This window comes from Balaenoptera physalus (genome assembly GCF_965194825.1).
Source record: "Balaenoptera physalus genome assembly, chromosome: 3".
In the NCBI taxonomy this organism is placed as follows: Eukaryota; Metazoa; Chordata; class Mammalia; order Artiodactyla; family Balaenopteridae; genus Balaenoptera; species Balaenoptera physalus.
In genome coordinates this window covers 90,282,333-90,354,421 of record NC_138890.1, presented here as the reverse complement: position 1 = coordinate 90,354,421, position 72,089 = coordinate 90,282,333, and the positions used below count along the sequence as shown (strand labels likewise).

The window sequence follows — 72,089 nt, the reverse complement described above, 5'->3', positions numbered from 1 at the left end:
AAATCCTGATGCCCAGGCTGCACCCAGTGCTAATTAAATCAGAAACTTCGGGGTGGGGCCCAGATATCAGTATTATTTTTTAACTTCCCAGGTGATTCCAATGTGCAGTGAAATTTGAGAACCAGTGCTTGAAAATCCTTACCACTTAAAGTGTGCTATGCAACCAACAGAGTCAACATTATTTGGGAGCTTCCTGGACATGCAGAATTTCATGTGCCACCCAGGCCTAGTCAAACAGTGTTCATCTTAGCAAGCTCCCAGGTGGCTAACAGACACACTGGAGTTGGAAAAAACGCTGCTTCAAATAGTTAAATAATCTAATGATGTCAGTAACACGGTCCTCATTTTATAAATGAAGAAACATGTTCAGAAAGGTCAAATAATATGCAGATTCTAACACAGGGCTGATTGACTTAAAAGTTCATGATGCATTTTGGACTATTCCAGTTTAACACTGGAGGAGGGTTTTTTTTTTTTTTTGAAAAGCTGATGAAAGCTTTGAAATCTCACCCAAGAATTAATGTCCCCAAAAAATGTTTGGCAATAAACTTTGAGAAGTTTATTGCCCTCTGTGCAAGTTTGCAGGTCCAAGGACCACAGGTTGTGAGTACCACCACTCCCTTCCATCACCCCTCCCATGACTCCATGATCTATATGATGTGAATATGTAATTTCTTTTTAATATAAAAGTTGATCTATAAAGAAAATAAGCTTTATCTTAGATGAACACACACACACACACACACACACACACACACACACAGCATTTCCTATAAATAGTCCAAATGCTCTGGGAATTTTACAACCAAAAGCCCTTTCAGAAGGCACATTGACAAAAGGTAACATTGTACATGGTCTCTTCTACACACCTGTTAGCAGTTGAACCTAATTGTTCAGCAGCTGGTACTGATTTGGGATTCTTTCACTCTATCTCATTATTCCTTTTCCATGATTTTTTCTGGTTTGGAGCTGCTGCTGCTGTTTCTTAACTATGTGTATTTTTTTAAAACTAAAAAGACGTACTTTGAAAGAACTCTGGAGAGAGACATAAAAGTTCCTTCTTTATATAACATTTTGCAGTTGAATTTATTTAAACTTATGGTGGTGATTATTAAGTGTGGAAAAATCTAAGGGTAAAGGAAGATTTAACTAGCTGGCTATCCTTCAGTTTCTTAGGTCTCTTTCTAACATTTAGGTATCTTGGCGAAATTCATAAACATCTGATTTTCAGATATTTGTGAATTAGAATGCCAGTGAATATTGTCATAGTAGAGAAAGATGCCTTTCCTGGGTCAGAAACCCTCTTAAGCTGAAGTACATGTGCACATAGTGTTAGATTGCATCATTGAAGCAAGATGCCCTTGATGGAACATTTGATAGAATAAACCATTTTCAGAAGAAACATGGGGGATATCTTATGGCAAGAGATTTTAAACGTATAAAATAGAAAGTAATGGCTGCATGCAAAAAAATACAAATGCACATATGAAATAATCTCATATCAAGTGACTATCTAAGAGTGTTAATTTGCAAGCCCAATGTGACTTTCCTTGAACGTGCTTATACATCATCAAGACCGATGGCTGCCTTTGAAACAAAAATGCCATCTGAGGTTGGGCTCTTAGAGGCAAAATACAGACCAAAGCATTAAACAATCATGAATTACATCATAAAAGATAAAATAAACATAGGGATCTTCAATTATATGTGAAATAATCTATAGAGCTATAGAAAGAGAAGCTGTCCAATAATTTTATCCCTGTTAAAAAAAAAAAACTATTCTTAAAAGCACATAATTAACGAACTTGCTTCTTTAATAAGCCTGGCAAATACAGTACATTCTCCTTATTATTCTGACTTGGAAAATAATATATATTAACCCTTTGAGGCCACAGAGTGCAACAGAGCAAGTATATGAAATTTACTCATGTTTATTTCATATACAACACCTCAATACCTGAATGTGGCACTGGAATTAAGTAACAATTAGGCTTGTGTTTATCTTCATCTAAATGAATTTTCATATTTAAGGACCACAGAGACCTAATAATGAGGCAGTATTTATCAAACAGGACTTTCAAGGAGAACTACAAAGTAAGGCATTTGTGTAAAAAAAATATATATATATATATATATTTTGAAATGACTTAGATTTCTTAAATCATTCAGTGGCAAAGTTCACTAAGATATTCAGTTCTGTGGTCACATCCTTTTATAGCATGGACTCATATTTACTTCCACCTACTTAGAAATCTTTCCCTTCATACATCTACTGAGTGTTAATTAATCATGCTGCCATGGTATATTTTTCCAGTTTCTCCATGCCTGAGCTGTTCTCCAGTGTCATTTTTTAATCTCCTTTACTCTTCACCAAATGACTGGTGCTTCTCTGAACCCAGCAAATGGTCTTACAAGTACTACTAAGGTTGATGACAAAGACTAAGGGTCAGTGGCATTGAAAGTTGTTAGAAAATATTTTAACCGTCTATCCTTGAGTCTCTAGTTAGTAGTACACATTTCTTCTTTAATGATAAGAGCAGATGTATCACTAGAGGTTGTATGTTTAACTGAGATCAGATATTCACTCTGTAGATGATAGTTTGCTTTTTGTCATGACATCAACATATGCGTCATGATCTTTTGCACACATATTTAGAACATACAGAGTCTGTGTTCATTGTAATAGACAATTTGCATGAATATTTGCAACCCCAAGTTGAATAGTTAGAAATAATTTAATTTGCATCACTATTGATGGAGTTGGGCTTAGATTTATCTATTAGTGTTCTTATAAATCTCATTAATAGATGTTATAGAGGTTCCCTTAGCCATGTGCCCTCATGTAATTCTGCAGCCATAGCAATAGAAAGCATTAAAGTGTCTTGAGACAATTTCCTTTAAAATAATGTCTCTGTGGCTTATCAGATATTTATTACAACACTGTGTTATGTCTTTATCTTTCCAAATGCAGAATTAGTGATGATATTGGCTTCGGAAGGGAATTATTGTGTAGAAAGAATGCCCAAACGGTGAAGAAAGAACATATTTACTTGCTCTTATTAAGGTGAGTAGCATATTTGTAAAGACTAAACAGAATAAATACATGCTGACTTAAAGATTACGATATTCAGTAGAATTAGATAAACATTAACATCAAGTTTATAGTCACAGTTGTATTTTTGGATGACTCTTTGAGCTTTTGCTAATTTGGAGGGGCATATATTTTGAAAGAGTGAATGAAAACAGAAGGTTGATGACATAAACTATAAATTTGACTCCATACTTAAATAAGTTGTACCGCATTCTCCTCCCAAATCAAACATTTGAGTGATGATGAACCTGATCCCAACAAATAGGCAGCAAAGTGAGGTGCAAAGAGTCTGAGTCAGACTAAACTCTCATCGTGCCTCTGCCAGTATCTAGCTGTATGACCCTGAACAAGAACCTTAGTGTTTGGGGAATTCTGTTTCCTTAGTGTAAAACCACACTTATAGAACAAGACAATCTCTTCAGTCATTCCAGCTCTGTCCTTCAGACATCAGCAGCTTTGTAAGGTCTTAAGAGAAAAGAACCAGCCAGCAGCCATTCTGTTGCCCTTCTCACCTGGTTATTCATGCGTTATTGTAAAGCTCATATGAGGCAAGATTTATCAGAATCTTTGGAAATGTAGAGAGTATTAAAGCATGCAAAATAATGAGAGATGAAGGTAGAGGTGATATTCCATAGCTCATCATCTCTAACCCATCAGCTTTAAGTCTTTGTATCTTTCCCCTTCTAATCTGAGTCCTTTTTCTCTATCTTATTTATCTTTCATTTATTGACCCACACTCAGAGTCACAACCTCAACCCAAAGGAGGGCACCTTTTTAACATTATAAAATTTCAAGGGACAGCACAGGATATTTGTAATTTCTCAACCTGTTGGTTGAGAAAATATACTTAATCAGCATTTAACAAACATTCTTCGAGTACTCAGGGACTTAATGCAGTGTAAAAACAGACAGTAGAGCCTACAGTCTAGTGGGGAGAGACATATAATAAAATAATCACACACATAAAAGTAAAATACAAATGGTTGGGGAGGGGGAAGGGTAAGATGTGACAAAGTGAGAGAGTGGCATGGACATATATACACTACCAAACGGTAAAGAGACACAGTGAATTTAGTAACTTTTAAGTGGATATATATTTAATTAATCACAACAGCTCCTACATGCACTTTTAAAATAGTAACATTTATATGTACAAGCATATCATTTATTCAGACTACATTTGTGTATTATTGCAGGCCCCTTACAATAAAACTTCTGCCTCAGGTTAGGAATCTCGACATTGTCTGACGATTGTGTCCCTAGCTAGAATTAGGTGGTTGAGGACAAAGATCTTGCTTATGAATTAAATGTTAGCCAAATAAACATATTAAGATAAATAACTTCTTGCTGCTATCTCAGACAAACCGCAAATCTATTTCTCACTTCTGTTATCTTTACAATGCTGAATGCTAACCAGAGGCAGGATAGAATGGGGGTGAAAATTTGTTTTCCAGAGGTCAGACTAACAGAATCTCCACCATCTTGTAGCTATACTTTCTGGGTCACATATCCTGTGATGTTGCCAGGTTAAGGGATGCGGGTTTGGAGGAAGTATTCCAGATTTACCTCATCCTGGAACTGTATCACCATGTGATGTAATTTTACCATGGCATCTGTCTTCCCAACAACACTGGCCTGTATCTCTAGAGTCCACCATGGTGCCCACTCAATAATTCTTACTGAATGAACCAGTGGAATGTGAAAAAGCATGTTCTTTGCAATTCAGCATAACAAAGGGATTTTTAGTCCTTTCTACCATGACACAACAGACTCCGTAGCACTGGCAAGAAAAACATTTGGTATAGCTACCACCTAGATACATTGTAAACACGACTCTCGGAAACTTACATCAGTCATCTGTGACGTGTCCCCATGACTCTGTGGGAATGGGAGACGACTGGTGGCTGTCCAGTGGCTGCTGCCTCATCAGTCCGTCAGGGGACGGAGCCTCTTTAATAGAATTCAGTCCTGTTCTTGGCTATTTGAAGGAATAAGAGAGGCCTGCTCTTTCTCACCAGCACTGAGTCTATCTCCTGCCAGTTTCAAAGGAAGAGTAAGAGAAAGTTTACAAAGTAAAATATGAACACAGACTCCAAACACACACAAAAAAGAAGGCAATATTAATTTTTGCGAAGTAAATACTTCTGTTACTGGTCAAAATTCTGGAGTTTTGGAATAAAACTGCCTTGTATTACCAAAGCTCTTTGAGTTTTCAAAGCACTTTTGTATTAGTGATCATTTGATGCTCAGAACAACACTGTGCCATGAAAGGGCAGGAGATTTTATCTGTATTTGCGAGGTGAGGAGAGTATCCGTAGGGTTGGGCAGCCTGCCTGAAGTCACACGGCGATAAAGAGCTGGATCAAGGAAGAGCACCCAGACTCCTAAGGTCGGGCGAGAGCTCGCTCAACATCACATCGTGATTCTTACCTGCAAATGGATGAAGATCCTTCTGACCCCGGCTTGTGGTTTGGGCACAGTCGCTTCCACTTTTGCAATTACTGTCAAACCTGGCCACTGTCTCCTATGCTTGCTGTTTAAAATGACCACAGACAGATAAATTGGAAGGGGAACAGTTAATAAAGAAGCTGCTAAGAAACTATCTAGGTCTTTCTATATTCCCTCCAGTGAAGTCAAGTGCAATTTCTGACAGAGCTCAGCTATCCAGTCTGCTCCTTTCAAGCTATGATACCAAGCTACCTGTAAAATAAATAAACAAACAACCTGAGCACAGTTTTCAGGGATGATTTAGAATAATAATTATTATTATTATTAGAAATAATAATTTCCTTCTAAATCTAAATTTTCCCAAACTCTTATCCACCATGTAGCTGTTCTGAGAATGGCCTTAATTCCCAGTATTTTTTTCACAAACACTAAAAGTTAACCTGTCTCTTTCTGTACCAAAACATTTACATAAAATTTAAGAAATCTATAACTTAGCACAGTAAATAGACGGCATTCTCCCTGTTCTTCCTAAAGTGACACTCTGTACATTATAGAACTAAAATAATTTTTGGTTTTATTTCTCCAGTTCTTAGGAAAAGAACTTAAAATTTATAAATGGCTAACAGAAATTGACCACCTTTGGTTTGCATTTAAAGCAGGTTGTTTATGCATATTAGTTATGCACAGCATAGTGCCATGCTTATATAGGTGTTCAATAAATATTTGGTGAATGATTGATGGATGAGTGATGCAGTGCCCTGTGGGTACACACTGAATTGGCCTGCTGTATAACTTACAGTAAAAAATTAAAGAAGACAATTATAAAGCATAGAGTAGAGAATTAGGCCTTTGAAGAGAAAGATTTGAGTCATTAGTGCTAAATAACGAAATGATTTAGGGCAAACTTCCTGACTCACCAGACCTTTGGATTTCTCAACAATAGACTAAGAGTATGGATAAAAATTTAGGTGGTCTCTAAGGTTACTTCTAGTCCTAGTATTTTGTAATTCTAGATTGAAAAACTATCAGCCAGAGAAATACATCACTCTCACCAGAAAATGAATATGGAATGAAGGGTGATCGCAGACAAAGGTCTTAGCTTTCTAAGTTAAAATGTGCTTGGGGGGTGGGAGGTGGGCGGATTAAGAATTGTAAAGACAATAAGGACTTCCCAGAGTCTTACAGAGATTGCTTTTCGCACATTATCATCTACTACAGAGCCCTGTAAAAGAATTGTGGTGGAGACAGAAGTAGGCTCTGAGGAACAAGAAAGGGCACTGAGAAAGTCTAAAGTTTCTTCTCCTTTTTCTTTTTTTTATTCTTTAACAAAGTAGATGAAGGAAAGGAAAAATGCATTATGAACTGTTTTGAAGTCCCAGAACTTGGGGAATGACTAATACAAGCCCCTAGGAGTACAAAAGAGAACACTCCTAGAGAAAATGGAATTCATGGAAAGAGAACCCAACATAGGGCTCTTAATTTTTGAAGAAACTGGGTGCTGGACACCCAAAGGGCTAGATCTGGGACCCAAATAAAAAAGGATTGTGCTCTGCCGAAGGCCACAAAAGAGCTGAAGAGGGTACCTGAGCCTTGGAGGAGAGGATGGGAACAATATCAACAGATTGCTAACAGGACCCCTAACCATGAGGGGAGCACCTTGAAGCTCAGAGAATAAGTACTGGCCGCCTGGAAGGAACTAAACCTTTAACCGAGCCCCAGGCAGGGGGACTTGATCTATGATCCTGACAATCCAGAACTGTCTCCCACTGTCGTACTACACTGAAACAACCAGGCAACTGTGTGCATGTGAGAATTCCGTAAACAGCGTTACCATAAGAGAACAGGAAGAATATGACTCCAAAATATGATCTTAAAAGGGGAAATTCTCTTCCTTCTTCCTCCTTCTACCACAGCCCTTCCCCTTTCTTTGTTTCCTCAGGGATGGCAGAGAAAATTTAACTGGTATACAGAGGCACTCAGGCCAGCCAGGGAATTCCTTGACTCTGTCTTGGGGGTGGGTGTCATACCAGCACATGAAGTTGCCCATGGAGAAAACCATAGATTCCACCTGAACACCCACAGTGCACCCATTAGATGTAAGGCTAGGTTTTTCAGGGGATAAAAAGATGAGCAAGATATTATAATTACTTCCAGTCCAGTGGGGGAAATGAAACAATGAATAACCAAGACAAAGTAGAGTAAATGATATGCCATATGTGAAGTTGAAACAAAGATCTAGTGCAGGAAGTCACCTCCTGGGTAACTGGAAGGACAGTCTGTTTCTCTCCATTCTCTGCCACCACCCTCTTCTAAGCTGGACTCTTCTCTTCTCTTGCCTGGAAATCCTAAAGACTCCCTCTTTTGTTTCTACTGCCTCCTGTCAATTCTCAGGGGGTCAGAGTGACCTTTTTAAAATCAAGTCTCAAGCCACTCCACTCTTTTCAAACTCTCTAATTGTACTTAGCATATAGTTCAAGGTTCTTAACTTGGTTTACAAGGCTTCACCAATGTGACCTATACCTCTGCAGCCTCATCTTGAGCCCCTCTTTTTAGTGTGGTCTCTCTCAGCCTTGCTTGTCTTTATTCATTTCTTCTTGTATACCTTGTTCCCATCTGCCTTACTTAAGGCATTTACATTTGCCATTTCCTCTACCTGAAATGTTCATCTCTCTCTTGCTCCTTGCTTAGTTAATTCCTGCACCATCCCCCTCATCTCTCTCCATATTCCTCTCCTGACATTCCCCCTTCTCTGCTCCCCCTGGGTTAATACGTGCTCTTCCTTCATAGCACTTGTGATGGTTGATAAATGCATGTTTATTTGTGGAATTGTCATTGACAGCTGATACCCCCATACACTATAAGCTCCATGAGGGCAGAAACTATGTCTCTGTTCTCACCATTGTATCCACAGCACCTAGCTCAGGGCAGGCATAAAGCAGCCACTCATTAGCTACTTCTTGAATGAATCATAGACATTAGAGATCAATCATCCAGCCCTTTTTCAGAAGAGGGAACTGAAGCTCACAAAGGCAAACAGACTTATTCAAAGTCCGAAGTTGCTGAACCAGAAAAAGTAATCTTGTCTCCAGACTCGTAATCCATAGTTCTTATCCAGTTCCACCACGTGACCCTGAAGCTTGTTTAAGGGCCAAGTCACAGCCTCCAAGTTTATTGCTGGTACAAAAGGTGATTGAGAAGAGAGACCAAAGGAATTATTCATTGAGTCCTATGAGCAGTTGAACATAAATGAGAAATTGAGAAATGAAAGACTGACACTTGAAAGAAAAATTGATGAGTACGTGGTGTAGTTAATGTATTGCCACACAGATGAGAGATTGATCTGATTGACTAGCCTGAGATGTGCACCCCTACAGACACAAGGCATGAGGCTCCACAAAGACGGTACATATCCCTGGCCAGCACCTAATTAAGAGAAAGAATTTTCCGGGGAACAAGTGGGTGTACTGGAAAGTACAAGAGAGTCAAATTTTGTTCAGTTTATTTTGAATCCTGAATCCTTCTTGCAGGATGGGGGAGAGGCAGCAGAGGGATAAAGGTGTGAGGTGGAAGATAGGTAATATATTGATGTTTTTATATTTGAGGAATTGTATTTAATAAGTAATGAGGATGCTGTTGAATTTTTTTAAAAATGCCTCTAAAAAAATGGAAGAATTGGAAGCCAAAGAAATAGCTTTGTCTGATGAAGTGATGGGAGCTGGAGATGAGAGAGGGACTCCATGCTGACGCCACACTCTTCTCTTCAACCAGATCACCTCTTGGCCATAATACTTCCCTTTCAACCAGTGCCAGTCACAAGGAGGAGGTATGAATCTGGGGCCAAGGCTGAAGCACACGGTTGATGAGCCACAAAGGGCAGGGCCGCCTCAGCCTAGGCAGAGAAGGCAAGTGCTCTTTTATATTTCTGCTGAAAGAAGCACAGTGTTTTAACTCAAAACTGGAGGGTTATTAGTTTCCTGACCAAAAGAGAGAGAGAGTCTCAAATGTGGGGTTCTGCATAGCAGGGCTGCTTTTGAACTCCTCATCCCTCAACATCTGCAGCCGTTTCCATTCTTGAAGCGTTGCCAACTTCTGCGTTAAGGACTGATATCTGCATGGACATGTGGGTTCTGGCAGCCCTTGTGCAGTGCAGCAGGCTCGGGCAGGCAGTGGCAGCAAGGAGAGGGGCAAGGGATTCTTTGTGCATGGCTCTAACTCTCCACTCGTGGAACAGCTTCAGATTGCATAAATGTAGCATGCAGGCTCTAAGTGCAGTGAGCCTCTTGTGAAAATGTCTCCAGACTTACAGAAGTGTAATGAAATACCAAGTATCAAAAAAAAAAAAAAATCCCAAAACACAAAATGGTCTCACGGTGCTCTGGGTAACATTACTTTCTGATTTTAGAAGAGTAATAATATGTTTTTAAATTAATGTTTAAACAGAGAAGAATCAGACTGGCATAGTGGAAAGAGTACAGACCAGACTTACACCTAGTTTTGAATCCTGGCTGTTAAACCTCTCTAAGGCTCAGTTTTCCTACTTTTCCTACTGTAAAAGGAGAATCACAGCACCCTTTTTGGAGATTTGGGGGAGGATTGGAGATAATATCTGAGAGCACATATGCAGAGCCTGGAATTTAACAGGCGTTCATTCATTAAATGGCAGCTACCTTTACATGGGACTATGGGGGAAAAAAGGCAATATTTTTCTTTGTCAGTGTTTTTAATACTCATTAATGAGACTGTAAAACTTCAGTTTATAAAAATCATCTCAGGACAGGTATACTGAATTAGTCACTGACAAGTCATTCTTCATTCTGGCTCCAGATTCCAATTATCAGCTATTTCCCCAATATCCCTTCATTTAGACAGGGGCAGTGAGGAGAGGTTCTATGTGCTTAAAAATGTAGGAGGTTGTCTATGGTGTGATTTTTGTCACAGCAAACTTAAGGACTCCTTAAAGTTCTTGCATCACCCACCTGGACTTTGCCTTGCTCACCTGCTTACACTTATAATTGCTTAAAAGTCTACCTTAGAAGAGGATTGTATTTAGCTTAAGCTTATTTAAGAACCAACACTTACATATTATTAGCTATCACTTTTCTGAAGAGAAGTCCCCAAAACAGCATCTCCCTGCTAAGTGCCAGCCACCCAGCTTCAGTTTCCCAAAGACTTTTGTTCCAGCTCACTCTGGGTTTTTAGCCTGGAGCAAATAATGGAAAATTACAGAGTACTTAGAGAAACTATATAGTTCCACGGATAGTCTACACATTGCACTGTGATTTTATTAAAGAGTTGCAGGTCCTTTACACCAGTCACAGATTAACTCATTTTTCATGAACACAGGGTGATCATCCCTCCTTATAACTCATCCCTCCTTATAACTCTCCCCATGGTCCTCCAGTTTAGAATGCCTTTTTCCCGCAGCTTTACTGAGGTATAATTGACAAATAAAATTGTATATATTTAAAAGGTATGAAGAAGACCTTCAAGATGGTGGAGGAGTAAGACATGGAGATCACCTTCCTCCCCGCAAATACATCAGAAATACATCTACATGTGGGACAACTCCTACAGAACGCCTACTGAACGCTGGCAGAAGACCTCAGACTTCCCAAAAGGCAAGAAAATCCCGACGTACCTGGGTAGGGCAAAAGAAAAAAGGAAAAACAGAGACAAAAGAATAGGGATGGGACCTGCACCTCTGGGAGGGAGCTGGGAAGGAGGAAAACTTGCCACACACTAGGAAGCCCCTTCACTGGTGGAGCTGGGGGTTAGTGGGTGGCTGGAGGGAAGCTTCGGAGCCACGGAGGAGAGCACAGCAACAGGGGCATGGAGGGCAAAGCGGAGAGATTCCCACACAGAGGATCGGTGCCGAACAGCACTCACCAGCCCGAGAGGCTTGTCTGCTCACCCGCCGGGGTGGGTGGGAGCTGGGAGCTGAGGCTTGGGCATCAGAGGTCAGATCCCAGGGATAGGACTGGGGTTGACTGCGTGAACACAGCCTGAAGGGGGCTAGTGCGCCACAGCTAGCAGGGAGGGATTCCGGGAAAAAGTCTGGAACTGCCTAAGAGGCAAGAGACCATTGTTTCGGGGTGCGCGAGGAGAGGGGATTCAGAGCACCGCCTAAACGGGCTCCAGAGACGGGGGCGAGCCGTGGCTATCAGCTTGGACCCCAGAGATGGGCATGAGATGCTAAGGCTGCTGCTGCCGCCACCAAGAAGCCTGTGTGCAAGCACAGGTCACTATCCACACCTCCCCTCCCGGGACTCTGTGCAGCCCGCCACTGTGAGGGTCCGTGATCCAGGGACAACTTCCCCATGAGAATGCACGGTGCACCTCAGGCTGCTGCAACGTCACACTGGCCTCTGCCGCCGCAGGCTCGTCCCACATTCCGTACCCTTTCCTCCCCCTGGCCTGAGTGAGCCAGAGCCCCCTAATCAGCTGCGACTTTAACCCCGTCCTGTCTGAGCAAAGAACAGACGCCCTCAGGTGACCTACATGCAGAGGCGAGGTCAAATCCAAAGCTGAACCCCAGGAGCTGTGCGAACAAAGAAGAGAAAGGGAAATCTCTCCCAGCAGCCTCGGGAGCAGTGGATTAAATCTCCACAATCAACTTGATGTATCCTGCATCTGTGGAATACCTGAATAGACAACATAACATCCCAAAATTGAGGCAGAGGCGGTGGACTTTGGGAGCAACTGTAGACTTGGGGTTTGCTTTCTGCATCTAATTTGTTTCTGGTTTTGTGTTTATCTTAGTTTAGTATTTAGAGTTTATTATCATTAGTAGATTTGTTTCTTGATTTGGTTACTGTCTTCCTTTTTTTATATATATAGATTTTTTTTTTTCTTTTTCTCTTTTTGTGAGTGTGTATGTGTATGCTTCTTTGTGTGATTTTGTCTGTATACCTTTCTTTTACCATTTGTCCTAGGGTTCTCTCTGTCCACTTGTTTTGTATTTTTAGTATACTTTTTAGGACTTGTTATCATTGGTGGATTTGTTTTTTGGTTTGGTTGCTCTCTTCTTTCTTTCTTTCTTTTTTTCCTCTTTTTTCTTTTTTATTACTTTTTAATTTTTTTATTTTTAATACTTTTTTTATTTTAATAACTTCATTTTATTTTATTTTATTTTTTTCTTCTTTCTTTTTTTCTCCCGTTTGTTCTGAGCCGAGTGGCTGACAGGGTCTTGGTGCTCTGGCCGGGTGTTAGGCCTGTGTCTCTGAGGTGGGAGAGCTGAGTTCAGGACGTTGATCCACCAGAGACCTCCTGGCTCCACATAATATCAGACAGTGAAAGCTCTCACAGAGATCTCCATCTCAATGCTAAGACCAAGCTCCACTCAACAACCAGCAAGCTACAGTGCTGGACACCCTATGCCAAACAACTAGCAAGACAGGACTACAACCCCACCCATTAGCAGAGAGGCTGCCTAAAATCATAATAAGGTCACAGACACCCCAAAACACACCACCAGATGCGGTCCTGCCCACCAGAAAGAAAAGATCCAGCCTCATCCAACAGAACACAGGCACCAGTCCCCTCCACCAGGAAGCCTACACAACCCACTGAACCAATCTTAGCCACTGGGGGCAGACACCAAAATCAACGGGAACTATGGACCTGCAGCCTGCAAAAAGGAGACCCGAAACACAGTAAGTTAAGCAAAATGAAAAGACAGAGAAACACACAGCAGCTGAAGGAGCAAGGTAAAAACCCACCGGACCAAACAAATGAAGAGGAAATAGGAAGTCTACCTGAAAAAGAATTCAGAGTAATGATAGTAAAGATGATCCAAAATCTTGGAAATAGAATGGAGAAAATACAAGAAACGTTTAACAAGGACCTAGAAGAACTAAAGAGCAAACAAACAATGATGAACAACACAGTAAATGAAATTAAAAATTCTCTAGAAGGAATCAATAGCAGAATAACTGAGGCAGAAGAACAGATAAGTTACCTGGAAGATAAAATAGTGGAAGTAACTACCGCAGAGCACAATAAAGAAAAAAGAATGCAAAGAATAGAGGACAGTCTCAGTGACCTCTGGGATGACATTAAACGCACCAACATTCGAATTATAGGAGTCCCAGAAGAAGAAGAGAAAAAGAGAGACTGAGAAAATATTTGAAGAGATTATACTTGAAAACTTCCCTAATATGGGAAAGGAAATAGTCAATCAAGTCCAGAAAGCGCAGAGAGTCCCATACAGGATAAATCCAAGGAGAAACACACCAAGACACATATTAATCAAACTATGAAAAATTAAATACAAAGAAAAAATATTAAAAGCAGCAAGGGAAAAACAAATAACATACAAGGGAATCCCAATAAGGTTAATAGCTGACCTTTCAGCAGAAAATCTGCAGGCCATAAGGGAGTGGCAAGACATATTTAAAGTGATGAAAGGGAAAAACCTACAACCAAGATTACTCTACCCAGCACGGATCTCATTCAGATTCGACGGAGAAATCAAAAGCTTTACAGACAGGCAAAAGCTAAGAGAATTCAGCATCACCAAACCAGCTTTACAACAAATGCTACAGGAACTTCTCTAGGCAAGAAACACAAGAGAGGGAAAAGACCTACAGTAACAAACCCAAAACAAGAAAATGGTAATAAGAACATACATATCAATAACTACCTTAATGTAAATGGATTAAATGCTCCAACCAAAAGACATAGACTGGCTGAATGGATGCAAAAACAAGACCCATATATATGGTGTCTACAAGAGACCCACTTCAGACCTAGGGACACATACAGACTGATAGTGAGGGGATGGAAAAAGATATTCCATGTAAATGGAAATCAAAAGAAAGCTGGAGTAGCAATTCTCATATCAGACAAAATAGACCTTGAAATAAAGACTATTACAAGAGACAAAGAAGGACACTACATAATGATGAAGGGATCTATCCAAGAAGAAGATATAACAATTGTAAATATTTATGCACCCAACATAGGAGCACGTCAGTACATAAGGCAAATGCTATCGGCCATAAAAGAGAAAATCGAAAGTAACATAATCATAGTAGGGGACTTTAACACCCCATTTTCACCAATGGACAGATCATCCAAAATGTAAATAAATCAGGAAACACAAGCTCTAAATGATACATTAAACAAGATGGACTTAATTGATATTTATAGGACATTCCATCCAAAAACAACAGAACACACTTTCTTCTCAAGTGCTCATGAAACATTCTCCAGGATAGATCATATCTTGGGTCACAAATCAAGCCTTGGTAAATTTAAGAAAATTGAGATCGTATCAAGTATCTTTTCAATCCACAGTGCTATGAGACTAGATATCAATTACAGGAAAAAAATCTGTAAAAAATACAAACACGTGGAGGCTAAACAATACACTACTAAATTACCAAGAGATTACTGAAGAAATCAAAGAGGAAATCAAAAAATACCTAGCAAGAAATGACAATGAAAACACGACGACCCAAAACCTATGGGATGCAGCACAAGCATGTCTAAGAGGGAAGTTTATAGCAATACAATCCTACCCCAAGAAACAAGAAACATCACAAATAAACAACCTAACCTTACACCTAAAGCAATTACAGAAAGAAGAAAATAAACCCCCAAAGTTAGCAGAAGGAAAGAAATAAAGATCAGATCAGAAATAAATGAAAAAGGAATGAAGGAAACAATAGCAAAGATCAATAAACTAAAAGCTGCTTCTTTGAGAAGATAAACAAAATTGATAAACCATTAGCCAGACTCATCAAGAAAAAAAGGGAGAAGACTCAAGTCAATAGAATTAGAAATGAAAAAGGAGAAGTAACCACTGACACTGCAGAAATACAAAGGATCATGAGAGATTACTACAAGCAACTATATGCCAATAAAATGGACAACCTGGAAGGAATGGACAAATTCTGAGAAAAGCACAACCACCCAAGTCTGAACCAGGAAGAAATGGAAAATGTAAACAGACCAATCACAGGCACTGAAAATGAGACTGTGATTAAAAATCTTCCAACAAACAAAGGCCCAGGACCAGATGGCTTCACAGGTGAAATCTATCAAACATTTAGAGAAGAGCTAACACCTATCCTTCTCAAACTCTTCCAAAATATAGCAGAGGGAGGAACACTCCCAAACTCATTCTACGAGGCCACCTTCACCCTGATACCAAAACCAGACAAAGGTGTCACAAAGAAAGAAAACTACAGGCCAATATCACTGATGAACATAGGTGCAAAAATCCTCAACTAAATACTAGCAAACAGAATGCAACAACACATTAAAAGGATCATACACCATGATCAAGTGGGGTTTATCCCAGGGATGCAAGGATTCTTCAGTATATGCAAATCAATCAATGTGATACACCATATTAACAAATTGAAGGAGAAAAACCATATGATCATCTCAATAAATGCTTAAGATGCTTTTGACAAAATTCAACACCCATTTATGATAAAAACCCTCCAGAAAGTAGGCATAGAGGGAACTTACCGCAACATAATAAAGGCCATATATGACAAACCCACAGCCAACATCATTCTCAATGGTGAAAAACTGAAACCATTTCCCTTAAGATCAGGAACAAGACAAGGTTGTCCACTCTCACCACTATTATTCAACATAGTTTTGGAAGTGTTAGCCACAGCAATCAGAGAAGAAAAAGAAATAAAAAGAATCTAAATCGGAAAAGAAGACGTAAAGCTGTCACTGTTTGCAGATGACAGGATACTGTACATAGAGAATCCTAAAGATGCTACCAGTAAACTACTAGAGCTAATCAATGAATTTGGTAAAGTAGCAGGATACAAAATTAATGCACAGAAATCTCTTGCATTCCTATACACTGATGATGAAAAATCTGAAAGAGAAATTAAGGAAACACTACCATTAACCATTACAACAAAAATAATAAAATATCTAGGAATAAACCTACCTAAGGAGACAAAAGACCTGTATGCAGAAAACTATAAGACACTGATGAAAGAAATTAAAGATGATACAAATAGATGGAGAGATATACCATGTTCTTGGATTGGAAGAATCAACATTGTGAAAATGACTGTACTACCCAAAGCAATCTACAGATTCAATGCAATCCCTATCAAACTACCAGTGGCATTTTTCACAGGACTAGAAGAAAAAATTTCACAATTTGTATGGAAACACAAAAGATCCTGAATAGTCAAAGCAATCTTGAGAAAGAAAAACGGAGCTGGAGGAATCAGGCTCCTAGACTTCAGACTATACTACAAAGCTACAGTAATCAAGACAGTATGGTACTGGCACAAAAACAGAAATATAGATCAATGGAACAGGATAGAAAGCCCAGAGATAAACCCACACACATATGGTCACCTTATTTTTGATAAAGGAGGCAAGAATATACAATGGAGAAAAGACAGCCTCTTCGATAAGTGGTGCTGAGAAAACTGGACAGCTACATATAAAAGAATGAAATTAGAACAGTCCTTAACACTATACACAAAAATAAACTCAAAATGGATTGAAGACCTAAATGTAAGGCCAGACACTATAAAACTCTTAGAGGAAAACATAGGCCGAACACTCTATGACATAAATCACAGCAAGTTTCTTTTTGACCCACGTCCTAGAGAAATGGAAATAAAAACAAAAATAAACAAATGGGACCTAATGAAACTTAAAAGGTTTTGCACAACAAAGGAAACCATAAACAAGATGAAAAGACAACCCTCAGAATGGGAGAAAATATTTCCAAATGAAGCAACTGACAAAGGATTTTAATCTCCAAAATTTACAAGCAGCTCATGCAGCTCAATATCAAAAAACAAAAAACCAATCCAAAAATGGGCAGAAGACCTAGATAGACATTTCTCCAAAGAAGATATACAGATTGCCAACAAACACATGAAAGGATGCTCAACATCACTCATCATTAGAGAAATGCAAATCAAAACTACAATGAGGTATCACCTCACATTAGTCAGAATGGCCATCATCAAAACATCTACAAACAATAAATGCTGGAGAGGGTGTGGAGAAAAGGGAACCCTCTTGCACTGTTGGTGGGAATGTAAATTGATACAGTCACTGGAGAACAGTATGGAGGTTCCTTAAAAACTAAAAATAGAACTACCATAAGACCCAGCAATCCCACTATTGGGCATATACCCTGAGAAAACCATAATTCAAAAAGAGTCATGTACCACAATGTTCATTGCAGCTCTATTTACAATAGCCAGGACATGGAAGCAACCTAAGTGTCCATCAACAGATGAATGGATAAAGAAGATGTGACACATATATACAATGGAATATTACTCAGCCATAAAAAGAAACGAAATTGAGTTATTTGTAGTGAGGTGGATGGACCTAGAGTCTGTCATACAGAGTGAAGTAAGTCAGAAAGAGAAAAACAAATACCGTATGCTAACACATATATATGGAATCTAAAAAAAAATAAAATAAAAATGGTTCTATAGAACTAGGGTCAGGACAGGAATAAAGACGCAGACGTAGAGAATGGACTTGAGGACACGGGGAGGGGGAAGGTTAAGCTGGGATGAAGTGAGAGAGTGGCATGGACATATATACACTACCGAATGTGAAATGGATAGCTAGTGGGAAGCAGCTGCATAGCACAGGGAGATCAGCTCAGTGCTTTGTGACCACCTAGAGGGGTGGGATAGCGAGGGTGGGAGGGAGACGCAGGAGCAAGTAGATATGGGGATATATGTATATGTATAGCTGATTCACTTTGTTATAAAGCAGAAACTAACACACCATTTTAAAGCAATTATACTCCAATAAAGATATTAAAAAAAATAAAAATAAAAGGTACAACATGATGATTTGATATACGTATACATGGTAGAATGATTACCACAATCAAATTAATTAACATATCCACCACCTCACATACTTACCGTGTGTGGAGGGGATGGTAAGAACACTTAAGATTTACTCTTCTGTTTTTGTTTTTTTTTCATCTACTGTTTTAGCAAATTTCAAGTATACAATAGAGTATTATTCACTATACTCACCATGCTGTACATTAGATCTCCAGAATTCATTCATCTTCTTCATGAAAGTTTAGAAAGTCTTTTTTTATTCTCGTTCCACATCAATCCCTAAGCCTAAACCAAAAGTCAGCTCAACTATTACATCTGCCACCAAGACTTTGCAGCCATTCTAACCCTCAGTGACATCTACTTCCAGTGAACTCATTCAAAAGTATTTCAGGCCCACAGCATTCACCACCTGCCAGTCTCATTTGACATTTAATCATCTACTGCTTTGGAAAGCTTTTTCTGTCATTACTTATTTCTAGCCATCTAAGTGGTCACTGTATCTCTTATCTTTTAGATAATGAACTTCTATTCCCCATAATTCCAGCATAGTTCAGTGTGATTAAAAAGATCCTTATTAATGTCTTGAATAAGAGTCAATGAACTTCCCAGCAGATACTACTTTGATAAGTCATTGTCTACTCTTTTGCACAAATAAATTTTGCATACTTTTTCAATATGGTTTTCACCAGGAAGGGTGAAAGACCCAGAACGAGAGTGGTTGGAGCCAGGTATTTTTATATTTGCTAGTTCTCACTCTGACTAAAGCCAGTGCTTGCTCCATATCTTCCCATCGCCTCAGCCACTTGAGGCTCACAATTGTCTGAGATATGCCAAGTTCCTTTAACTTGAGAATTCTACTTTCCATTCTCTACTCTTGCAAATTTTTAAAGTACTGTATTTTAAAATAGAGTATATATGCCCTCCACTTATTATTCTGACCTAATAGAGGTTTTGTGTTAAAATTAGAGATATAATGTGAGACTATATATATATATATATGTATATATGAGTATATATACATATATATATATGTAAATATATATCTAAATAAAATAATATATAAATAAAAGTGGAGTGTCTCCAGGTAGACAGAGTGAAGCTTGGCTAAGAATGTCTGTGGAGTGAACATGAACCTGCAAGCAAGGAGGTTTTGGTCTCACAAAGAGGAACACAATCTGTGAAGGAGCCTCATTAATACATTTTCACATGCCTAGGAACCAAGAGCTAACTTGCCTCCTCTTTCTTTAAAAAAAAAAAAAAAAAGAAATAGAGCTTATGAAAAAGGGTGTTGTTTCTAGTTGTTCAGAACTCCATATCCATAAAACATGACAAGGAATGTCTCAACACTGTAGATAAAAGTTATTTGGAGAGAGAACACTCCCTTTAAACCAAGGAATGGATGCTGATTAGATGAGGAAAGTGAAAGAGAGAAGTACAACACCTATTATTAATCATCATAAAATGACTTTGAATTTCTCCAGCCCCTTTCATCTAGGAATTTCAATTTGCTTATATTCACTAATTAAACCTCACTTTTACTTTATCACCCCTGGTAAGAGAATAAGACTGTAACATTAGAATTTCTACATTCTCTTGTAGTTTTCAGTACTTTGCAATCATTCATTTGTTGTTCAAGCCTACAACCTACTGAGTAAGCTAATGTAATTAATCACTTTTTTACAGGTAGGGAAACTGAGACAAAAACATAACATCTTGCCAAGACCACACAGTGAGGCAGTTGCAGAGCCAGAATCAAAGCCAACTAATATTTGAATCCAGGGCTTCTGGTGGAAAAACTACATCAGTCAATTTTCCCCACTATCCCTCCTTCGTAACTATCTTCACACACAGGTAGCCTTAGGAGACGGAACTTCAGAAGTTTTAAAAATCAACTTAGAAATAGCAGAATAATGTTAAATCTTCCAAATATTTCAATTCAGGATGACTCAAGAAAGTCTAACTAATAACCCACAATAGGACAGGGGGAGAAAAGATGATGTGGGCAGCATTTATTATTTTTCCAAAGATACACCCCTGAGTGGAGAATTGGAAAAGACAAACAACAGTACATAACCTGTGTTTTATGTATACATTGATATTATTTGGTGTAGGCTCAGATTGCCTTTTCTCCCCACCCACGAGTAGTTTGGGGAAGGGGCTGGTAATACCTGAAATGTCTTAAATTTCAGACCTTCCCCCTTAAGTCTCAGTGACAGCATCAGTGACAACTCTTGCAGAACAGTGAGCATTTTTAACCCTTTAGAAACTACTCATTTGAAGTTAGTGAACTTCTGAAGAATAATTGCTTTAAATGTCGTATTTTAAAATTCAAATATTATACTGAAAAAAAAACGAATACTTTATCAGGCATTTGTGGTCACTTGACCTTTTCCAAACCTTGAATGTTAGCCTTAATAAAATACACAGCTTTTCTGCCTCTCTCTTTTGGGAAAGGGGGGAGGGAAAGACCTAACCCATAGACAAGTATTTTATTTAACTTTAGAGGCAACTGGAATATTTTGTTTCCTCTGTGAACTTTCCAAGTACCTTCTGCCCCGGGCAACAAATAAGGGGCAAATTTAAGGAGTGGTGAAACCAAAAGTGGCTTGGCTGCTCCTGTCAAAAAATAAAAATCAACATGTCCAGCATTTGACATACATACACTCCAAACTTGCACCTTGTACATGAAGCAGGGTCAGATCAGGCCAGGCCAGGCCATACTCCCAATGGTAGTTATTGCTGGAGAAGTATAATGTCACAGGCAAAGAACGTTGGACCAAATAGTGCCCCTTACCGCCATATCCCCATACTCCCAAGTCAAATGGGGCACTTTGGCATAGTCTTAGTGCTATCTATGGAAATGCAAAAATAAATAAACCATCCCTTGATGACTAATCTCAGACTTCAGGCAATGTATGAATGGGTGGCCAGGGGTACACACTGAACTGCACATTCCTTGGTGGAAACTTTGTACCACTTGTACTTCTGTTAATTTCACTCATTAATAGAAATGCTAACATCAGAAGGGAGGAGACTCTGATTTTTCATAGAGAGAATCAGTATATGTCTACTCTTCCATTCTCTTCCATTAGCCCACCCTGCAAAACATCAACAATAAGACATTCTCCTCCAGATTTTTAATTTTAATTTCTGCAAATATTGTCAACTTTGCCAATGATAAAGCTACAATTTCCTCTCTTCAAAAAAAAAGAAGAGGGAGAGAGGGAGAGAGAGAGAGAAAGAGAGAGGGAGAAAGAGAGAGAAAGAAAAAGAAAGAAAGAAAGAAAGAAAGAAAAGGAAGAAAGAGAGAAACAGAAGGAAAGAAGGAAGGAAGGAAGAAAAGCAATAGTTCCAGATGTGACAAGTTCATTGCAAGAAGAGTCAGAGCAAGAAAGTTGCAGAAGTAGAAAATTATTTTAATTAATTAAAGTTAATTATCCTTGAGGCATTTAAAACACACACTCACACACATACACTCACATCCAAATCAAAGGATACATGAAAAGTTCTCTTAAGGAAAAATAATTTGGCAAGTGACTGCCTGGTAGAAATTTACACCACTGGTAAAAGTTATTCACTGGAATAGAAACAGCTAAACAGGCAAGTTCCTGGGAGAAACCAGCTCTTTAAATTTCAATAGAAAGTTAGAAGGCCATTGCCTATTTGGCTTAGCTTTAAATCTGCCAAGCTGGCATGGGGGCAGCTCATTTTTTTAAATACAGGTCTTCATTCTAAAACAAAATTGGACCCAACTGTCCCTTGCAATTACATTTCGGGGGCTCAAACTGGGTGTTTGTGTTTTTTCTAGGTGATTAATAGCGCTTACATTTAAATGGTCACAGTCTACTTCCACAGTCATTAACACCCCATTAAGATGGATGAGAAGAACTTCGCACCTTTTGTTTCAGTCCACTGGGCCGTGGACTTAAAACAGCAAGGCACTGATTTAGGAAGGGAAGATTATCTGCACAACCAAACAGGCTAAAACTTCCTTTAAAAACAAATTTTTAAAAGTCCTTATAAAACCTTATTTTTAAAAGCACTCTTTAAATATCATTTTAAGGACACTAAACCCACAGTTTCCCCATACCTGAACTTATGCATATATTTGGCATGGTTCTTCAGTAATGTTTACGAAGCTCAGGGTTTCTCCCCTACTGTTTCTTTTGCTCTAAGCCTATAATTATAATGGGGAGACTTCTGTTTCTAAGAAAAAGTAGTAGTAACATGAATATCGAGTTACCTTTGAGAAAAAATACATTCGTGGAAGTCCATGCATGACAACCTAAACACTGGCTCCATTTCTCCCAAATGATAGTGGAAATGTCATGTTTTTGGAAAATTCAAAGAAGAGATCATTGTTTCTATTTAAAGGAAGATGAAGAATCTAAAAGTTGAGAGCAGGATGCTGCCTGAGACTGTTTAACCATGGATGTGCCAATGACACTTGGTATTTTTAATCTCTTGTCAGAAAGCCTTCCTACCAGAGACCCCTGTGTGATGACAGCAGTGAATTTTGTAGGAAAACCACTTGGTTTACAAACTTGCAAAACACTGTACTTCATCCTTGGAGTTGAAGTTCTCACAGGCAAAGCAAGGCACATTCTCCTTTTAGAACCAACCAACACTGAACTGCCAGGGTGGTTCTTATGTGAACAGGAGGGGGTCAGTCAACATGGTATCAACACTTTTATCATTTGGCTTAGCAGTTAAGGAAGTGACTTCATTGAATCAAGTTATTTATTACTATCATCTTTGTTATTATTATCTTCCATTGAAACAGGTGCCTTTCAAATCATGCAGCAAAATTTTTAAAATAATGACAACATGCATATCTTAATCAAGTCAAAGTCCAGAATCTACAGGCATCTCACACCACATTCACACACACACCTGATATTCTTTGTTACACTTTTGCATAATATACAGAAAGTCTTTCCCTAGCAGCAGCCACTTCCAGCATTCTGACAAGGTTATCTACATACAATTTTGATAAAGGCAAAAGTTCTTTCTTCTATTTGAAGATCCCAATCATTTTAAAAATTACTAGATCCTTATTTATCTCACCTCTAAAATTACAAAGTTAACCATTTTCTCTCTTCACTCTTACTACATTTGAAGGACTGTCCTGTTGCTATTAGGGACCAGTCCTTCTATAAGTGTTGTAGAATTCAACACCTTCATCCTGTCTAGGATTTAATACTCTTTTTACTCCATCATCAATTTCTTCTCCTGTATTGGCTCTTTCTCATCAGCATACAAGCATGCTCCAGTTTTGTTTATGTTTTTTAAAAAAATCTTCTTTGATCCCATACCCCTTTCCAACTGTCACTCCATTGCTTTGTTCCAATCCACAGGAAAATTTTTCAAAAGAAATTCTCACATTCTTAACTCACCTTCATTGAACCCAACTCTTTCTTTGTTTTCTGTGCCCACCACTGCACTGATATTGTTACAACCACCTGTAGCAAGCTCCACGTTGTTGATTCTATGAACACTTCTCTGACCTCATTTTCATCAGGTTCTCAGTAGTAGTTAACATGGTCATCTGTTTCCCTGTTCCCAAAACATGCTCCCTGCTTTCCACTCTGTGGTGATTTTCTTCCTACCCCCATGGCCAGTCCTTCTCAGACTCCTTTCTTGGTTCCTAGGCATCTAGTCGACCTTGATATTTGGAACACTCCAGAGCTTGGTCCTGTGTTTTATCATCTTCTGGTGGGAGCAATAGATGATAATATGTGAGGTAAGCCAGGGAAGTCATCCAAGAGAAATGGACCATTCTGCTAGTTCCCTGTCTTCTTTGCCTGGGGGACCAGCCAAGGAGGTCAAGACGGCTTAGTGGGGCAGGAAGAAAACCTGTAGAGTATGGTATTTAGAAAACAGAAGTGACCAACAGTGCTAAATGTAACCAGAAGTTAAGTGACATGAAGAATAAAATATATCCACTGGATTTTTTGACACGAAGGTTTTTAATGACCTTAGAACCAGTTCACTGGATATGAGACAGAAGCCAGCAGAGAGTGGATTGAGCTGTGAGTGGTGAAGAAGCAGAAACAGGGAGAAAGATGCCTGTTGGACAACTAGGTACTAATATACTTCAAAATTCTTCAGAATAAGTAGTGTGATTTATATGTGTATGTAGGCTAACTTTAATTAGACCCCAAGACGAGGTTAGTGAGAACCTTGGAGAACTTAACTAGGAATCTAGATTACAGAGGCACTAAGGCAGGTACTTCAAATATCATCTCAATCTACACTAGATAGTTAATTAGCGTAGTGGATATTAGAAATAAATTTTCTTTTGTGCAGTGAGTAGCATTCATGATATTTGGAGAACAAAAGAGATTATATGGGTTCTGCCACCCCCAACTGAAAGAAATGAAAGAATCCAGCCAACCTACTAGCCTAATATCTTTTAACTAGAGCCTAGATCTATAGCTCCATTTGCTCCTTTGTCAGTCCCCGCCCCCCACCCAAGTATGGAGCTCTAATGCCAACTAGAAGTTCTGTAGATTATCTCAGTGTCTGCTTTAGAGTAAATCTTTCCAAAGGACAGCGATTAAGGACTTAGTTGATTTTATGGGAACTGGTTCTATGAATTTTATGCCTAGTTTCTAATATTTGTATAAGTAGCAGATTTCAAACTGAGACTTGCATTCATTATAACACACCACCTGGAAGGGAGGTTATAAGGAGGAGCCAAGAAGCCCTACCTGTCTGTAAGGATCAGACCTACAGGTGTTTACCAAATAACCTGACCATTGTTGAAATGCAGATTTGGCTTGAGGTCACTTGATAAGAACAACTTTCTAGAGAAGTGTAGCTATGAAAGGAAGGAGAAAGGCAGGGAGAGAGTGAACTGCACTCAAGAAAATGTTTTTTTATGTTTGTTTACTTATGTTTTTAAATGGAAGAGATACCAACATGTAAACACTGATGAAGGGATCCTGGAGAAGATGAAAGATTTAAGATAAGGAATAAAAAGAGAAAGAACAGGAGCCAAGAAGCAGAGGAAGAAGGGACATAAAGCAACAGCAAGGGAAGCCTTAGAAATAGCAGGCTCCCTATCCTAAACAGAGGGAAGGAAACGAGGGTGGGGCAGTATTGGATAGCTTTGTAAGTTTTGTAGCAGAGACCTGAAAGAGCCCTTACATATTTCCCCCAGAGGTGAAATACAAGGTGAATTCATTCTTTGTGGATGAGTGGGGTGGTAGATAATTCACAGATTTTATTGTCCAAATACAGAATTGATCAATGGGAACTCAGTTTAACATTTAGAGTTTCTGTTGTTGGTCATTCTGAAGATAATAGTACCGTGCTTGTATAAGAAAATGAAGGGGGAAAATCTGTGAATTCATAGTGGAAACTTATTTTAGTTTTTCCTACGGTTTCCTTGTTTCCAGTGCTCAAAATGGAGACTGTCATTTAATCAGTTTATTTGGGAATTAGATCACTGCCTTGTAAAAGAGAATGATGTCCATTACCTCATAAATGCATTAATAAAAAGGCATAGTCACTCCTGCCACACCCTAATTCCCAGGGGGAGGAGTGGGAAAAAGAAGGTCAGCATGAAGAGTACAAATTAATTTCTTTCTTTTTGTTTTTCTTTCCCTATCTTATTTCTTAAGTAAAGTAATTTGGGAACAGGCGCCTTCTTGCATTTACCTGGTTTTGAATTTGTTTCAATCCAGCTTTGGGGTTATAGTTTGTTTTGCAGCTGTCATTCTAGCTTCTATTATTTTCCATTTCAAAACCAACATTTTAAATCATTATCTTTTAGATGTCAGTCATATGGGAAAGTACCTGCTATAAATTGCTGGAGAGCAAAATTTTTAGTTTCTATACCAATTACTATTTTTTTTTCACGTTAAATGGAAATAGTGCCTAGCTTCAGTTTTCTTCTTAATTTTTTATTCTGTATGAAACACCAGAAAATCAGTGTTTGACAGGTAGGTTATATGCAAAACGCAAAGGTTAGAAAGTATGTGAATTATCCATGCATATGGTCTGGGGTTTGGGTATTATTGAGACTTAGAAATCTGGAGTATTTCATCTTGATTATAAAGCCCTGTGTAATGCTTCGGGTGTCTCTCCACGTGGTGGAAGAGATGGGAGAAAACTGGCAGAGGCTCTCCCTTCCCACCCAGTTTAACTGACTGAGACAGGGCAATTTTGTTGGAAAAGTCTGCTGGCAATCTGTAGGTCTCAGCTTGCTCCTCTATGCCTTGCTGAGAGAAAGAGCTGTGGGAAGAGAATCAAGTCATGAAACTTCTCTGCTCTACTTTAAAGCTTATGAAAGCAAATGATCTCCAGGGCAATAATCCTTTCACCTTGGTAAACATGCAACAAATCTACACGAAAGGAAAGCCGAAAGACATCGCATTTCTCCTCCTGCGGCAACTCAGATATCTGGAGGCTCCAGTCTGACTAATAGGTGTCTCATGAGTCTGCACAGGAGGAGAAACATCCTAAGAAAACAAAAAAGACAGAAGTTTGCGGGTAAAAAAAATCACAAATTCCCATAAAGCCCAAAGTTACTCTGACAAGAAGCCCTGCTGTTATTTCTTTGTCCTTACTGCACAAAGATAGTTTGACAGAAATCAACATGGGGTGCTAATAGTCGTTTTGCTTTATTTTTTAAACTCACAACAAGATGTCAGGTTTTGTGTCGTTTTACTTTATAATCAACCTCATTCCTTCCTATTTACTGGCACACACTCCCTCAGTAACTTGCTGTGGCAGGGAGTGACTTGGAGAGACAATCTTAAACTCGAACTGAAGGATTTTTTCCCCTGTAGGTCTGTTTACCGATTTTAATTATTGATTGAAAATTGTTTGCAATGGATAAAAATACATGCTGAAGGTAAGGAATGAAAACACAAACACACACCCAAACCTAAAGATATTTTTTTTTCCCCTGAGTCATACATTTCTTTTAAAATATTGGTATGGATTGTCGGTGTATTTGAGGACATTTAGCAATCTGTACCAGTGCTTTCATCTCCAGAAATCTAATATCAGGTCAAATTAGTGGTTTTTTTCAAGCCCTTATCAGCAAACAGGAGCGTGAAAAACAGCATTTGATTTATAGTCCCTAGAGAAAATGGTAAGGCAGCCTGGCACCAAGTTATGGGAAAACTCCAATTACGGATGTTATACCAAGATTTTTATCAATAAAGCTGTGACTTTTTCCCACCAGGGACACATCGCTTGGTGAAATACCTGAGCTTGTTTTAAAACCAAGGCTTCTGGGCAGCACAGGAAGGGAAGGGGAAGGATGTGAGGGGGTCACTCTACATCTGATCTGAACGTCTTTAAAGAGAATAAGAGAAATTCACTGTGGGAACAAAGCTAGGCAACCATCAGCATGCAAGTGCCCTTCCTGAGCAGTAGGATGAAAAGACCACCCCCCTCCCAGGGTGAAGACTTCACCAAAGAGTGAAGCATGGTTTTATATTCACCCTCTTCCCGCCAGTGTAATGATGAGAAATCCTTTGAAAACTTCTGCTATCACCCACTAAAAACCATCAGCAGAAGTTTGGCAGTGACCATGGATATTCCGCCTTCTACAAATGAGACAAACGTGGCTGAAGAGATGAATTTTTCCCCTTGCTTCCCCAGAGGCAGACTGGGACCCTGAGGAGATGATCAACCAGTGACATAAAGACCACCAAGTAAAACACAAAAGAAAGCCTAGAGTTGAAAAATAGTTCCCCCACCAAAATCTTGATATTCTCTTCCATTTCCTCTGATTCACTACTCATTCATTTCACCAATATTAATTTATAATGGGACTAGCATGCAGCAAGATAAGTTTTTGTAATATTTGTGTTTTTCTTCTGAACTCCTGTGACTTTCCCCCCAGTCAGCCAGAGGCAAGCACATAGCCTTGAGGAGAAGTCAATTTTGGATATTTGTTTTTAATTTCTAAAACAGTCTCTAGAGAATCAAAAGAGTGGGCCTGAGGGAAGCAAATAATCAAGTTCAGGCCATAAAAATAGACAAGGTAAAAGAAAAGGCTGAGATAGGACAGGCCTAGAGGCTTCAGAAAGGAGGGGGTCACAGTGCACTGCAGAGATCGGCTTTGGCCAGTGCCAGGGGCCCCGTGGAAAGCTGAAAGCCACCTCTCAGGATTCCGGCAGCACAGCAGAAAGGCTGGGGTGAAGACCCACATTGGATATTCTTTGTCATGTTGTGGAGTGAGGACCTCAATTCAAAGGCTGCCTGCTCGTCTTCATGAATCCGCTACAGAAGGACCCCTCACTGTGCCTGGGACTCTGCAAGATCATCTGAGTTGACTTGCAAGAACTACTACCCTCTCTTTTTGCCCAAACTCCAAACAAGCATAAGTCCGCAAAACAGAAAACAAGATTGCCTACACCTGGGCATCAGTGGTGGCTTTGAATTGTAGAGGGAAACCTCAGGGTGAGATGACAGTGGCAAAAGAGGTGTTACAACTTTATGGAGCCAATGTGCCAGGCATTTTGCTACCTGGGACTGAAAGAACATGAGACACAGTTACAGCTCTAAGCAGGTGTAAGAAGGTTAAAAGAAAAAAGCGGGGAGAACAAGTATATAACCATAAAAATAGAAGGAATATTGCATTAGCTGTAGGAACATAGAGGAGAATCTCGACACCAGAATTGTTGCTTCAGCTGAGTCTTCAGCAATTAAAAGACTTTAACCACAGGGGAGGTATATTAGTTTCCTATTGCTGTCGTATAAAATTACAACAAATTTAGTGGCTTAAAAATAACAAAAAATGTATTCTTTTACAATTCTGGAGGTCAGAAATCTGAAATGGATGGGTCTTACTAGGCTAAAATCAAGGTGTCTGCAGAGCTATGTTCCTTCTGGAGGCTCTAAGAGAAAATCTGTTTGTTGCTTCTAGGGGCTGCAGGATTCCTTGGTCCACGGGCCCCTTCTAGCAGTGACTTCACTCTGACCTCTGCTTCCTTCATCACATCACCTTCTCTGATTCTGACCCTCCTTCCTATAAGGACCCTTGTGATTGCATTGGGCCCGTCTGAGTAATCCAGGCTAATCTCCCCATCTCAAGAGACTTAATCACACCTGCAAAGTCCCTTTGGCCATTTAAGGTAACATTCACAGGTTGCAGGGACTGGAATGTGGATGTCTTTGGGGAACGATTCTTCTGTCTTCCACATAAGAGTTCTGGACAAAGGCAACAGCCAAAGTAAAGCCCAGAAGGTGCAGGGAACAATACGTGTGAGTGAAACCCTAAGCTTATAAGGCTAAAACAAAAGGGAATGAGGCAGGAGTGATGAGAGAGGGTACAATGGGGCAGACAGAGACAAGGTCAGGGAGAGGTTTGTCTTCCATTTAGGGAACTGGAATTTATGAAGAGAGCAATAAGTAGCCATCTGTGCATTTTAAATATAACGTCATCAGATTTGCCTTCTAGAAAAATCATTCTGGCTACAGGATAGTGCAGTGTATAAGAGCCCAAGGAAACTGTGAGGTTGAAGGCAGGAAAACCAACTGTTTTTCTGAGCCAGGTAAAAGTAATTATGAGGCTGACTGAGGCAAGCTGTGTAAAGAGGAGTGGGTGAGTTCAAGAGAAGTCACAGAGTGCCTGTGCACAGGATGTGGTGATTGAATCTAATGTGGAGGCAAGAAAAGAGTCAAAGGTGATAGCCAGGTTGTCGTCTTTTGTGACTGCATATATGGGGGTGCCTCTGTCGGTGCTTTTCACTGAGTTCAAGAATGAGGAGAGGCGGATCAGGCTTCAGATTGACAGTGATGTGATAACACATCTCATTTCCATCCCAATACTCTGCTCCTTAATTCCTGCCTTTCAACTCTCAACATTTACCTGTATGATGCACAATTATTGAGATTGTTGGAATGCCAATAGTCCCCCAGATTCAAAGTGCTACTTGTGTATTATTTTGGCTTCAACCAGTCCAGTACTTTTTTTTTTCTGTCTTATTCCTTCAGATACTATAAATTATCCAGGCAAAATTTGCATGGTTTGGGCTTGGTGTAATGGATCTTTGGTGTGCCACCAAGGTCCCCTACTTCAAGACTTAGGCACTTACTCCTCCAGCTACACATCCAATGCCTGGTCCAGGCAGGAGTATGAAGTCCCAGCCTCTGGCTTTGGTTTGAGATTCAATATGGATCTAAAGAGCCATACTAGCTTTCCAGCTCCCTGTGGGGTCTGCTGAAGTCTCTCTTGCAACTGAGTCATAGTTTAACATCTCTCTCTGCCCAACCCTACTTTCTATACCTCCTTAGAGGTCATCCATCACTATTCCACCAGTGTCTCCTCCTCATCTCACACCTATGACTGCGTGAGAGTGGGGTGTCCAGCTGCTGGAGGAGAAAGTCGTGGATCGTTTAGCTTAGCATGCAGATGCAAACCAGAACTGGTCTGCCATTGCACTTACAAGGTGGACCTAAAAGACATCAGTGAGGAGATCCTCTCAATGGAGCTTCAGGTGGTGCTACTGGTCATCCACTTTGTGTGGAAAAAGAAGTGGCCTGAGGCAAGTAAATCACCCAAAGTGGCAAATGGCGTGGATGGTTGGTCAGGAGGCTGGAAGGAGAAAGGTTGAAAGATCAGGGACCATAGGCAAAGAGGTGTGTAGTTACAGGAATGGGCACAAAGTCTGAAGATCTTTGTATCATGTGTTAGTGCCTACCAGAGATCAGGCACCCCAGAACAGGCACTAATCAACAAAGTAGACAAGATGACTTGGGCAGGGGACATTATACGGCCTACGTCATCAGCCATCCCAATGCTGAAACAATATTTGCATGAACAGAGTAGCTTCATTGGCAGGGATGGAGGATATGATGGTCCAAACAACATAGACTTCCCACTCACTAAGGGTTATCTAATTACTCTGCTCCTGAATGGACAATCTGCCAGCAACAAAGAATAAAACCAAGCCCCAACTATGGCATCAGCTCTTGGAGAACTAAAACATCACATGGTGGCAATCAATGACATTGGACCTCTTCCCTCCTGGAACAGGTAGTAAAACAGAGTTGATTCCAGGGTAGAAGAAAAGTCCAATGTAACAGACTTGCCACCAAAGAATGTTTCGTCTCCTCAAGAGATAGTGCCGTATCAGCAGTTCAGTGTTGGTCTCTGTTAGTGGCAGCAGTTCATCTTGCCTGGCAATGATTAAGTAGAATGCTTTCATGATGGGAGAGAGAAAGCTTCTCACCATATTTTAAGCTACTTCCCAGTCACTTTGGGCTCCTTGAGTCAAGTGACCGGCAGATAAGGAAACACTTTCCCCAAGGAGTCATTTATTTGAAAATAAATGGACAAGTACACCAGCTATGACCTGAGAAGGACATGGTGACCTCTCAGAGTTAAAGTCTGGGTCAGAGTTAAGGTCTAGGTGAACCACCTAGACAAACAGGTGCAGGCTGAAGTGGAGAGGAATCTAGAAGGGGTAGTAAAGGAAGGAGATGATATTTGTTGCAGTCCTGAGACCAAAGGCTGTGGTGGGGCGCTATAGTTCATCTTACAAACCTTACTGTAGTAAGTTTCCCCAGGAAAAGAAATCAATTGGAATCCCAAAGGAGTCATTCCCAGATAGGGAATACAAGGCAAGCGGGTCTGAGTAGCACACATGGTGGGCTCTAGCACCCCCTTTTGGGACTGAGACACTCATTCCCAACTGCTGGTTGTGTTGTCTGCTGACGGCCCACTGTTGAGTCCCTCCTTAGGGATTGCCCCCAACGTGGGTTACCCCACATCACATCACTAGTCAATGAGAGTTACAAAAGCTGGAACCCCTTACCTTAGTCCAAGACATCTCAAAAGAGCCATCCCAGCTGAGAGCTCCATGTGAATTTGGCTGAGGGCTCTGTTGGAACTGCCTTGCCGTTCAACATCTCTCTCTACACAGCCCCACGTCCCTCTTCCCATTAGAAGTGTCTTTCCCAAGACCACTCCCAGTAGACCAGCTGCACACAAATCTCCATTGCAGTTGGCTTCCCATTGAACCCAAATTATAACAATTGGCTTTCTGTTTCTTTGTTTTTTTGTTTTTTTTGGCACCATTCAATCTACTAGAAAGCCTTCTGTACATTTACAAAACTATATAAAAGCTCTGGTGTCCTCAGTTGCATAAGTTTGAATACCTCATATTTTTGGTATTGTAAACAAGACCATGTTACTAAGCCTTATGGTTCATTATTCCTAAGTAAGTCTAAAGCTATTTATACGTTAACAAAACATGATACACCTGTAAGAACTCCAAGGAATGTGGTATATTCTGTCTGGATCACAACATAGTATATCTTAGAAGAAACTTATTGCACATCATGTACTCTTGCAAATATTTACCAGAAAACAATTTGTTAAGTTTTGGTCCATCATTCTTTCACTCTCTTGGATTCAGTGCTTGGAATACCCATTGGTCTACAGGCAGTAGCTCAAATGCCATTATTACAGAAATAAATCCTTTATTACATGGATTTATTTAATGCAGTAAAGTTTCTTTTACTCCTAATATTAAAGTAATGGCACACCTTATCAGTGGTGTCTTAGAGTTGAAAGAATAACAGTAATAAGAGTTTATATAATATCTCCTACTACTATGTTACTAACATTTCTTAGAATATATCTTTAAAATGTATCTTACCTCATAGTGCCCTATCAATAAAGAACAATATTCCTTATTGGACTATTATTAAAGTCAAGAATTCAGAAACCAGAATGGTGGTTTTCCAGAATTAACTTGCTAGAGAATTCTTAGTCTCAGTAACTTTAGTTTCTTCATTTTAAATATCTCACATTTTCCAAAGCAACATAAAACATTAAAATTTTCATGTTATCAGTTTGTTTTATGTTGTTTCTAGGACTATTGGGATTTCTACTTAAATGTGTCAAAGGTGTTCCTCAAAACTATCCTCAAAATGTGTCATAGGCTGGTCAAAGCAGAAGTCTTGACTTCTCCTCCCCTCTGACAAAAAAAGCTATTCTTTTCCAATCTCAGAAAGTAGCATCACCACCCACTTTGTTGTTCAAGTTAAAATTCTGTTTTATTCCTCTTTTCCCCATTCAAAAAACAACTCATCAGCAAGTTCTGTTACCTCTGTCTCTAAAACATCCTGAATCTGTCCTGTCCTCAGCACTCTCACCCTGGCCAAGCTACCATCATTTCTATCCTGTTATGACCCCCAAACTGGTCTTTCTACCTCCATTCCTGCCCCCTTCAGGACACACATAACTATCCAAAAAACTTTTTTCTTAACGCAAAGCAAAAGACATTATGATTCTGTTCAGCTCTCCGATACTCCCCGTTGATTATAGAATAAAATTTAAAACTCCTTACCATAGCCTACAAGCCACCCTGCCATCTCTATCCTACCACCCTGAGCTCATATTATATTATCTTCTCACTCTCTAGCTCCATACTCTTTTGACTTTAGTTGTTACTGTAGTTGTTATTCAAGTATGCCAGTTTCCTATCTGCCTCGGAACTCTTGCTCTGTTCCCTCTGCCTGGGACATTCTGCCCCACGGCTTCCTGTTTGCTATGTCTCTTCATCAGGGTCTTAGCTCAACTGTCACCTCCTCAGGGGTTTCCCTGAACCAACTCCAAAGTAGATTACTTGTCTTGGTAGGCACTTGTTAACAGATTACCTTGTTTCTGTTTTGTAGTCTTATCACTCTCATGTATTTTAATTTTATATTTAATGTTTCTCCCTTACTGGTACCTGAAAATAGGAGCTATATATATATTTTTAATATCTCTCTCTCTATATCTATATCTATATATTTTAATATATATCTATATATCGATAGATTTGTTTTAATAAATTTATTTATTTATTTTTGGCTGCATTGGGTCTTCATTGCTGCATGTGGGCTTTCTCTAGTTGCGGTGAGCCGGGGCTACTCTTCCTTGCGGCGCGTGGGCTTCTCATTGCGGTGGCTTCTCTTGTTGCAGAGCATGGGCTCTAGGCACACGGGCTTCAGTAGTTGTGGCACGTGGGCTCAGTAGTTGTGGCACGCAGGCTCTAGAGCGCAGGCTCAGTAGTTGGGGTGCACAGGCTTAGTTACTCTGAGGCATGTGGGATCTTCCCGGACCCAGGGCTCGAACCCATGTCCCCTGCAGTGGCAGGTGGATTCTTAACCACTGCACCACCAGGGAAATATGTATATAATAACGTAAATATATTTTATGTTTATTTCTATTTATGCATATATTTATATGCATGAATATATAATATACAGTTGACCATTGAAAAAATGCAGGGGACTAGAGGTGCCAACTCTCTGGACAGTCAGAAATCCACATATAACTTGACAGACAGCCCTCCATACCCTCAGTTCCTCCATATCCCTGGTTCCAACCAACCGTGGACCATGAAGTACTGTAGTATGTATTTAGTGAAAAAAATCCGCCTATAAGAGAACCCATGCAGTTCAAACCCATGTTGCTCTAGGGTCAACTATATTTATATATAACTCTATATTTATAAAATGTATCATATATATAAATACAATATATTATATATTTAAAATAATATAAATAGATATATAAATGAATGAATACTATCTCAGTACATAGGGCAAGGAGTTTAGTCTCATACAGAGAATGAGCTTTATATCTAATAAAATATGTATTAAGTTAAAGGTGTCTCCATCAAAAGTACAAAATACATATGTGTCATTTCCTTGTAAGGGTAAGGAATTAAACTCCAAACCGTTTAATTCCTTACCAAATTCTAAGACAAATTCTAAGACAAATATTTTTTCTCACATTTTACGTTTCTATACATATTGTAATCCATGGGTTTATTTAATGCAATAACGTTTCTTTTACTCCTAATATTAAAGTGATGGTGCATCTTATCATCAGCGGAGTCTTAGAGTTGAGGGAATAATAGTAATTAGAGTTTAATAAATGTTGAATTGAATGCAAGAATGAAGCCCCTACCTTGTAAACACCTGGCCGTGTGCATGTGGGACAAATAACAGAATTACAGTAGGATCAGTGATTGCAGGACAGCCTGCTCTGCGTTTCTCTGACTGACTCTGACAGAGGGACAGGGAACTGAACCCCTGACTGTGAGCTCATTATTGCCAAGCTCCAGCTAACCAATTTAGATAATACCTGGGTCAGAAAGCAAAAAATAAATGTGAATGCAACTTCAACAATACATATAAAATCTCACTAAATTGTAAAGAAAATTAAGGTTTTTCAAATCATAGTAGCTTTCTCCTATGAATGTTTTTGATAACCTTATCAGTGTCTCTGAGATTTTCCACATATACAACATTTTTTTTGTATTTTATTTTTTAAAACTTGAGGGAAACCAGTAGTACTTAATTTTCATATTTAGGCAGTGTTAACACCTAAGGAGTGTAGAATGAATTAAAGTTTGCACCTCTTCTGCTGCTATTAGTCAGGTGATTTAATTAAAGCAGTGAGATTTAATAATTTCTCGTAGTCCTCTTATCTGTGATGTGAGCATCAACCACCCCCTAAAAGATAAAACAAAGTACCATGGTGTCATGGGAAGAAATCAGAAGTAGCATTCCTTGTTTCTCTCCCTCTCACTTCTGAGTGGCCATGTAGGATGCAAGGACAGATAAGTTTTTCAGATGACTGTAGAATAGCAACCAACTCCACGTATATCAGCCGTACAACCAACACGTTCCCTAGACCTTAGGATAGTAAATGAGCTTTACCTTGCATGCCTACTCTGATTAGCGTCATCATCCTGCAACACTGGTTTGACAAGGACTTCTGAAGTCCAACCGGGCTTAGAAAGAAAGAGTATTATCATCAATTAACAAATCGGAGCAATTTACATAGACTATAGTGACCAGAACTGGAAATTCCAGGCCTAAGTAAACCCAGTATGTAGCCATGGCGTTATGTGCTTTAAAGTGTGTGTGTGTGTGTGTGGCAGGGGATGATAAAGGAAATTAGAAAAGTTTACTCTCTAATTCCTACAGTTAATATATATTTTTTTAAAACTGATACTTTTAACTATGTTCTCAACCTTCGTTTTTGAGTGCCAACAATGAGCCACATATTGTCTTAGGTGCTGAGGATTGGTCAATAACCAAAACAGCAAAATACTGCCCTCATGGAGCTTATATTCTAATGAAAACAATAAAAAATAATGTCAAATATGTATATAGTGTTCATCGTGTGCCAGATTTTGTTCTAAATGAATTTTTAATGTATTAGCTCATTTAATTTTCACAAGAACCCCACAACATGGGTGCTGTTGCTTCCTAAAGTCACGCAGCAATTCGGTGGTAGGACTGAGTTTCTAACACAAGTTTTCTAGCTCCAGAGCCTGCATATTAACCACTGCTCTATATTGCTTCCTCTATGCTACACTGCTTCTCATTCTTTTAGGTACTGGGCTACAGTGGTGAACAAAACAGAAAAAGTCCCTGTCCTCGCAGTAACTCACATTCTGGAGGAGGGAAACAGACTATGACCTCTAATCACTATTTGAAATAATTTTCAAATAGTCATTGGAGGTGCGGATAAACCAAAGGAGAGCAATATCATAAAGGACAATCAGGAAACGGCTCTCTAAGGAGATGAGAACTGAATGATAGATGGGATCGCACAGAAGGGTGGGAACAGAGGGAGCAACTAGTGCGAAGGCTCTGGGACGAGGAATCAGCTCAGCACGTCTTTGGAAGGGAGTGTGTGAGATGAAGAGTGAGGAGGGGGAGGAACAGTGAGAGATCAGATAAGAGAGAGAGAGGCCTTAGCCAGATCATGGAGAGCCTTGCAGGTCCTAATAAGGGATGAGGATTTTGTTCTCAGAGCAATGAGAAGCCACTGGAGGGTTTTAAACCAATAGAGGTACAATATAATTTAGGTTTTTAAAACAAAAATAAAAAGGTAAAGGAAAAAAGGAAATACAGAAATCTCTAATACATGATATTTGGCATTTGTCTTAATTTGCTCAGTAATTAATTTTCATTTTCTAATGTTTGCGTCTTCTAAAGTAAGCTTAAAAGTGAGTGGGCTGTTATCATCCTACCCACACATTTCCGGCATATGCTCATTAGCCGAAATGCTCCACCATGGAGCTTTAGAGCAATTGCTATAAGCCCTAAGAAGAATTATAAACAGAACCAGTTCCAAAAGTGGAGGCAGGAAGAATGAGGAAGGACAGACTACATCACATTTAATGCCAAGACCGTCCTTAAAGAAGCATGGGGATCTAAAAGCCCCCTGGTTCCATGCCACGGTCCCTTTCCTCTGTTTTGATCACTGTCATTGGCCTGAGATTTTGGTCTTCAACTGATATGCTGAAGTGATCTTCACTAGCTCTTTGTCAGGGTGATACTCAATAGATTCAAAAACCAGCACACAGGCACTGACCAATTGGAGTAGATGCTGCCTGTAGCACTGGGACACAGGGCCTCTGCTCTGCCAGGAATTGTACCTTGAGTTGCTGAATGGTGGAGAGGTCTTAGGGGTCCAGGGTCTAGGGGAAGATGGCCAGGGATTGTTGGTAAGGGAGGCTACTCAAGACAGTGGCTATTTACCAACTGATACAGACGTAATTCAATATTTTAACAGTTCTTATGGCCATGCTGATATTGTTGTCTACATTACCCTGTCTCCTGGATAATTTAACAAGGAGCATGCTGAGCCGGATGTGTCCAGCAGAAACAGGCAGGAGCTGGATTCACATAAAGTTGTGTCAAGTCTTTCCTTCAAATACTTGGGCTGTTTACACAAGAACAATCAAATGTATTGGCTGGAAGTTTTCCCTCACTGTGAGAGAACAGACCGATTCCCACATCACATTTTTGCTGGAATAGCTAGCTGCATCAAACCAGCTCTGTTAGGAAAACACCACCCACCTCAGTCTGGTCAGCCTTGAACCAGACTGTTGTCCTCATACAGACACCAGTTCATAGTACAACAGAGAATAGTTTGCCAGTGAATATTAGTTGGTTAGCCAACAATTTAGTAATAAAGGTATTGTAGCAGACATACTCACAGTTATTATTCTTAAACGACAACCAACACAGCATCTACCTTGGATAGCTTTTCAGAAGCACATTTCTTCCTCTCAAGGAGTTTTTATAAATACTCATACCCCAATTTGAAATAATCAATTACAAAATTTCTGATAAAAGTTAAAAGCATCTCTCCATCTTTAAAATCTTTAAACCATATAACTTTTCAAGTGCCTTTAAGTGTTACTTTATAATTCATATAAATAAACATATCAATATATAATGAAACATTTAGATCCATGAGATACAAAGTAAATTGTTTATTAATAGATAATTCTCATGGTGTTTAGGGACCTATTTTTTGCTGGAAGTACACTGTACATCAGTGTAATGTCTAGCTCTATGATTTCTTCAAAGACTTTTTTGCTTCCAGTATGTTGCTGGTATTTTTCTTTTGCAGGGAAGAACTGGGAATACCATTTACATTAGCCTAATTTTAAGGTTTTTGTAACATTTTTCTGGCTAGCTAATACTTTTACATTAAGGCTATTTTTTCTCTAAAGAATAGTAATATAATAAAACCCATTTTATTTTTCTGGAATAGTGTAGAAAAATTGGTACCATATGCTCTTTCTTTTCATTCATGATATTTTATGTAAATGTAGTCACTTTTTAAAATTATAGTTTATAAAGTCCATAGTCATGAAAGTGTTTCTATAAAATTATAGTCACAAAAATACATGTCTACAGTTTTTGTTTTTATTTAAATTATAATTATTCCTCTTTAGCTGTCAAGCCCAGTTTTAAATTCAATTTAAATATCCGTTTCCTGTTCATTAACAGTATAACACAAATTTAAGAATGAAAGCATGTTAAAAGATCATAGCCAATTTTAATGTCTAAGCCATTTGAAAAATTGATTTTAAACATTTCAATCTATCATATTTAAATGAAAAGAACATTAACAAATGTTAGTTGCTTTTAAGACAAGTAACATTCATAGAGGTTCATCTAAATTAGCCTTTCAATTCTGTGACTAGCTAGAATCCATATTTTGCAATGAAAAATAATAAAGGTGGGTCATATCCTCAATCATTACCTCATCCAAACAAACGTAAGGAAATCACTAGCCTATATGCCTGAAATTAACAGAGTTATATTTATAATAACTCAAAGCACATCATCTCCTAGTACTTGCCCATAATAAGATATATGCTTCCATACTATACAATTTTCTTGTAGTTAGTTCAACACATTAATCATGTCAAGGGTATTTTAGGCAATTGTCCAAGATGCATTGGCTTTCAATGGGTATTTGGTACTTGTTTTGCCAACATCCAGCCTCCCTTCTTCAACAGCCCTAAATATTATTTCAGCTTCTACAATTCCTTCAGTCTCAATCTTTAAACCACTTTAAGGCAATCAGCACATCATCCATCCCCAGGCATAGGGGTTGGTTCAGGGGTGGGATGTGACCAAAACTGCTAAATCGGTGAAGTTCAGATTTGTTGTGGGAGCTGCCTGATAGAGCTCACCTGTTTTCTACTGGATTTATTCTAAAATGAAGAAGACTGTGAAATCAGTGCAGCTCTTTGGCCACTGCCAGAACTGAGAAAGGAGGCAGCAGAGAAGAGGCAAAATTAGGGGGTAGAGAGAAACCATTGACATTATTTGGGCACTAAATTCAGTCATTCCCCCTTGCTTAAGCTGTTTTCAGTTGGGTTGACTAACAGCCTGTGTTTCTGGAACCAATTTCATTGTCTTCTAAAAAGCGTATGTTCTAAGCACTCACTAGGGAGACCTGAATGCCAGAGTTTATGGTAATCATCATCTTCAGTTTACATTTATTGAGTGTTTGCTAGGTACCAGGCACTATCCTAGTTGCTTCACATTTATTAATTTGTATAATCCTCTTAACAACCTAGCAAGTGAATACTGTTACCCTCATTTTACAGATAATAAACGGAGGCACAGAGATCAAGATCACACCTTAGTAGATGGTGGAGCTGAGATTCTATCGGAATCAGTCTTACTCAGAACCACTGCTCATGAGTTGCTGTGCCTTAGTGCCTCTTGAAGGCTACTTGAAGACACTGTCCAGAAATAAATTCTTACATTTGTGTATACAACAATATAGTGTATAAACAGCTTTTATATTAAAATGCCCTATTAAATTAATGGTTAAGTTACTGTTATTCCTGTTTTACAAACGTGGAAAAAATTCAGCGATTAATGGGCTTATTTACCCAAGGTCATTAAACTAATGAATGGTGAATTCACATCTCCTTCCATGGAAAGGAAATTTGGATCAGAAAATTGTTTCCCATGGGCTCTTTTTATAGAGATAAATGTTTGAATCTTGGATGAGAATAGCTGGTTAAAATCATTCTCTGTAACTTTATAGTATAAAGGGTACCCTCTGGGCTGTCTGAGAGATATCAGCATTAATGATCAATTAATATTACAATTTTATTTTATTTTCACTCTTCAAATTGATGCCTAGCTCTGCTGAAATTATTTACTTCTTCCTTAAACATACTTTGATTTTCAATATCATTATTCCTGAGTCTTGACTCCAGAACTGGATGGGTGAGAATTTGAGGCTATTATAGCACAGTGAAGAAGTCAAGATAGAAGGTATATCTCACCAATTCTTCAACTAACTTCTACCTTTTCTTTTAAAATCATAGGAAATCAAGAAGTAAACCCTGTGTTGGCTGTTTTTTTTAATCTGGGAAAGCAAAGGTATGGCTTTACAGATTCTTAATTCTATAAGGACTGACACTCCCCCCACCCCACCAAAGAAACAAACAAAACAAAATATTCCCTTGTTTTGGGTTGAATTATGTCCCCCCAAAAGATATGTGGAAGTCCTAACCAATAGCATGTCAGAATGTGACCTTATCTGGATGCATATGTGTAATTAATTAGGTTAAGATGAGGTCATACTGGTGTCGGGTAGGCCCTTAATCTAATATAACTGGTGTCCTTATAAGAAGAGAAGGAGAGACACACTAAAGGAAAATGACCATGTGAAGACCGAGGCAGAGATTGGAGTTACACTACCACAAGCCAAGGCACGCCTAGGGCTCCGAGAAGCTAGAAGAGGCAAGGAAGGATCTTCCGCTAGGGACTTTGTAGAGAACATGGCCCTGCCAACACCTTGATTTCACACTGTAGCCTCCAGAACTGTAAAAAGAATAAGTTTCTGTTGTTTAAAGACATGCATTTGTGGGACTTTGTTATGGCAGCCCTAGGAAACTAACACATTCCCCTTACTTCCACTTACCAAAATTTGCCAGAATTTATAAATATATAATAAATATATAAGATGTGTTATATATACAAAAATATGTGATATATTTTATAAAACATATACGATTTCAATGAGAAGCTTTGAATTCAGGCATAGAGGAAACAATGAAGATATGGAGAAATGGTTATTTTTAATTTGACTTTTGAGAGACAACTAATAGAAGCATAAATCTCCACTTAAATTCACATGACACTCTTTTCCCCCAAACTATTTCCAATCTATTCTTATCTTGGGAAAATTAGAGATCAAAGTCCTTCAGAAGAGCCAGCTTTTACAAATGGATACTCTTGGTGTTCTTAATTTCAACTGCTTGATCTGTTGGACATGTTCTTTAAACTCTAAGCCACAAACTGATTTCTAGCACCATTATTCAACTTCCAATGTATTAAACGAACCTCCTCTTAGCTCACCCATCTTTCTTCAGTCTGTGGGACAAACAGCCCAAACTTAATCTGACCATTAGACTATGAGTGTATGAGTGGACATATGGGCATCATGACAAGCACTTTTCTAATTTTGCATTGGTCTCTAAGAGTGCTGCATTCTAGCCTCACTGCTTTTATTTTTTTTCAAATACATGGTATGGTAGAACCATTCAGTGAATAAACTGCATTCCCTCTTGCTTTAGCAAACAAGATGCCAAACATCCTTCTTTATGTTGGCCAAACAGTTGAATTTTCTCTGACAGTAAAACAAGCAAAGGCCTTAAGCACTGGACTCATCAGTTTGTAAAAATCAAAAGGGGTCACTCAGTCTCATTTCCATCAAACTTGGTAACATCTGGTAGGCATCCTCCTCTAACATTTAAAAAGACATTTTCAAATAATACCATTCTGCAGGTTTACGTGTGTTGTATGTATTTTGCAGATTACTATTCCTGGCAGGGTTATCAAAATATAGTTCTGCTTAGAAACTGGACTTTCCACAGGTAGGATAAACATTTTTCTGGCTAATTCAAATCCATCATGCTCTATACTTACAATAGCTAGGCAAACAGGAAGATTTGGGAAACATATTGGCACTATCTTCAAGCCTTGCAGTTCCCCATAATTGTGCTGAAGCTCGCAATGCTTTCTGAGTGGGTGAGAATGCAAGTTGGGCTTTCATTATAGAACAGTTGTACCTCAGTCCTACCTATGGGTTTCTGGTTCAGAATTGTATCCTGAAAGTGACTGTGATCCAACATTTACTATAGGCCTGCTTAAAGCATCTGAAATTTGAGAGAGACCGCCCAGGAGATTTGAAAGTACTTCCTCCTCCTGGATTCTGCCCACTCTCTCCCTGTATTAAGCCAGATCATCTGCAAGTGGAATACTTATACTTTATTATCTGAGCCCCCTTAGGAATGCCTTGACTGAGTAATGGTTTAATATTATATCCTCATCCTTCAAAGAGGACTGATTCAAGAAGTGTCATCCTGAACAATATTTCTATAAGATGATGCTGGAGTTGAAGACATTTACTTTATTATTAAAAGTCCCTTGTACAAAGATACACATAAAAAATTCTCAGGGGGCTTCCCTGGTGGCGCAGTGGTTGAGAATCTGCCTGCTAATGCAGGGGACACGGGTTCGAGCCCTGGTCTGGGAAGATCCCACATGCCGTGGAGCAACTGGGCCTATGAGCCACAACTGCTGAGCCTGCGCGTCTGGAGCCTGTGCCCCGCAGCGGGAGGGGCCGTGATGGTGAGAGGCCCGCGCACCGCGATGAAGAGTGGCCCCCGCACCACAATGAAGAGTGGCCTCCGCTTGCCGCAACTAGAGAAAGCCCTCGCACGAAACGAAGACCCAACACAGCTGAAAATAAATAAATAAATAGAGTAGCTATTAATTTAAAAAAAAAAAAAAATTCTCAGGACTTCCCTGGTGGCGCAGTGGTTAAGAATCTTCCTGCCACAACAAACACATGAAAGGATGCTCAACATCATTAATCATTAGAGAAATGCACATCAAAACTACACTGAGGTATCACCTCACATTAGTCAGAATGGCCATCATCAAAAAATCTACAAACAATAAATGCTGGAGAGGGTGTGGAGAAAAGGGAACCCTCTTGCACTGTTGGTGGGAATGTAAATTGATACAGCCACTATGGAGATCAGTATGGAGGTTCCTTAAAAAACTAAAAATAGAACTCCCATATGACCCAGCAATCCCACTACTGGGCATATACCCTGAGAAAACCATAATTCAAAAAGAGTCATGTACCACAATGTTCATTGCAGCTCTATTTACAATAGCCAGTACATGGAAGCAACCTAAATGCCCATCGACAGATGACTGGATAAAGAAGATGTGGCACATATATACAATGGAATATTACTCAGCCATAAAAAGAAATGAAATTGAGTTATTTTTAGTGAGGTGGATGGACCTAGAGTCTGTCATACAGAGTGAAGTAAGTCAGAAAGAGAAAAACAAATACCATATGCTAACACATATATATGGAATCTAAAAAAAAGAAAATGGTTCTGAAGGACCTAGGGGCAGGACAAGAATAAAGACGCAGACGTAGAGAATGGACTTGAGGACATGGGGAGGGGGAAAGCTAAGCTGGGACGAAGTGAGAGAGTGGCATGGACATATATACACTACCAAATGTAAAATAGCTAGTAGGAAGCAGCCACATAGCACAGGGAGATCAGCTCAGTGCTTTGTGTCCACCTAAAGGGGTGAGATAGGGAGGGTGGTAGGCAGATGCAAGAGGGAGGAGATATGGGGTATATGTATATGTATAGCTGATACACTTTGTTATACAGCAGCAACTAACACAACATTGTAAAGCAGTTATATTCCAATAAAGATGGTAAAAAAATAAAATAAAATACATGAAAGACAAAAAAGAATGAGTAACTATCACAGGTTTGGGGAGACTAAGGAGACAGGAAAACTGAACGCAATGTGGGATTATGGATTGGATCTTAGAACAAAGAAAGAACTTTAGTGGAAAACTGCTGAAATCCAAATAAAGTCTGTAGTTTCCTTAAAAAAAAAAAAAGGGCTTCCCTGGTGGCGCAGTGGTTGAGAATCTGCCTGCCAATGCAGGGGACACGGGTTCGAGCCCTGGTCTGGGAAGATCCCACATGCCGCGGAGCAACTAGGCCCGTGAGCCACAATTATTGAGCCTGCGCGTCTGGAGCCTGTGCTCCGCAACAAGAGAGGCCGCGATAGTGAGAGGCCCGCGCACCGCGATGAAGAGTGGCCCCCACTTGCCGCAACTAGAGATAGCCCTGGCACAGAAACGAAGACCCAACACAGCCATAAATAAATAAATAAACAAATAAATAATTTTTAAAAAAAGAAAACCACTAATCTGCTTTCTGTCCTATGGATTAAAAAAAAAAAAAAAAAAAAAAAAAAAAATCCGCCTGCCAATGCAGGGGACACGGGTTCGAGCCCTGGTCCGGGAGGATCCCACATGCTGTGGAGCAACTTAGCCCATGAGCCACAACTACTGAGCCCACATGCCACAACTACTGAAGCCCATGCGCCTAGAGCCCGTGCTCCACAACAGAGAGAAGCCACCGCAATGAGAAACCCACGCGCAGCAACGAAGACCCAATGCAGCCAAAAGTAAAATAAATAAATAAATAAATATAAATTTAAAAAAAAAATTCTCTTAGGGGGACTTCCCTGTTGGCGCAGTGGTTGAGAAGCCACCTGCCAATGCAGGGAACACGGGTTCGAGCCCTGGTCTGGGAAGATCCCACATGCCTCGGAGCAACTAAGCCCATGCGCCACAACTACTGAGCCTGCGCTCTAGAGCCCACGTGCCGCAACTACTGAAGCCCGCGCGCCTAGAGCCCCTGCTCCACAGCAAGAGAAGCCACGGCAATGAGAAGCCTGCACACCACAATGAAGAGTAGACCCCTCTCGCTGCAACCAGAGAAAGCCCACACACAGCAACGAAGACCCAACGTACCCCAAAATAAATAAGTAAATTTAAAAAAAGAAAAAAGAATTTGTTTATCTACTATACCCACTGACATAATACCCCTGTTCCTTTCTACATTTGTTTTATATAGCTGCTTGCTTATATTTGTCTTATCCCATGTTATGATTCCATTTCACAAAACATTTCAGGTGTAGTATGGTAATTAATCCTTAAAACTAGAATGCCTCTATATAATTTTATTTATTTTATATTTATTTATTTTAAAAGGGAGTTCTAAAGACCCTTCAGGGAACTACAAGAATAGTCTTCCTTGGAAGTACAATGACAATGGAAGAACAAAAATTATCACACGACTGTGTTATACCAGCAAAGTAACAATGGTATAGCAGTCAGTACTCTGACTTTTTTTGAGATCTACTTTCTTGTCTTGCTGATTCCCAGAAGGACACAAAATTCAAAAGGAAACTGAAGATAAATTCATGCTTTTTGCTCTCTTCCATGGAGCATTAATAGCTTTTGGAATTGAAATTGTTTTATTAATTTGATTAGGTGAAGGAAAATCCAAGGCTTTTATGAATAATTCAAGTTTCTGTCAGATCGTAGAAAGCCTTATGGAAAGTAGTGTTATACCTCAGAAATGCCCCCACAGAAGACCATACATTTAATTTTCAATAACATTGATTTATAGTTTTATAAAGAAAAATAATAAATATAATGAATTACCTCTGTATTTCCTGATCTCAGTCACTATAAAATAACTGCTGCAGTTTTACATTTCTAGTGTGAAATATTAAATGCATAAATCAAAACAAAATTATTTTTCATCTTAGAGACTGGTTCCTGAGACTGACAAATTCATTTTATTTTAAAATTAATGTTTTAAGAAAAAAATTTCCATTGAATCTCTACCAACTTTAAAAAGAAAAAAAGAAGCTTTCATTTTACTGTTTGTCTATGATGTCTTCCACAACAGGAACTCTGTGTAAAAAATTATAAGGTTTCTACAATTCCAAAATTATCAGAAGCCAAATTACACTTCCTTACATGAATCATTTTCCTTTCCCACTTCCTTTCTCATGGCACTTCCTTTTTCCATGATTGTTTTACCCTCAGTTGCCACCCAGAGATAAGCATCACCTACAATATGTTTCTCTAATGCCGCCAGATTGGCACTTTTATAATTCAAATATTCCCTTACAGCTACAACTAAGTAATCATGTAATGATAAGAACATTATCAAATAAGAATAATTCAAGAGAGATTCAGATTTTCAAATAGGCAGAAACAGATGAGTTTACTTTTGCATATTCTCAACTTCATTCTCTAAATTTCATTGAGAACAAGAAGCAGTATTTTGCATACTTGATAAAAAAAAAAGAGTAAATCTAATTATAAGAATTCATTTTCACATTTAAATACCTATCTGCTTTTGTAAGCATTCAGCATTCAACCACAAGAAGCTTTCAGAAGGAGTATTGAAGGCTGAATACTAAAAAGTGCCAAATCCTTGAACAAATGGGTAACTCTGAGCTAATAGGCCAAGAAGAAAAATTAAATCACCTAAGGACCATGGTATCGGAAACCTGGAAATAAACATAAGTGAAATATTGTCTCTAAGGCTCACTTTACATGTTACAAACAGAAGAATTTAAATCAGCTTTTTAGAAAAGGTTATCTAAGTGTTTACATGATTCCTAAAACTATCATATACATTTTTTGGGTCAAATATGAATGCAATTCACTCATTGATTATAAAACTACATGAGCTTATAGGCAAATCTTCTAATTTAAAAATATCTGCTTGTCATGTGGCTCAATACAAACTAACTTCTATTAGAAGAGAGTTAATGTGAATAAGACAAGGAATCAATACTTTTATTTTAATCTTTATAATAACTCAGTATAGTTTTAAGGTGGTGTGCTTTCTGAAGGAGTTCCATAAAGAATCTCTGGAGTCCTGAAATAACTGTCTGGCAAAGATCTGAACAAGCCTCTCTAAAAATAACAATGGGCTGTGGACTTCATAAACATTTTTAGAAATTAAATAGCTGCTAACTTGTTCCATATGGAAGCAAATTCACAGAGGCCAACATGTTGTTCATTGAGATCACCAGAACACACATGCCAAAGGAAGAGGCGAAGTCATCCACGGTCGTTCCAGAGAAGCCAGAGGAAACAGATGATTCTGAAACCTCTTAAAAAAATAAAAAAACAGAAAGCAAAGGGCTCTAAAAAAACCACATGATGCTCTTGCTCTAAGACTTCCTCGGGTTTCTTAATCAGGCAAGCTTTGAAGATCCCCAACTAGTAATTATTACTCATCAAATAAGGGCAATAAAAAATTACTAAAATTTTGGACAGTAGTTATAAATGCTAAACCATAATTTAAATTTTTAAATTCAGACCAAAAGGATAGTATCTCAAAAATCTGCTTCCATAATACACTAAAGACGTGAAGAAGCATAGAGATTTAAAGATGCTGACTAATTGATCATTGGTCTTATGCTTATAGAGACATATTCAGTTATTCAGAATGTCCCATTTGTCCTCTTACTCAAAATTCTAAGTAGTCCCAAGTACTTCCCAAACCCTGTTTTTGCTTTTGTTTTTGCTTGTTGTATGGTTTGGTTTTCTGTATGCTCCTCATACAATAAAAGAGAATGAGAAGGCAGAAAACTAACAGCAACTTCTCCCATCTGTTAGCCTGTTTACCAATGTTTCAGCATCAGCTCATGCACGCCGAGGGTTTATTCATTCCAGTGTTATGTGAGTAAATTGGGAAAATTGGTTTCCTCTGGTAAAAAACACTTATACTTCAAAGTATTTTCCCTATATTCATACTCCTAATTTTCCCTTTTTGATCTTTACATCTGTTGTTGTATAGATCCAAAAGCCCTGAGATCCCTATCTCCCCTCCAACCGTCTCAAACACATGGTTAGTATTTAACATCCAGAACTTCATTTTCATTTTTCACTACTTATAATTTTGAGTGAAACTGTCAAGAAATGAAATTCAAAGAAAAGGTAATATCAAATATGTCTTTAAGACTAAATTTATTCAGGGTTTTATATTCAAATAAAATTGGTTTTTCTAAATAAAAGGGGGGTTAAACTTCTCAGGCTGTCGCTGTAGAGAAAAGTAATAGGAAAAATCTATAGGAAAGAAATTTAGGAAGTCTGGTGCAGCTGATTGCATTCGCACTAGGGAAACACAGCAGGGCTGTGATAGTATTACCTATATGATCACTATAGCATGTTTGTTCTTGGATACTCGCAGGAAGATTAGAAATATGTCTGAGGAGAAGTGATAAGATATATATGTAAACCTTTGTTACAAAGATTAAAATTTCTCAGAATTAAAATTTGCTATGAGTTAATGTTTGGATGTCTATTTCAGCAACAAAGAGTTTAAATTAAGCTATTTTAATCTGATGGTATAGAAATCAAATGGTTGGTCTTCGGTTGGGAGGGTGCAGGGTCGAGACAGTTTCTCAGTGTTTATTCTCAATTTCAGGACCATTTTGTAATAGTTGCAATAGATGGCCAAAACACTGTGGACGTGTGTAATTTGAGACGGGTGTTCCCTGTCTTAAAATATTTCCCCATCAGCTACTGGCACTGAAATTTTGTCATTAAATGTTGATTTTATATAAGAGCCTAGTAAAAGTGTTTACTTGTAAGAGGTAGAGTAGGTAATACAGAATGGACACAAGTTCTTCTCGGTGTGTATTGTTTTTATTTTGAACCATGTGACTGTATTACCACGTATTACCTATTAAAAATCATTTTTTAATTTAAAAAAAAAAAAGATTGCCTTAAAACTGTAGAAATCCTCTGGAAGTTCCAACTGACATGTAAATGCTTCTGGAAAAATAGGCACAGTTTTGCAAGAATTAGCTGATAGCCAGCTGAGATTGAGAGAAACCCTTAACCCAGAGTGAGCCTTCCCTATCTGTGAATTCTTCACTTCCTGGCAGAGCTTCCCCAGCCAGCCTGATTTGTCAGAGCAACTCTGGCAATCTGTACTTAGGACTATGGATGTCGTAAATGGCACAGTTTTGAATGTGAAGCAAGAAGGGTTTGGTAGTGGACAAAGAAGAAGTTGAAGGGGTCACTGCAAGAAGATGTAGAAAGGAGGCGACTTGCTATACTGTACTACCTATGGCTGGCCCCACCTGTGTCCTCCTCATGTATATAGATACTGTATGTGCGCATGCACTCACACACACACACACACACACACACACACACACACACACACACACACAAATAGCACATATAGTGCTGTAGAATCCAGTGGAGAACCAAGAGTCATTTCCAGGCAGAAATGTATGCTCTGTTTTTAGCACCATCTGGTTTCTTTCTGCTACAATCCCTCCCTTGCTAAATGTTCACTGATCCCATCATGATCTAGCTACCTTCTCTACCATCAAAGCATGTTCTAAGCATATTCTAGAACATAAGAAGAATAAATACACTAATATGTATGTCTTCATGAGTTATTGCTAGCTGCTATAACAAACAATCCCAAAATCTTAGTGGCTTAACAAAATAAACGTTTATTTGTTGCTCACATCACAGTCCAAAAAGCTTGGGGAATGTCCCTGGGCAGGTCTTCTCCAGTTAGTGGCTCAGGGATAAAAGTTCCTTCCATCTTTATTATGCCACCATCTTCCACAGATGGCCTACATCTTCACCAAGGAAAGGGAAGAGAGAGCATGGCCAGTGATACAGGAGACTTTATGACCAGGGCTGGAAGTTGTAGATATCACATTTACCCATATAACGTGGTCCCTAAATAACTTTGAGAGAAGTTAAAAATGTATTTTTCTTTTGTGCTCAGGAGAATGAAATGGGATTGATGAACACCTAATCAGTCTGTTACACAAATCCCCCTCTGGTCATTAAATATCTATTTCAGTGTTTCTCCCACAGTGTCTTCTGGTCACAGTCGGTATCTAGTGCAAAATCCTGTTTCTCTGGGCAAAGCATAGTCCTCTCACCCAGTCTGGGTGTAACTAATCTAGTTGCTGCCACATATGAACCAAAAGGACAAGTTATCTGTTCCTCATTTGCACATTCCCTATTCAGTGGTGGAAGAGGGGCAGCGTAACCGCAAGAAACACTTCTGTTTAGAAAGAAGAATAAGAATTACAGAGTAGTTGATGGTAGTTCTGCTAGACAGATTGGACAGTTCCTTAATTTGGCTTTGATTCTGTTCATTGGGAGAAACTCCTTTGTCAGTTGTTCTCCATGACCCCTGGGTCCATCTTCTGGGCAGCCTGTTCCTGCCCGTTGTCCTCCTTGGTGACATCTGATGGAGGTGTTTCAGAGGATGTAGAGCATTTGAAGCCCTGCCTGCTGTTCCTGGAAGGTTGAGACCTCTCCTAATGTGCGTTCCCTAAAAATAAGACCCTTGAAGAAGGATTTTGGTGGAAGTACTTGAACTGAGAGGTGATCTTGATAAGCACCGTGAGTAGTGGAGAAGTAAGACATGGAAGGATGGAAAGTCTGTAAAGGGAGCATTCATGAGTAGGTGAATTGGAGATCAAAACCTCTGGGGACCCACTAAGAGACTACGTGGAACACAATTTCCTTGAGAGATACAGAAACTCCTGCCTCTCCTTGATTTAAGGTCACTCCTGAGGTACTAATTCCAAGCAGTCCTGCAGGTGACAAAGTCCCCCAGAGCAGAGAGATATAGGCATGGGATGTGTTGGCTGTGTCCTAGGACAGGCTGAGGAAATAATAATGGTGCGATGATAACATTTGCTACAGGGCCTGAGAGTTACTTAAAATTCAGTCAAGGAATTTTTTATTCGGGATTCACTGTTTCTTTGGCAATACAATTCCCTCAACAACTTAATAGGCTTCCAGTACATTTGCCATGAGCAGGTAAACACTTCCACCATCCTGAGGTGCAATTCATAAATGAGCTTTGTTACTTTGCTTTCTCACTCTCATGCCTCTCTCCTCCAGTTTAATGATGGCTATCTTGAAGCTATCTGCAACGTGGAGGATGAGGTAATCTTCCTTATCAGTAAACCACCAGCAGGAATTAGTTGCTAGTCAGCTAAGGGAAACACACATCCTTAATCTGACCTTTACCCTGTGTTATTTGATTCAGCTAATGATTTTTAAAACCAACTTTTCCTGTTTAGGATTTAGAAACAGGTTTTCCAACCATACATTTCTGGATTCCATCTATTCCCTTTCATTTATGTTGGTAAACCAGCTAATTCTCTCCTGATCCCACCTCTTTTTTTGTAATACCTTAGAAAACACAGCCTATAATAACTGGCCCATACTAATACTCTGATTCATTTCAACCATTACCCCTAAAGCTGCAGGCTGCATAAGGACTTGTTCTGACCTTCAACTTATTGCAGGTGACAGTTGTACTAAATATCTTGCCGCTGCACCACACGGGCAGCCTTCTTCCCAGACTCCAATATCAATTTGCTCACTACTTACCTCTCAACAGTTAAGTCAGTGCTGACTAATATATATTTTTTAATGGCAGTACTTCACTTCTGAAATAAATCTCTCTATTTGGATAAATAACTTTAGCTACTATAACAAACAACCTCAAAAATCCCAAAGGCTTAACAATGAAAAGATATATTTGTCATCTGTACACAGTATGGTGTGAGTGGGAAGCTCTTCTAGGAGGCTTTCCTCCAAATGAGGGTTCAGGCTGCTTCCATTTTGCAATGGCGCCATCTCCAGTATAACCTTCTCAATCACCAAGGTAAGAAAGAGAGGTTGGAAAATCAAGCAGGGGATTTTAAGTCCAGACCTAGAAATGGTAGGCATCCTTTCCACTGACATTCCTTTAGCCCAAACCTAACTGCAAGGGAGATTGGAAATGCAGGTTTACATTACCTGGAAAGAAGAAATGGAGATTCATCTTGCTTGACTCTAGCACAATGACTGTCAAGTCTGATGTGTTTCCCCTCCAAAACAGGACTAACCTTGAAGCAAAAAAATTAATCTCTCACAATAAAATTCTGTATTTATTATAGACCAGATCTGGGGGTAGGGGTTCCCTGCTATCCTCTCAATCACACCACAGTAATTTTGTTTCTCATTCAATATTTAAGGATATACCTGTATAAATGATCTGTGATCTCACTGGGAAGTAAACAACCAAGAAGAATTGAGCAGAAATGCTCAGTCATTTTGGTGACCTATCTTAAAGTGATGGCACATGTGGTTTTTCTCTGCTGATCTCCTAAAATGTGGAAATCCTACCAATCCCTCTTAGAAACAGACATGGATACAAGAATTTCTGTTTTTATTTTCTGAGAGGCACCTTTGTTAAAACTGATATTCAATTACTTATAATATTTAAAACCTTGGAGAACAAAGTATCCACATGTTAAATATATCTCCTTTCATCAACTACCTTTCTTCTGAAAAAATACATTTGTCAAAAGTATGCAGGCTGAGAAAAAATGCTAGAACACGCAGCCCAGAGAATAGAAATTAGCCCAGGGCCCAACCACAGTTTTAAGAATCATAAAATAGGTGCATTTAACGTAAATGAATTCAAGAATCCCTGCTAAGATTCAGTTTTAAATATTATAAAATGCTATAAAATGTAATTTTGCATTTGTACTATTTTTCATATACTATTTAATTTTTCATATACATATACCATGTAGGGTTATATGTACAAAACTATCTATACTATACTTCATGAAGGATAAAAGGGATTTTTAAGGGTAATTTTGTGTAACTTTTACAAGTGCGGGCTTTTGAATCTAATGTTCTGGTAAGGTACAATTCCACAGTAATCTCATTTCTGCACATGTCAGGCCTCCTGACTCAGCCTTCCTGCACTCTGACCTTATTTCCTCTTCTCTCCTGATCCTGGACTCATCTCCAGCTTGGTAACAAACATCACTTTTTGGATAGTCCTTTTGTTAGATGGCCTGGTTTGGCATTCTGTAAAACGATATATTAGCAAAGACTTGAACTGTGTCAAATGTTTTCTAAGCCAGTCGTTTTCTACAGAATGACAAGATCTTGTCTAAAGCAGGGATCTTGATAGTGCTATATGCACATCAGATGTAGCCTGGGACTCAGAGCAATCTGGAGGTCATTCAGGCCATTACTGATTGAAGAGAAACAACTGCTTTGCTGCAGCTGCCACCCAGCTTTTGTCCATTTTGGTCTCTGCCATACTTTTCTACGCCCTCAAGACGTCTTACCATAAACCCTCCTTTGCTAGAAGCAGCTTTCATTTTCAGCAGCAGGAATGCACTTGACCAAAGTTTTTTTTATCTTCTGGTTCCAGCTTCAGCTAGGAATCTGAAGGGCTGGTCCCTTTTAAATCAAGAAAAACTCACAATATTAATAAAAAAAAAAACAAACTACCATTTATTGAGTGCTTACTATGTGCCAGACACTATGCGAAGAGCATCATGTATATTAACTCATTTAATCATCACAACAACGATATGAGATAAGTACTATTATTATCTTCATTTTATGAATAAAGACATCGAGGAAAACAAAGTTCCCTAATTTGCCAAAGGACCCAGTGCCTGTAATAGAGGAGCTGCGATTTGAACTCAAACATTCTGGCTCCATAGCCTGTGCTGTTACACACTTCCTCCCTTACAGAAGATGCTAGTTTTATCTGTCAATAAACAATGGCTTATTTGTAGTAGCCCTAGGACTGCTGTCAGCAATGACAAGAATAGAAGGAAATTAGCATTTTACCTGAAAAAAACCTTCCTTTCAAGATTGATACCTTCTCAATTTTTAGACCTAAATAAGTTCTAGGTTGTTTTCACATTGATTAACTGAGGATGATCACTTAGTCCAGCATTATTTTTTCAAAAAGTACTTACAGCTATTTAGCCTGGCAGAAAATCAGTAGTTGTCATTATTTAAATCTTATTGCTGAGGCGCTACACTCATGGAGCTATTTCCTGAGTGGGTGCTCAATGAGAGAAGACAGATATTCAATCACCTGGACCCAGAAAACAGAAGTGAAAAATTCAAAGTTGTGTAAGACTAGGTCGCAATAGATATGCAATTAGCTTTGGGCATCTATCCTTTGAATTGGGCTGTGTCTATACAATGGCAGAAAAAAAAAAAATCTTAATTGCTCATTCCAGTCAGTCAAAAATTCAAAGTATCAAACTACAGACAAGTGATTTATTTAGTAGCACATAAGTATAATAATATATGTATAGTATTTGTGTGCGTGTGTGTGTGTGTGTGTGTGTGTGTATACATACACACCCCAAAACTCTATACTAACAAGACTCTGTAACTCTTTTTTTTTTTTTTTTTTAATTTATTTATTTTTGGCTGTGTTGGGTCTTCGTCTCTGCGCGAGGGCTCTCTCTAGTTGAAGCAAGCGGGGGCCACTCTTCATTGCGGTGCGCGGGCCCCTCACCATCGCGGCCCCTCTTGTTGCGGAGCACAGGCTCCAGACACGCAGGCTCAGCAGTTGTGGCCCACGGGCCCAGCCGCTCCGCGGCATGTGGGATCCTCCCAGACCAGGGCTCGAACCCGTGTCCCCTGCACCGGCAGGCAGACTCTCAACCACTGCGCCACCAGGGAAGCCCCAAGACTCTGTAACTCTTTAATTGGGTGTTTGATGAATTAAAGAAGCCTAGACTATAATGGCAGCAGGAGGCTTCCTGTCATTGTAACACGGATGGGTGCTGTCATTCACATCATTTGGTGGTAGAGGGAAGCACCTCACAGAGGAGGAATTTTGTCTTTAAAAAAATTAGGGAGAAAGTAAAATAAAAACAGCACAGGGACCGTGAACAGACTTTAAGCTCTTACTATTCAGGAGGCAGTTATCTGAGTGTGCGCTATTTAGGCTCCTGGGCACTTCTTCCTGTAGCCTGCCCTTGTGACAATACTTGAACTCCCACCAGCAGAGTTCAAACCCAGGGGACAGTAGGCGGTTGGCTATGTGATATAACCCAAAGGATATGACAGGTGTGTTTGCCCCAAGATATCTGCCCTCCCTATCACCCACACCTCCCCATCGTGAAATTCTCCCTTCTTGCCTTATTTTTCCTGCCAAAGTCATGCCTGAGGATGGACCCTATTAGAACAAATGCATTACTTGTGAGACCATTACATCTTAACTCAGCAATGGTCACTTATACAGTGACCCAGTATTTACTGAACAGACCAGATAACGTGCTTCCTGGCAGAGCTCAAGGTTCTGAGAAAATGTGACACGAGACCAGACTTTTTAGTAAGGAGAGGAGGAAGGAGGTCACAGGAGACGCCCCAAATATGCAGTGCTGAGCTTGGGCATCGCCAAGGGAGAGGGCAGTCAGAAATTAGAAGACAGCTCTGGAAAGGGCCACTGGAAGGTGCCAAGTAACTCAGCGAACTGGGGTTTGGGGGGAGGAGGGCTTTGTTTCTGTCTGCCAGATAATAGAGGAAGAAAGCAGAAAACATGAAAAAACATATGGTTTGTGAAATTCATTCATCAAAAGTTTTATTGGGAAGGAGATCAGAATATAATGACTAAAATGGTTAAAATTCATTCTCTCCAGGTCATCCACATTTTTATCTTCATGAATATATTCATTTCTTCAGGCTGCTGTAACAAGTTACCACAACCTGGGTGGCTTAAAACAACAGAAATTTATTCTCTCACAGTTCTGGAGGCCAGAAGTCCAAAATCAAGAGGTTAGTAGGGTCGTGCTCTCTTTGAGGCTCTAGGGGAGAATCTGTTCCATGCCTTTCTATTATCTTTTGGTGTTGCCAGAAATCCTTGGTATTCCTTGGTTTGTAAACAAATCATTCCAATCCTCTGTCATCACATGATGTTCTCCCCATGTGTCTGTCTCTATGTCTCTTTTCCTCTTCTAAGGACACCAGTCACTGGATTAGGACCCACCCTAATGGAGCATGACTTCATTTTAACTTAATCACATCTTCAAAGACCCCTATTTACATATTAAGGTCACATTCCTGTGTACTCAGGGTTAAGACTTCAACACATCTTTTAGGGGGACACAATTCAACCCACAAAATGTGGTCTTTCTCCAAAAAAGCAACAATACTTAAGTGTTGTCCATCATTCTTCCCAAAGCCTTCCACAGTTAAAAAGGGATCATTAACCAGAGGAGTAGTGGCCACTCCATTAAAGGAAGCAATTGAGGAAGAGTCTTATCAGTGTCATTATAAGACTGAACAGCTCCTAGAAATTTAAGATCATATTCTTATTATGTTCTTCCATTTGGAGCTTTACTGGCGTCAGCACTTCCATAAAGTTTTCAGAGTTTCACCCTTGGCAATAACCCAACACATGAGCACAACAGTTAGGTGTTGGCACAAAGGCATAAAGGACCATTGTTAGGACAAGGAGTGGCAGCCCAGGAATAAGGAAGAAAGAGAGGAACTAATCTCAGGGGCAAAGTAAATTGCACACTGAATCAGTGATATCTATAATACCAAACAAAGGGAGGCTTAAGAGACAGGTTCTTATCTTAGAGAGAGAGAGAGGGGGAGAGAGAGAGAGAGAGAGAGAGAGAGACAGGAGAGACAGGTTTTGAACAGGATGAAAACTTGAAATAGCCACTGGATATAATACAAATAGAGTTTTGATTCTATCATTTTTCCTGTCTTTAGTTTTTACAACACACACACCCAGATTCCAAGTAATGCAGAGAAACTGATGAATAGATCAGTCACTGAATGAATGAAACTCAAGTTATCCATGGCATCCATTGAAAATGGGCCAGCATTAATACACCTACACATCCATTCCAACCACAATCAGCTGAGACAAATCAGAGTCTACTGTCCCTCCATGTTTAGGGTGTAAGTCATTAATAGTTGAAGTTTCAGAATAACACTCTCAAGTGAAATGGAGACACTATTAAAATTAGGATCAGCCATTCACAATGCAGTTTCATCACACCTGAATTAGAAAACTTGAAAAACTTTAGAGGTGTTAGAAGTAAGAATGGTCTCTCAACTGTTTAAAATTGGATAGGAAATGACTTTAAGATCTGAATCTACACATTAAATGATAATACCGTAAGAACTTTGACTCCGAATTTTCAATAAAGCTGGCCTTTATAACTTTTTATTTATGAATTCCACCTAAGCTAAGACCATTAGGAATTAAGTCCTGAGCTGTTTTCTCTGGCTTCATTGCCAAAAAGATAGCAAAAACTTACTGAATACCTACTATGTGCCACACACTGTTTTAGAAGCTGGTGATTCAAGAGTGAACAAGGCAGAAAGAGCCCTTACTCCATGGAGATTACATACTAACAATTGAGACGGACCAGTATGTCTCATTTCAGAAACAGGTGTCCTGTTTCTGGATGTAAAAGAGATTTGGGGGTTTTGGCTTTTTTTCTACTCCATAAATCTTTTAATATAAGCTACCTCTAGTAACTAGAAGTTCATTCTGGATTTTAACATCCTTTTACAGACACTAGAGAAATAAATGTAAAGATGTTATAATATGTTTCATAAACTATATTAGAAGATCTGAAAAATAATCTTTTAAGGTAAAAAATTTTGACGTACTTTCATTATTTGGTACTAAGAAAAAAACTTAGCAGTGTGCAAAGGGGAAGGAGTCACAAGCTATGAGACAACCAGACCTGTGTTCTTATCTTAGACCTCTGTCTTTATAAGTTCCCTCACTGGGCTTTAATTTCATAATCTGTGATATTGAGGGTTAAGTTGATTCATCATTTTTAAAAAATTGATCAGGTATCACTGGAATTCCTCAGAGAAGCTTTGGGTCTTGCAAACTTTTGATTTAAAAACTTAATTTTTCAAATAATTTAAAAACTACTTAAAAACTATAGTAAAGCAAATAGCACAAATCGTGTTTTACACCAAATTTTAGCCCATTGGATGATAACATATGCATGTAGGTTAACAATCGTTTGTACAGACCTCATAATGATCTCTGGGAATACATTTGAACTTCTTAAAATTGGATTATTGATAAAGCAGGTTGTAGCTCTGACCTGGCCTTTCAATAAATTTGCTCTCTCCTATATGCACTTTGTGGAAAATGGTTCCGGGAAGTGCCTACTGCAACCCAAACTCAGCCAGATTCCCTTGGTATATATTCTAGCCACAGTGTACCAACAGCCAGCTCTGCAGTAATAAAGAAGCATAACACGTATCTTGTCATACCATATTGTAAGTAGTTTTAACTTTTTTTTTTTTTTTTTTGGTAAATTTTTTGGTAAGTTTATTGCCTCCCTTTTATGGTCACTATAAAGAAGGCAAATATGTTAGATACTGATAAGAATCCAAATGTTTAAAGAAAATTAACCATTGCTCCACTTTCAACTTTCTAGGTCAGTTTATTTGAAGAAAATTCTGAGATTTTAAGGTGAGCTCTTAAAATTGCTTATCATTTGCACCTATTTATTGGTATGAATCAGAATTTTTTTTCAATATTGTGCAAGCAATGCAAAATACAAAAATAAAATTGAAGATTGAGACTGCGTGTATCAGCTATAACCCAGAGTTCACATTTTTGTGTTCATTAAAACGGTGTCATTTTTCTCATTAATTTGGCTTTATAGTAAGCAGATGTTACAAATGTGAACTTTTAAAATAATATTCAGCAATAGCACTGCTCTCATCTCTTTTATATGTAAAGGGTTTTACATGATGTTGAATTAGAAAAAAAATTTTTATAAAAACGATTTTATAACTACTCTAATCAGGGGTTGTTTGTTTTTCAAGAAACAGAAACCTACTCAAGCTACTTCTAAGTAAATAGTCAGAATTATTGGACGATTACTATTGGAAAACACAAGCAGTTCCAATTCACCTGTTCAAAATGTCCTTAGCACGGCCTTCAAGGCTCTACAGACTCTCCCACTGGCATACCTCTCTGATCTCAAGTTCTCCCAACCTCCTCCTGGCTAACTCTTCTGCTCCAGCCACACTGGCCTTCTTACTGTTCCCCAGCACCACCCTTGCTCCTATCTTGGCATTTTCTGCTCTCTCCATGGAATTCTCTTTTTCCAGCTATCAGAGTAGCCTACTTTCTCACTGCCTTCAATTGTCAGTTGTCACCTTAGAGGCTCAAACCTTGATCAACCAATAAAATATCATCAGCCTCACGTGCATTTCTGGACCACTGTCTATCCTTTGACACTTCTACATTTTTCTTTAAAGCACTTCTAAATTCTCTCTCTTTCTCTCTCTCCATACATAGGCAGGTTTTCCTTCATTCTTTCCTTACTTCTTCCTTCCTTCCTACCTTCTTTCCTTCTTTCTCTCTCTCTCCAAATTACAAGCTCCCTGACAAAGGCAGGAACTTTATCTGTCTCGTTTATCACTCTATCTGTAGAACCTAGAACAGTACAACACAGAGCCTCAAAAGAGGTGGCTCAGTGTTATTTGTTAAATGACTCTAAACAACTGAATAAATGAATGAATGGACAGTCAGGACACTCAGTAAAGTTACAGAAGGAATGAAACTGGGAAGTCATAAACTTAGATGATTCTTTCATTTATTATAGAACTCCACATCTTATCTCTCTCTCTCTCTTTTGTTTTGCTTGTCAATTGAAGTCTCCTGTTCCTTTCTTCAAATTTGCTTTCTGCTTACTAGTCAGTTTGCACACAGCTGAAAATTACCTCCAGACTCAACATGACCTACAATTCAAGTGCTCATCATTCTCTGGTAATAATCCTGTCTTATAGTGCAGATACTCAAATGAGATAAAACATTTGGCTCAGTTAACCTCTAGATTGACCCAACCTTTTTCAGGTCCCAAAGAGGTGGCAGGAGCTCAGAATCACATGGAACAAACATGGCCTTCGAGGATCACCACCTCCGCAAGTACTGTCAGGGATATCGGTGGCAACTTAAAAGGGGGGGTTCTGCTAGGCCCAAATAGTGTATGCTAAAAAACGACAACGACAGCAACAAAAAAACACTGAGGAAAATGGTTTCAAATTTGTCCCACTTAACACCTTAATATCACAATAGGGAAGTTAAATATATTTTAAGAAGTTTTTTGCTTTGTTCATTTTTCCACTTCATTTCACTTTTATATTTAGGATTCTTTCCATTGTAAATCACTGAAGCCCCATTTCAAATTTGCTTAAGCAAAAAAATGAAATCTGCTGGCTCTCATAATCAAACAAGACAAGGTATTCTGGATTCAAGCAAGGAATGATCCAGAGCTTGGATGGTTTTATCTGTAATTTTTTTGTTGTTGGATTTTTTTTTTCTCATCATTTCTTAACTTGATATGCTCAAAGTTGGCTCCATTCTCTTGGCTTCAAGTTGACTGCCAGAAACTCCCATGGCTACATCCTCCTGAATTCAAGTACTCCCCAAGCGTCCTAATGGACTGATTAGGACACACTTGAATTAATTACAAGTGTTAAGGGGTTGTCATATGTTAATTGGCTTTGGCTTTGGGCACATGCTGTACCCCTAGAATTGGGAATGAGCTAAGACTGGGGGAGAGGAGGTTCTACCAATGTATAACCTGGATGCCCAGCAGCTAAACAACAAATTTTTACCATAGTTGACATAGTACTCAGCTAGTGATGCCTGGAAATAATTTCATATAAAACAATAAAATCTTCTTCTAATTTTGCTCTGTTAACCTCACATGAACAGATATGGACTATCAAAACCAAACCATTTTTCCATTGGTCTTAGATAAAACATTACACACTTCATATTCACACTTTACCCTTTACTTTTGGCTGAACAACTAATTCTACTGATCAATCCTCAGTAAAGCACCCACAAGATTCTACTCTCTAGACATGTACATCGGGAAGGGAAATGAACGTTTAATTAATTAATATTTGCTGGCTAATGCTTTGACATTTATAAAGGCTGGGCATGAAACTCTAAAGTAAAATTAGGAAAGTGATCAAGAATAAGACTTGATGAAAAAAGCCAACTGAACCCAAAGAATAGGTACATTTCTTAACCATTATGAGATTTCAAATAACTTTAATTTCTCCCCATTGTGTGAAAACTACTTGTCAGTTCATTCTTCCCACCACCAACTGAACAAATAGCTCCATTTCATGTACTCAATAAAATGATAGAAAATTCAAACCCAAATTTATTTTGTGTTATAACTATTTTCAAAATAACAATCAGCAATTTTTATATAGAGAAGAAATATTCCATAGAGGTTTAAAGGTTCTGCTCTGGTGTCGGCCTGCACGGGTTCAAATCCTAAATCTGTACTTACTCGTTGTGCTTCAATTTCCTCATCAGAAAAAAATATAAATAATAACAGTAACTGTCTTATGGGGTCGTGACAAGGATTAAATGAGTCAATCCATATGAAGTTTGTAGAAGCTCCTGGTAGTGCCCAAGGAGTGTTACCTATAACCTCCTTTTATTTTTTTTCCTCTCTCTCTCTCTCTCTCTCTCCCTTTCCCTCTCTCTCTTTCTCTCTTTCTCACTCTCTCTCACACACACATCTCTCTCTCAATTTTTAATTTTTTTTCACATTAAGAAATGCTATTAAATTGTTTTATGGACACCTCACTTCTATATAATGCATATTGCAAACTGGTCCAGGCATGATTGAGATATAATCACCAAAGAGATGCCTTTGACAGAGATGAAGTAGCTGACAAGTTGCTAAACACAATTGTTATTGTTGAAGAGTTGAAATCTTCTCTTTTAAAAGACTCTCATGTTTAAAGCCAACATGATTAATATTCACAGCAGACAGACTAGTTTATATAGCCAGAGACACTGAGGTCAGCCTGGATAATGGAAGAGCATGCTCATTCCTGAGCCTGTGGTGGCACATACTTACATCACTACTGAGCCCAGGCACCTTGGGCTTGTCAAGAAAAGGTGTGTCCATAAGGCTGTAAAGATCTGAACCTTACAAATGAGCATCATGTAGTCATAAGCATTTGGATGAGTCATGGTGTATTTTTTTTTTAATAAATTTATTAATTTATTTATTTTTGGCTGCATTGGGTCTTCGTTGCTGCGCGCAGGCCTTTCTCTAGTTGTGGCGAGCGGGAGCTACTCTTTGTTGCTGTGCGCGGGCTTCTCATTGCGGTGGCTTGTCTTGTTGCGGAGCATGGGCTGTAGGCACACGGGCTTCAGGAGTTGTGGCACATGGGCTCAGTAGTTGTGGCTGGCAGGCTCTAGAGTGCAGGCTCAGTAGTTGTGGCTCATGGGCTTAGTTGTTCCGCAGCATGTGGGATCTTCTCCGATCAGGGCTTGAACCCGTGTCGCCTGCATTGGCAGGCGGATTCTTAACCACTGCGCCACCAGGGAACTCCCAGTCATGGCCTATTTTATGGGTGTAGCTCATCTTCAAAGAAAGATTGAACTGACCGTAAACATCAGATCATGGAACATAAGCTTTTTCAAAGGCTCCTCATAAAAAATACAATAAAAATAAATACAACTATTGCCTAAAATTCAAAGTCTCACATAGATTTATTGTGAATCTGATGCATCATTGCTCATCTTCTCTTTTTGGATGTTATCTTTAGCACTGAACTGAGTTTCTAAAATGTCAATGAAGCTATTTGTGTTACTGTATAGAGTCGGTTATGGACTCTAGGTAAAGCATTTGCATTTTCACATGTTTTCCAATTTTCATGTGACTGTCAGAAATCTTGTTGACATATATCCGGTCTAGGCCTCTCAACATGTAATCTGATATGACCTCAATAATATCTATACTCGAAGTGGCCAAAATGCCAAATATTTCATGATAAAAACAAAAACATATTTATATAACCTTCTGAAGGTTCTCAAATGTCATAGAAGTTAGAATTTTTTATTTTTTCACCAAACTTTCCTTAGTCCCATACATTTGCCTCCTTAGATGTTGTCTTCAGCTTGCAGCAAAGAATTACAGGTACATGGAAAAAATACCCAAAGTTGAGGGTGAGTTACATATCTAAAATATATATATATATTTTTTAGATATGTAACTCACCCTCAATTTTCTGAAAGACATGAAGACCATTTTCATGGAAATATAAATAATGTTTTTTTTTTAAATTAATTTTTATTGGAGTATAGCTGATTTACAATGTTAGTTTCTGCTGTGCAGCAAAGTGAATCAATTATACATACACATATACCCACTCTTTTCTAGATTCTTTTCCCATATAGGTCATTACAGAGTATTGAGTAGAGTTCTCTGTGCTATACAGTAGGTCCTTAATTGTATAATTTTAAGTGGAAATAAATACTCCAAGGAAAAGAAAGGAAATCAGGAAGTCTGCTGTAAACTTCGGGATAAAGAAAACATTTTCTGCTGAATTGATTCTGGGGCTAAAATCTGATGGAAGAGAGGTATCCTAGTTAATATTGGGGTAATGGGGTCATGAGGGCAATCCAGAGAAGGAGAAGAATCTGTGCAAAGGCCCTGTGGTAGCAGGGTCCATGGTACCTTTGAGGGAATCAAAGAAAGCCCCTGTGGCTGGAGGAAAGGGAGTGAGTGAGAAGGATGAGGCCAGAGCACAAGGTGGGGCCAGACCATGCAGGGGTTGATAGATCCTGGTGAGGATTTGGGCTTTGTTCTAACAGTAATGGGAAAGCTTTGATGTTTGGAAAGCAAAAGGTGATGGGACCAAATTCACATTTATAGGAAAACAAAGTGACAGGAGTGGGGAACTGGATTGGAGGGGATCTGGGTGATATAGTAATAAGTAGTGGTGGTTAGAAAGCTACCAGATAGATGTTGGACTAGGATGGAGGCAGGGGGCATGGAGCGATGTAAGCAAATTTGAGAGATATTTAGGAAATTAAATCAGTAGATGTTAATGACAGGTTGAATTTGGGTGGTGAAGGAGGTGGAAGGGTCAAAGATAAGTCCTGTGTTCCTGGCTGACGGCATGCCAGGACCAACACTGATAAATGGGAATAGGACAGGTTTGGTAGGAAATTCATGAGTCCAGTATTGGACATCTTGAGTTGAGGTGCCCTTGAGCTGTCCAGGTGAGATCTTGACTAGGTGGTTGGATCTATAACTTTGCAGCTTTGAGAAGAGCTCTGAGTAGAACATACACCTTTGGGTCTGAGCCATAACTAGGTGTCAGCTGAAATGGGAAATGGGTGACATTTCCAAGGGAGAGGGCTTAGAGTAAGAGTAGAAGCCCTAAGGTAGGACCGAGTGGTGTAGAACGCTAACACTGGTGGAGAAGGAGCAGTCAGACAGATACGAGGAAAACTAGGAGTCAGTGGCACAGAATAGCTCCGAAAGGATGAGTGATCGACAGAACAAAAGCTGTTGAGAAGTCAAGATGAGGACTAAAAAGTAACCAGTCGACTTTGGCAGAGATGAGGACAGTTCCATGGAGTGAGGGAGTAGAGTCTAGGCTGTGGAGGTGGGAGGAGGGAGTGGGACAAGAGGATAAGGAGATGGTGGGGGTGGACAACTCCTTCAGAACGTTTGGCTGTGGAGGGTTGAATACAGATGAGGCTGCAGGTACAGGGTGCAGAACGGTTGAGGGAGGGGGTTTTGTTGTATTTAAAGATGGCAGCCATCTGGTCAAACCATCTTGGTCCCTGTTTTCCTACTTATCAGATGCTGTCTTCCCAGGTAGACTAAACTACTCAAGGGCAGGGATATCTATTTTATTCACTGTTGTATATTGTTGTGCATTTTTATGGTGTCTTACACATTTATTGAATAAATTATCTCTCATCCAGAGAGCTCTGAGGCCTTAGGAAGCAGAGGTCTTCTCTCTCTCCCTCTCTATTTCTATTTTCTAAATTAATATTTAAAATCCACATACAGTAAAAAAAATTTTTAATATTTATTTATTTATATTTATTTTGGCTGCGTTGGGCCTTCGTTGCTGCACGGGCTTTCTCTAGCTGCTGCGAGCGGGAGCTACTCTTTGTTGCTGTGTGTGGGCTTCTCATTGCAGTGGCTTCTCTTGTTGCAGAGCACGGGCTCTAGGCGCACGGACTTCAGTAGTTGCAGCACGTGAGCTCAGTAGTTGTGGCTCTCGGGCTCTAGAGCACAGAGTCAGTAGTAAATAATGTTTTTGATAGCTCTCAGTAAATAAGAAATCAATTAATGCATACTGTTTTAGCATATCACTTCCACAGCACCAACTAGTTTCTGTAGGAAATTTACAATAACTGTGAGAGGCAATCTCTGTACCCTAGGAGCTTATATTTCAGTGGGAAGGTTATACTATGTGCAAACAGCATCAAACATCATGAGGCAGGCAATAATTTAGTGGGTTTATTTTTATTTATTTTTTTTGGTGTAAATTAACTTATAGTCCAGGTTTAGAGGATAAAGAGAAAAGCAAGGGCATAAGTTTGGTAAAATTCAGCAAAATTACATGGAGAAATAAGTCTTGAACTGAACCTTAATGTATTCACAGAACCCAGAGGAAAGATGAACAATGAGTGAAGTCTCTTGATGTGGGATGCCAATAGGTTATTTAATAGATTGGCTTAGATAACAATAACATCGTTAAAAAATGAGTATAGAATAGAGTCGATTCTTGGAAAAATCCCCAAGTTTCCTGGATAAAACAGGGATAAGTCAGGGGTCATTTCAGGATTTCAAACTTGGGTAACCTAGAGAAGATCTTTATTACAGACATGGGGAGTTAGAAAACAGTGCTCATAAGCAAGAGAGGTTCCATCTAAAAGATACTACGATTGAGGTGACAGCAAGATATCTCAGTGTTGATGTCTGGCACATAAAGGGAAGTGATACAGGGGAGCAGAATTTGGGAGAGAGATCTGCAAGTCATAGGGTGAAAATTATAATATCACTTATGTTCTCCCTATGTAGCTTACTCAATAGTATTCAATATCTCCCCTCCCACCCACCGCCCCAGGAACAATACTAGACTGTTGTGTTGGTTTGTTTTGTTTTTTTAATGAGCTACATCCTACCACTCTGGAATTATTATTACCATTTTGTCTACATCAAAATGTATTCAACTCTAATGGATCATAACCAATTGAGCCATGTTGTCTAAATATCCCTCCCTCCCAGTACCCGTGGAGTTTATCAGTATCATGCATTAGATATGTCAGATTTTGTTTTTCCTATGAAGTCAGGCATGCTACTATAGGCTGACCTAGTGTGATTCTGAAGCATTAGTATTTTACATACACTATTATTCCATATAATTGTTTTGAAGCATAAGAAAATTTCAGTGTTCTTAGTTTTTCTTATTCCCTTTATCTGAGTCTTAGCAGTTATGCTGAAGCAATTTTATAACAGCCCTATTTTTAAAATCCAGAATGTGTACCAAAATAATGTACAGAGAATTATTTTAAACTATATTGTATTTTCCAATCCTGGCGAAATTATTTCAACTTTCATTAGATACTCAAAAGAATCAGAGATGGTTAAAAGCAAGACTAGATTTAGTGGACGAGGGGCAAGGATTGGGGGGAAGAATGTTGTATATGTGAACCGTAAGTAAAGCATTTTGGCAAAGAGCATTTCCCTGCATGGAATCTTAGACCTCTGCATTGAAGGGTACCTTAGAGATTCTCTAGTGCTCACATTTCTTGGGAAGGATTAGGGCTGGGGCAAATGCACAGGGGTTCTCTCAGTGGAATTTCTCATGCTGTTCTGCTCTCACTTGGGGTATAAATTTAGGCCTTGTGTATGAGTGTTTGTAAAAGATAGCATTCAAAAATTACCACAAAACTCTCGTTACTAAGCTTGACCACTCTTTTCCCTAAAGAAACTCTAAAGGATTATTAGAAAGAAAAAGGTCACAAAAATAGCAACAGATTCACTAAGATCAGTGTTACCCTTTATAGTTGACACTCCTAGATGGCCTTTGAAGAAACTCCAGCTGCAAATGGATACCTGACGACTAGCTCCATCTCTAACTGCCTGCTCAACCTCGCTAGACCTGTCTCCCTTCTGTTAAGCCAGATGCCAGATGCTCTTAAGTTCATATTAAGCCCCATCATTCTATAATTCCATGCATATTCTCAGAGAGTCTCATGAAGCCTGTCAAAATGTTTCATGATGGCAGATTCCTGATTCAGTTTACCACCAAGATTCCAATTTGGCAGTTTTATGGGCATGTGAATTATTGTTAATGTCTTGATGATAACTCCTTAAACTTAGAGAAGCCTGCTATTCAAAGCACTTATTTAACATTTGATCAATTCATGAGTGTAATGTAACAATCCATGAAAACAATGTGAATACTAATTTTCAGTGTGAAAAAAGTAAACATAAGAAATTAAATGTACCTATTAACCTACAAATGACAATTTTGATCAATAGTATAGTTCTATGCAGACCTAGAGAAATTTATTGTCATATATTTTAATTTCACCTAAAGTGAGGCTATTTGCTTCGTATCCAAAACCAGGTCACTATTTTTCCCAGGTTTCCAGGCTATTTGTTTGCATTTGGGAAAGAAAAAAAATTGGGGAATATATGCAATATTCAATTTCTAGAATTTTTTTTTCAGAACCAAAAGCATTTTGTAATTGTTAAGTAAATCCCTTTTCCCCCCATATCTACTCATATATTGTTGGAAAATTAAAGAATCGGGGGTGGGGGAAGGTGGTGATCCTCTCTAGAGGTTTTTGTTTATTCATCTTATTACCTGGAAAACCAGATTGCCAAATTAGACCATTGAAATATATTCTTACACGGGTCAGACCAAATTAACATTTGAAAATGAGACTGTATTTCCCTCTCCTCAATGGTCTCAAATGGCAAGGGACCTATCTCCAGCTTCTGAACATTTCACATCTCCATGGAACCTGCTGTACGGCAGCTAAGCCTGTGGAAATGGCAGTGAGTCATGAAAGTCAAAGAAGCCCTGTGTCAGCACCTGCCGGAAGCAGTAGCTAAAGCCCTGTCCACACTGGTAGCAAGACACACTGTGCTGGAAAACTGTTTTTACCATGCCTTGGTAGTTAGCCCTGCTCACTAAAGGTCAGTGTTTGCCTGCTCATTCTCTAAACCATAAGGCATGCTGTGTCCAACTTGCAGTTTCTTCCTGGTGAGTGTCCTCGGATTCTGGAACGTTCTGCAGCACTTCTTCACCAGGATAGGTGGAAAGGCTATAAGCATTGTCCTTCCACTTGAGTTTTGAGCTCAGCCCAGGGAGTCTCCTTCCTCTTCAATACACTTTCCACATTTCCTGACGGTTTCTTCTCACTTAATGGAGTTTTTCGATTACTGCGACCCTTCATCAGTCTACAGCTATCTAAGTTGAGGAGGGGCGGGTTTAAACGCTGAACATCTCTCCAACAAAAATCATCATTTTTCAACATGGAGCGAGAACCAATAAAGCAGAGGGCCCATTCAGGCTTGGAACCACTGTCTGACAAGGACAAGCTGGCTCCAGCTCAGCCCAAATGATGATAAACATGGGCTTCAACATTTCAGTCTTGAATCTGGAAAACAACTCAGCTGAAATTTATACACAGTATGTAATGTGAAGCTTGGTTAAAAGGAAAGCTTGCCCTTGGAAAAAGATAGACAATTTTAAACAAGGCTAATTTAAAAACCCGAATCAAAGATAAATCAATTCTCTGAACTTAGAGGGGCAGCGTCCAAAGCACAGGTCCACACAGCCCACCAGCAGAGGAGTTTCCCTCCCTCCCTGCCAAGAACAGAGACCAGGGCGGCTGGGAGGATTCCTCTGCGAGCTCTTTCTGGATGTCCGAGAAAGGAGACTCTGGCCCTTGAAAAAGGCATTAATCACATTTGATTCCTTGTACCTGAGAAAAAATAGCTATCTCTGGGATCTGATTTTTTCTGTTTCAAACTGGAGAAAGCTTTTATGATGTCTCTTGGTGAAATACAACCATTCTCTCATTCTAAGCAGCCTCTAAATTCTTAAATGTGTGTAAATGGAAAACATGCTGTGGGTCTTTATTCCACTGAGCAGCAAGAAATAAATCAGAGCCCCCCCTTCTCACACCCCCATCTCTCCCCTGATACCTCACAGATGTGCAGCGTTAGAGGGAAGAGCAGAAATGCTTTGTAAAATTAATATGTGGAAACTGCTTTATTTACCACAAATGCCTAGCCTGGGGCTTTCTCTGCCGTGCCCCATCAAGATATTAAGCTGAGTTCTTGCCTCCTGCTTACCAAAACGTCTTCCTTCGTTCCTGTCAGACACGAAGGTCTCCATTTTCCACAAAGGACAGGCAGCTGGTGGTGACGTGGTGTTTAGCGTCAAAGGTGAGTTGGCTGCAAGTTAGTGGTAAGCAAGACATTTCCTCTGTAACGTATAAAATGTGTAAGTCATTTTAGGATCCTGCTAGGTTCAACGTCCTAAATAAGTATCTGTCATTACTATAACTGATATTAAACTGAATGCTGGAGACCCAATAGATGCATACAAATGCTGGAACTTGCCTCCGTGGTTCATTCATATCTGAAAATATGTGGAAGATATACCACCGAGCTCATGAAAGGCATTTAACTGATTTTAATAGCAGTCATTACATTAGAAAATGAGACTTTCCCTCGTAACAGAGGTGAACTGGGAAGAAACAAAGGAGGAGAGGTAACTAGTGCAGCGCCCCAGTGCCCTGCCAGGATTACTGCTCATCATTCTTGCTTTCAGCAGTTAACCAGCTCCTTTTGTCAAAGACTACCCCCCATCTAATGAAACAATTAGGGCTTGACAGTTTAAATATGCTATTTTGTTCTTTTCAAGCGTGAGTGCCAGCCACTCAAGACAAACTATACCCACCACCTTCCTATCAGCAGAGCCATTGTTATCCCAGATAGAATGCCCTAAAAATAAAATCCATTTTGTATGTGAAGCTTCATCAAGTCAGGTCAGGTCTGCTCCTCAGGGCAGACTGCAGTGTACTAATTTCATTATGCTATTTTTAAATGTGGCCTCCTTGGATCTTTTAGTATGTCCTACATAGCTCAACAAGGCACTGAGTTAATGTTCAGGGCTCTCTTTGCTAGTCACCTCTGCCCACCCTGCCCTCAACTCTAACCTCAACAACCTCTCCAGGCCTGGATGGTTAACGAGATGTAGGGCCACTAATGATGGATATGTTCACACTTAGATCAACATCACCTGCTGGGCACTGTCCAGCACACGCGGTATTAGAAGACCAAATTGGCATCAGTTTCTTGAATTCATTATTAAAGTTACTGCAGTTTTAAAAACAAATTCACAAAAAGAGAAAATGGCTTTCTAACATATCATCCTAAGCTAATTTTGAGTCTCTGTGTACCTATATCTGTTCTGCCTCTTGTGTAAAGTTTTTTTTTCAGTTATAAAATTAACACATTCATAGGTATATGAAGTGTAGAAGAAGAACATATCATTATTCGTGACTCTTCTAATTTTGACTACTAGAAACCCAACTCAAACTCGATGTGCATAAAGGGATATATTGTTCATGTAATCCGAGATCAAAGTTGGCTTTAGTCACAACTGGATTCATTATGGCTCAAATTAATGCCATAAGGACAAGATTTCTGTCTCCCAGTCTCTCAGTTCTATTTTCCCTTGTGTCAGCCCATATCTCCAGGAGGCCTTCTCCTCCTGGTGGCCCATGACAGCGCCAGGCTTCCATCCGACCAGCTGAGTGACTCTAATCAAATGACATCTCCTTCTGCCCAACGGTTCTAACCAAAGTCTACAAGTTGAGTTTCATTAGCATGACTTGGGTATGTTCCTGTCCCTAAACCTGTCAGGGCTCAGCATGGTCAGAGGAAATCTCTGAGCAGATTTTTGTTATATGCCCCCCATAAAGCCAGGATTTTAGATCAGCCTCAGATAAACTGTATGGACTGAGAAGGAGGGAGGTATGGTTCCCCAAAAGAACATCAGATGTACTATCAAGAAGGAATAGATGCAGAGCAAATAACAGTAGATGTCCATGACAAAGACCTCTGTCCTCACAACCTGAAACAAGAATCAAAAATACATACTTAATTCTAGAGGAGATGGAAAGTCCAGGACTATTTCTGAAAACTTTGATAAATTTATACTAAGTGAAATAATAAAATATTTCCCCCACAAAGATTCAGAAACCATCAGGAGATAATGTGGGGAATAATGAGGAAATCATACAGGATAGAGAAAGACAAATGTATGATGAGAAGTCCCTGGGGAATAATGTCCACAAATTCCAGTCTCCCATTGCACACTCACATTTTGAGTATGCTGTCCCACTGCCTTCTGGCCTCCATTGTTTCTGATGAGAAGTTAGTTATTAATCTTCCTGGAGTTCCCTTGAACATGATGATTCATTTTTCTCTTACTGCTTTCAAGATGTTCTCTTTATCTTCGGTGTTTGACTTTGTGATTATGATGTATCTAGGTATGGGTCTCTCTGTGTTATCCTACTTGGAGTTTGAAAAAAATAATGGCTGAAAACTTCCAAATTTGATGAAAAATATCACATGACCAGAAAGCTCAACAAATATATTTTCTCCCTATTTCTCTCTCTCCTCCTTCCTCAGGTACTCCCTTTACACATATGTTGGTATGTTAATGATGTCTCACATTTCTACGAGACTGTTTATGTTTTTCCATTCTTTGTTCTCTCTGTTCTTCAGATTATGTACTCACTTTTTTTTTTTAAATCACATATTCTAGTTACCTTTTTTTTTTTTAAATTAATTTA

General features: G+C 39.1%; 1 long non-coding RNA gene across 1 annotated transcript; it reads left to right on the top strand.

The window, feature by feature from the left end:
- The first annotated feature begins 54,805 nt into the window (after positions 1-54,805).
- Positions 54,806-62,441, top strand: LOC309658127. The gene is made up of 3 exons (XR_014262043.1): positions 54,806-58,678; positions 58,840-58,874; positions 60,270-62,441. It is a non-coding gene; the product is annotated as an uncharacterized lncRNA (long non-coding RNA).
- Positions 62,442-72,089: the final 9,648 nt, after the last annotated feature.